This window comes from Rana temporaria, chromosome 6 (assembly GCF_905171775.1).
Source record: "Rana temporaria chromosome 6, aRanTem1.1, whole genome shotgun sequence".
In the NCBI taxonomy this organism is placed as follows: Eukaryota; Metazoa; Chordata; class Amphibia; order Anura; family Ranidae; genus Rana; species Rana temporaria.
This window is the reverse complement of record NC_053494.1, coordinates 202,971,414-203,034,355: the sequence shown is the minus strand read 5'-3', so window position 1 is coordinate 203,034,355 and position 62,942 is coordinate 202,971,414. Positions and strand designations below refer to the sequence as shown.

Here is a 62,942-nt window from a genome sequence, read left to right as displayed (position 1 = left end):
CAAAAAGTTGTATTCACATTCGAATAGATGTATTCAAGCTCCTGAAGAAGCGACTTTACAGTTATGAAACATGTTGAGCAGAACTCTTTTATACTAGGACGACAAGTGAAACCCCCAATTGAGGAGTACACATGTGGATACATTTAATGAATTGTCACATAAATATATGGTATCGCTGCCCTCTAGGGCAGGGATGGCGAACCTTGGTACCCCAGATGTTTTGGAACTACATTTCCCACGATGCTAATGTACTATACAGTGTAGGAGTATCATGGGAAATGTGAAAACATCTGGGGTGCCAAGGTTCGTCATCACTTGCCTAGGCCTAGAGGGTATTTTCAGAAAGCAATTTTAGCGGCTTAAAGCGAAAGTAAACCCATCGATTAAACAGTTTCAAAAAGCAGTTACATTTCCGGAATGCCGGGATTGCCAACGGTCACATTGGTTGTGCTCTCAACCAAACTGTCAAACCATCCAATGGCTGGTGTCATAACTGATCACATGCGCAGCATCATGGCAGTTGAAGATTAAACATAGGCCAAGATGGCAGCTTCCTTGCCTGAAAATGACAGGTGGGTTTACTTACACTTTAAGCCGGCCATAGATGGATAAATGTAGTTTTAAAACATCTGGGGTGCCAGGGTTCACCATCACTGCTCTAGGGGGACCTACCTACATTTTAGATGCTTTATGTGTTCATTCGATGTTTTTTGTATTGTGGAAATTATAATATATATATTTTAAAGTAGATCAATAAATTGTAAAATAAAACACGAAAAAAATTATACGAGCATTTAACATTCATTATTTTCCTTCAACAAAGGAGGAAAATAAAGGGTGGGGGAGGTACACTGGGGACATAAGAGGGAAGGGAGGTACACTGGGGGACATGAAGGGGGGAGGGACACTGGGGACATAAGGGGGAAGTGAGGTACACTGGGGACATGAAGTGGGTACAGTACACTGGGGACATAAGGGGGAAGGGAGGTACACTGGGGGACATGAAGGGGGAGGGACACTGGGGACATAAGGGGGAAGGGAGGTACACTGGGGACATGAAGTGGGTACAGTACACTGGGGACATAAGGGGGAAGGGAGGTACACTGGGGGACATGAAGGGGGGAGGGACACTGGGGACATAAGGGGGAAGGGAGGTACACTGGGGACATGAAGTGGGTACAGTACACTGGGGACATAAGGGGGAAGGGAGGTACACTGGGGGACATGAAGGGGGGAGGGACACTGGGGACATAAGGGGGAAGGGAGGTACACTGGGGACATGAAGTGGGTACAGTACACTGGGGACATAAGGGGGAAGGGAGGTACACTGGGGACATGAAGGGGGAAACACTAGGGGCCATGAAGAGGAGGTACAGTACACTAGGGACATAAGGGGAAGGGAGGTACAGTACACTGGGGGGGGGGGGGGTACACTGGGGACATGAAGGGGGTACACTAGGGACATAAGGGGGGTACATGGAGGGGTACACTAGAGGACATGAAGGGGGGGAGGGAGGTACACTAGGGACATGAAGGGGGTACACTAGGGACATAAGGGGGGTACAGTACACTGGGGGCACTAGGGGGGGAGGGAGGTACACTGGGGACATGAAGGGGGTACACTAGGGACATAAGGGGGGTACACTAGGGGACATGAAGGGGGTACAGTACACTGGGGGCACTAGGGGGAGGTACACTAGGGGACATAAGGGGGGTACATGGTGGGGTACACTAGGGGACATGAAGGGGGGGAGGTACACTAGGGACATGAAGGGGGTACACTAGGGACATAAGGGGGGTACAGTACACTGGGGGCACTAGGGGGGGGAGGGAGGTACACTGGGGACATGAAGGGGGGTACACTAGAGACATAAGGGGGGTACAGTACACGGGGGACATGAGTTGGCAAACTTTAGTACTGGTGGTGCATTATGGACAAAGGGAGGGGACCGACACTGGGGAACATACAAATAAATGGGGGCACACTGGAGGCCATATTTGCTGGGAGGAGGGCTGTGTGGGGGTTACCAGGAAGGGGGGGGCAGTTTTGGAGGGTGCACTCAGAGGGACAGGATTAGTCACAGACACGTGAAAGAAGAATATAGTGGAGAGAAGAGGAAGACATTTCCCGGGGTGACCCCCTCAGTCATGTGTCACTCACCCGCTCTCCCGGCACCTCCGCTCCCGGGCTTGGCGGCCTCGGCTCACCTAGCAACCACAGCGGCTTAGAGGCGCGTCTACTGACGTCACTTCCTATCGCTCCCTGCACCGACCAACCAGAGTCTAGCTCAGCCTTGTAAGAGGGCGGGACCCGTTGGCCGTGGAGCGCCTGATAGGCGGCCATCTTGCTACTCCCGTCAGCAGGGGGCGCAGGTGTTTCGTCAGATTAGAGCTGAGCACTGGGAGCCCAGGCTTGGCGGCGGCCATGTTTGTACTCCCTGCTGATCCCCCGCGCTGCAGCCTTGGCCACGTGGAGGACACGTTCTATGTGAGGGAGAGGAGCGGGTGCTGACATTTGTGGTTTACTTCCTGCAGGAAAAGCATCTGAGGGGGGGAACAGGGATCAGCATAGCTGACAACAAGGCGCGTATTGCTTAGCTGATTGCAGTGTCACTCTGTCAGGCAGAACTGGGGCAGCTGCTGGGGGGGAGGACTCCACCCTCTCTCCTCCTACCAATGGTAGCCTGATGTGCACCCTCCTCAGTTCTGTAGTAGTGAATAGTGATCAGATCACCTGCGCCAGACACTGCTAGTGATTTAACCACTTCATTACTGGGCACTTAAACCCCCTTCGTGCCCAGACCAATTTTCAGCTTTCAGCGCTGACGCATTTTGAATGACAATTGCGCGGTCATACAACACTGTACCCAAATTATATTTTTATCATTTTTTCCCCACACATAGAGCTTTCTTTTGGTGGTATTTGATCATCTCTGCGATTTTTATTTTTTTGCGCTATAAACAGGAAAAAACAGAAAATTTTGAAAAAAAAAAACACAATATTTTTTACTTTTTGTTATAATAATATCCCAATTTTTTTTTAAAAAAAATATTTTTTTCCTCAGTTTAGGCCGATACGTATTCTTCTACATATTTTTGTTAAAAAAAATCACAATAAGCGTTTATTGATTGGTTTGCGCAAAAGTTATAGCGCCTACAAAATAGGGGATAGATTTATGATTTATTTTTAATTTTTTACTAGTAATGGCGGCGATCTGCGATTTTTTTTTTTTCGTCAGGCCTGCGATATTGCGGCGGACGTATCGGACACTTTTGACACAAATTTGGGACCATTCACATTTATACAGCGATCAGTGCTATAAAAATGCACTAATTACTGTATAAATGTGACTGGCAGGGAAGGGGTTAACACTAGGGGGTGAGGAAGGGGTTAAATGTATTCCCTGGGTGTGTTCTAACTGTGTGGGGGGAGGGGGGTGACTGGGGGAGGTGACCGATCTGTGTCCCTATGTACAAGGGACACAGATCGGTCTCCTCTCCTCTGACAGGACGTGGAGCTCTGTGTTTACACACAGAGCTCCACGTCCCTGCTGTGTTACCGACGATCGCGGGTACCCGGCGGACATCGCGGCCGCCAGGTACACACATCGGCTCTTCAGCGATGCGCCGGGACAGTGTTTACCTGCTGCGCACCCCCCAGCGGCGCGCGCGGGTAATGTAAACAATAGGACGTCTAATCACGTCCACTCGGCACTTCAGGTCCGTGCTGCAGACGTCTAAAGACGATAGCCCGGATCTGTAGTGGTTAAGAAATCGTTGCAACAGATAAACTGGCGCTAATTAAGACCAACCCTGAGCCAGTGAACAATGAGACCCCGGCGCTCCGAGTCACACATATACGCTAGGTAGTTGTGAATGTGATAGCTTCCTGCACAGGGCTCCTGGTTGCTAGGACACTGGCAGCTGTCAGATTCCTAGCAACTGGTGAGTCCTCAACTCAGTTGACTGCTGAAAGCAAACAAAGGGGGCGTGGACTCGGCTGGCTGTGCAAAGGTGGACATTATTGGATATTACCGTTAGCCTGCATTCCAGTCCCTTTGTTTACCTTCAGCCAGTCCTTAACCACTTGCCACCCATGCCAATTCTGACATATTCCTCTCCTACATTTAAACCATTTTTTGCTAGAAAATTACTCAGAGCCCCCAATAGGGTTGCCACCTCATCCCTTTAAACCTGAACACATATTAATTACACAGGTTCTGTGGTTGATTAAAGGGGTTGTAAAGGTTTGTCTTTTATTTTCTAGATAGGTTCCTTTAAGCTAGTGCATTGTTGGTTCACTTACCTTTTCCTTCCATTTCCCTTCTAAATGTTTTTTTTTTTCTTTGAATTTCTCACTTCCTGTTTCTCCTCAGTAAGCTTTCCACCATCATCCAAAAAATAAAAAAAATAATATATATATTTTCTATTTTTACAATTTCCCTTTAATTTCTTTTTTTTTTTTTATAACTTTTATTCCTATTACAAGGAATGTAAACATCCCCTGTAATAGGAATAGGGCATGACAGGTCCTCTTTACGGATAGATCTGGGGTGTATAAGTCCCCACATTACTCCTCTATGCTGGAAAGCCTGAGATAAAAAATAAATAAATAAATCAATGTCAGACTTTCCAGCAAAAAAAAGGCAGTGTTTATATTTGCCAGCGCTGGAAGTGACAGCATGATGTCGCTTCTGGCCTCCAAAAGTCATAGAGCTGGCCGGGGACCGTATGGTCCCCGGCCAGCTCTATGGTAAACCACCAGTGGATTAAAGGGATTGTAAAGGACATTTTTTTTTTCAATATAAGTATCCTTTACCTGCAGACATTACTCTTTTCACTTCCTCATTGTTCGTTTTTGCTCAGAAGTTGCTCTATTTCTTCTCTGTTCACTTCCTGCTTGTCTGATTTTACTCACCACCGTGATGGGAGGCTTTACTGCGGTGGTCAGTGACGTGCTCACCCCCTCCTCGGAACTATATCTGTGCGCTAGGACGCTCTCTACGTGTTAGAGACTTCAAGGAGGTGTGAATTATTGGGCGTGTCACAATTCATACTGGGAAATGTAGTTCTTACATGAACGAGCGCCGCAAACCAGGAAGTGAATGAGAGAACAGAAACTAGAATACCGGAGGTGATATAGATGAAGGAATTTAATAGGCATTTACTCGTTTTTTTACAGAATCATTGCACTATTCTGTCTGTCTACCTTGCACTTTAAATTACACAGCACCCTGCACCTCTTTACATTACACAGCCCCTGCACCACTGGACCCCTTTACATCTCACAGCACCCTGCATCTCTCGATCCTTTTACATTACACAGCACCCTGCACCCTTTTACATTACACAGCACCCTGCACCTCTGGACCCTTTTACATTACACAGCACCCTGCACCTCTGGACCCTTTTACATTACACAGCACCCTGCACCTCTGGACCCTTTTACATTACACAGCACCCTGCACCTCTGGACCCCTTTAAATTACATTACGCCCCCCCCCACCCCACATGTCAGCTAAAATCGGGATGGTGTCACCCCTCTAGTGGGTGTCACCCAGTGCGGGCCGCACCCCCCGCACCCCCCTAGCAACGCCGATGGTCTGGATGATGTCTGTAGCTGCAGGTATCATTCAGATATCTCCACTTCAAGTCCGATGTTATATGTCATCCCGGGGGAAGTGGTTAAATGGGGCCGGGGAGGAGTCACGGTTCCTAGGAAACTGGTGGCTGCCAGTGTCCTAGCAACCAGGAGCCCTGTGCAGGAAGTTGTCACATTCATAACAGCGTCCCAGAAGATATGCCCCACTCGGCGCACTAGGGTCTCACCGTATGCCAACTCAGGGTTGGTCTTAACCACTTGCTGACCACAATATATATATATATATATATATATATATATATATATATATATACACATACACACACGTTGTGGTTTACCGACATTATGGCTGAAGATATTAGCCATAACCCCGGTACCGTTTTTTCCCGGGCTGGAATTCTTCCCGAAGAGGCAGGAGAGGACGTCACCCCCTCCCACCGCTCGCCGGTGTTTCTTGGGCTTATCGTTTTTTCCACCAGTTCGCCCAAGAACGATCCGATGGTGCGGCTGGCTGCTCCCATAGGCGATCAAGGAGTAGATACTCTTTGATCAACTTTATGGCCTTGGAGGACCGGAGCGGCATCATGATGTAACTTCCGGTCCAGGCTGGAAGTAAATTTTTTTTTTAACCACTTCCTGTAAACCGCCCTCATTGTACGTCGGTACTTTACAACTGGTGGCAGAAAGAAATCATTCCACGGAGTATTGTGGAAAAAAAACATTCTTTATTTTACCCACTTCAATACCGGGCACTTATACCCCCTTCCTGCCCTGTCCAATTTTCAGCGCTGTCGCATTTTGAATGCCAATTGCGCAGTCATGTAACACTGTACCCAAACTAAATTTTTATAATTTTTTCCCCCCACAAATAGAGATTTCTATTGGTGGTATTTAATCATCTCTGGGTTTTTACTTTTTTGCTAAACAAATAAAAAAAGATCGAAAATTAAAGAAATGTTTTTTTTCTTTGTTTCTGTTATAAAAGTTTGTAAATAAGTACGTTTTCAACTTTGCTGACAGGTACTGATAAGGCAGCACTGATGATGAGGCACTAATATGCAGCACTGATACAGTATCTCACAAAAGTGAGTACACCCCTCACATTTTTGTAAATATCTTTTCATGTGACAACACTGAAGAAATGACACTTTTCTACAATGTTGTGTAGTGAGTGTACAGCTTGTATAACAGTGTAAATTTGCTGTCCCCTCAAAATAACTCAACACACAGCCATTAATGTCTAAACCGCTGACAACAAAAGTGAGTACACCCCTAAATGAAAATGTCCAAATTGGGCCCAATTAGCCATTTTCCCTCCCCAGTATCATGTGACTTGTTAGTGTTACAAGGTCTCAGGTGTGAATGGGGAGCAGATGTGTTAAATTTGGTGTTATCACTCTCACTCTCTCATACTGGTCACTGGAAGTTCAACATGGCACCTTATGGCAAAGAACTCTGAGGATCTGAAAAGAAAAAAAAAAAAAAATTGTTGCTCTACATAAAGATGGCATAGGCCAGTGAACCTTGGCACCCCAGATGTTTAGAAACTACATTTTCCATGATGCTCGTGCACTCGGCAGTGTAGATAAGCATCATGGGAAATGTAGTTCCAAAACTTCTGGGGTGCGAAGGTTCACCATCACTGGCCTAGGCTATAAGAAGATTGCCAAGACCCTGAAACTGAGCTGCAGCAAAGTGGCCAAGACCATACATCGGTTTAAGAGGACGGGTTCCACTCAGAACAGGCCTCGTCACGGTCAACCAAAGAAGTTGAGTGCACATGCTCAGCATCATATCCAGAGGTTGTCTTTGAGAAATAGACGTATGAGTGTTGCCAGGATTGCTGCAGAGATTGAAGGGGTGGGGGGTCAGCCTGTCAGAGCTCAGACCATACGCCGCACACTGCATCAAATTGGTCTGCATGGCTGTCGTCCTGGAAGGAAGCCTCTTCTAAAGATGATGCACAAAAAAGCCCGAAAACTGTTTGCTGAAGACAAGCAGACTGAGGACATGGATTACTGGAACCATATCCTGTGGTCTGATGAGACCAAGATAATCTTATTTGGTTCAGATTGTGACAAGTGTGTGTGACGGCAACCAGGTGAGGAGTACAAAGACAAGTGTGTCTTGCCTACAGTCAATCGTGGTGGGAGTGTCATGGTCTGGGGCTGCATGAGTGCTGCCGGCACTGGGGAGCTACAGATCATTGAGGGAACCATGAATGCCAACATGTACTGCGACATACGGAAGCAGAGCATGATGCCCTCCCTTCAAAGACTGGGACGTAGGGCAGTATTCCAACATAACGACCCCAAACACACCTCCAAGATGACCACTGCCTTCCTAAAGAAGCCGAGAGTAAAGGTGATGGACTGGCCAAGCATGTCTCCAGACCTAAACCCTATTGAGCATCTGTGGGACATCCTCAAATGGAAGGTGGAGGAGCGCAAGGTCTCTAACATCCACCAGCTCCGTGATGTCATCATGGAGAAAGGGAAGAGGACTCCAGTGGCAACCTGTGAAGCTCTGGTGACCTCCATGCCCAAGAGGGTTAAGATGGTGCTGGAAAATAATGGTGGCCACACAAAATATTGACACTCTGGGCCCAATTTGGACATTTTCACTTAGGGGTGTACTCACCTTTGTTGCCATTTCACACTGGGGCGTGGTAGCGGTAAAGTGCCGTTCCACCATCAGTGTCAGTGGGAGGAACGGTGCCCCGTCACCCGTGTCGGTGGGAGGAACGCTGCCCCGTCACCGCTGTCAGTGGGAGGAACGCTGCCCCGTCACCGCTGTCAGTGGGAGGAACGCTGCCCCGTCACCGCTGTCAGTGGGAGGAACGCTGCCCCGTCACCGCTGTCAGTGGGAGGAACGCTGCCCCGTCACCGCTGTCAGTGGGAGGAACGCTGCCCCATCACCGCTGTCAGTGGGAGGAACGCTGCCCCGTCACCGCTGTCAGTGGGAGGAACGCTGCCCCGTCACCGCTGTCAGTGGGAGGAACGCTGCCCCCTTCACCGCTGTCAGTGGGAGGAACGCTGCCCACTTCACCCCTGTTAGTGGGAGGAACGGTGCCCCCTTCACCCCTGTCAGTGGGAGGAACGGTGCCCCCTTCACCCCTGTCAGTGGGAGGAACCGTGCCCCTTCACAGCTGTCAGTGGGAGGAACCGTGCCCCTTCACCGCTGTCAGTGGGAGGAACCGTGCCCCAAGGGTCGAATAAAGGCATGCAAAAAGTACCGCATCTGGCCCCTGGTCCACTTTAGAAACCACGGCATTAGACAGTAAAAAACACACCAGAGCAAAGTGTTGCAAGTACTTTTATTGTAATAGTGAATATAAGTGTTTTTCTTTTTACAAAAAAACTGTGAAAACTAGTTATTACAAAGAGATCAAAGTGGGTGTTACAGCGTTCATCCCAAACGTCATTTAACCTGCAACTCATTTTTCTTTTTTTACAATCACAGTTCAGGGATGCTTAAGAGATCAAACATTAGTCTGAAAGGAAGTCAAATTACAAGCTTAGAACCAAGTGAATGATCCCCACCTAAACGTTCATGTAAATCTTCCGTTTAAATTAGCGAATTAGCAACATTCCAGGAGCATCAAAATGTTTTAGTTGGGTTTTCTTTTAAAGCAGCCACAACCTGAGTAGAAAAGCCTGTCCCTTACCACCTTGCTGTAGAGAAGGACCCTTACTATCTTTGAGGAAGCAGTGGTCTCTCTGCAGAGGTCTGACACAGCCATGCTTAGTCAGATCTATATTTCTGCAATCAACGGATCTCATGCTTGCTGCTTCATGGAGAACTCTACATCCTACAGGTGGCTTGAAGGACATCTACAGAGAGACTACTGATTGGAACTGAAGCTGGGCATTGCCCACAATAGGAGCCGTACAGCAGACATGAGGGAGACGGGTATTAAAACCCAGTAAATTGTATAGAACATCTATCCAGACAGATAGAACTTTTCGACTTACCATAAATCAATATTTCATCACTTTCCACAGCTTTTCTTAATACTAACATAGCATATAGATGTTACCTTATCGGCAGAAATATCGGGATCGCTCTTGTATTGTATTATTACATATCGGGCTCATGCTTCTGTGATGTGCATTTAAAGCAGACTTTATTTTTAGCCATGGATAGAGTGAAGAGGAATCCTAATTTGACTCGGTTCACACTGCCGCGAACCTGAAAGTCGCGCGACTTTGCCAGGCAACTTTAGTACTACTGGATGCGCGCCCGGGTGTGAAGCCACAGCCGGGCGCCCACAGTTAGGATGCTTTCACATTGGCAGCGGAGGTGCGGTGACGCTATACCGTCGTATTTACCGCGATATTCGGGCGCTAGCGGTGAGGTTTTAACACCCGCTAGCGGCCAAAACAGGGTCAATACTGACGGTATTACCGCGGTTTCCCATTGATTTCAATGGGAAGGCGCGGTATAGGAGCAGTAAACACCCCGCTCCTATACCGCTCCAAAGATGCGGCTAGCAGGACTTTTGGAGCGGTCCTGCTACCGCACCGCTTCAGTGTGAAAGCCTTCGGGCTTTCACATTGAAGCCTGCAGGGCATGATTTTTTCATGCGGCATAGCAGCGCTATTTTTAGCGCTGTACCGCATGAAAAACGCCTCAATGTGAAAGGGGTCTGATGCCGGGTACACACGAGAGGATTGATCCGCGGATACGGTCCGCCGGACCGTATACGCGGATAAATCCTCTAGAGGATTTACGCGGATTTTGATCCGATGGAGTGTACTCACCATCGGATCGAAATCCGCGCCGAAATCCCATCGCGATGACGTGTCGCGCAGTCGCCGCGATGATGACGCGGCGACGTGCGCGACGCTGTCATATAAGGATATCCACGCATGCGTCGAATCATTACGACGCATGTGAGGGAGGGAATCGGACGGATCGATCCGGTGAGTCTGTACAGACCACCGGATCGATCCGCTGAAGCCGATTCCAGCGGATAGATTTCTTAGCATGCTAAGAAATTTTTATCTGCTGGAAATCGGTCGGCCCGAAAAAAATCCGCGGAAAAAGATCCGCTGGGTTGTACACACCAGCGGATCTATCCGCTGGAACTGATCCGCAGATCAATTCCAGCGGATAGATCCTCTCGTGTGTACGGGGCCTTAGAATGCCGGTGCCTCAGAGAGGAGCTAGGTTTCCTGCACCCGCATCGGTGGACAGTTGAGTGTCTGATTATTAAAAGTCTTTAAAATGGGTGGAACTCCGCTTTTCTCTTCTATGTCAATCCTGCACATGCTGTTCCTCATGCCAACTCCTTTGTCTAAAGCTGGGCATAGATGGTTAGGCTGGGTACACACTAAGAAAACTGAACAAACGATCATCCCGTTTTCCTCAATTGCAATTTGATCCATACATTTTTGCATGACTCACATCGCATCCGCACCAAACAAATTCCTGTGCGATTCACATGTGGCGTTCCGCACACAGTAGTGTGAACCCAGGCTGACGTCTACTGAATCAAAAACGCATGAAAAGACCCTTTCCAAAAACGCAGCGGCTAAATAAAAGCAAAAAAAAAAAAAAAGCATATAGATGTGAACGTGTCCTATAGGAAACCACGTTAAAGTGGTTGTAAACAATAGCAAAAAAACATGCACATACTAGCTCATTATGAATTACTTATCTCACATTGAAGCCCACGCAGTGGTCCTCGTACCCCCCCCCCCCCCCCCCCGACATCTCTCCCAGGGGTCACTTCCGGGAATCGCGGCTCCTACGCTGTGATCGGCGGAAGCCGTGATGACGTCACTTCCGCCCATGTGTGCAGGAGCCGCCAGTAACGGCACACTCACTGAAGCAACAAGCACATACGTGCCATTGCTTCAGTTTGCTTTAGTGCGCATGTGCCGATCACATGCAGGGGACATCTCCTAAATTGTGCAGGCTTAGGAGATATCCAGGGTAGCTACAGGCAAGCCTTATTATAGGCTTACCTGTAGCATAAAGTGTGTTGTAAGGGTTTACAACCACATTAAATCGATTTTTGTGCGTTTATAAAAAAAAAAAAAAAGCCATCAAAAATAAATAAAAATAGGCGAGAACCAAGAGTTAGAAAAGGAGAGGATACTGCAACAGGGAGGTGTGGTGGGGGAGCCTGGCTGAGGAACGGGGACATATCAGACACGCTCATGGTGCTCTGTGTCTTTAGTGGTATTAAAGTGGTTGTAAACCCTTACAGACCACTTTGACCTACAGGCAAGCCTACACGGTTAAAGCGGTTCTCCACCCTAAAGTGAAGTCCCGCTGATCGGAACCCTCCCCCCTCCGGTGTCACATTTGACCCCTTTAGGGGGGTGCAGATACCTGTCTAAAGACAGGTATTTGCACCCACTTCCGGCCCGGCATTCACAGGCAAAAGACGGGCATTCCGTCACATCCCGTCTGTCCCCCGTTGTGTGCTGGGAACACTCGGCTCCCAGCACACAGCGGGAGCCAATCCGTGGCGCGACTCGCGCATGCGCCGTAGGGAACCGGGCAGTGAAGCCGCAGCGCTTCACTTACTGGTTCCCTCAGCGTGGATGGCGGAGGGAGCAGCAGAGAGACGAGCAATCGCTCGTCCTCTGCTGCGATCGGCGCTGGACTCCAGGACAGGTAAGTGTCCTAATATTAAAAGTCAGCAGCTGCAGTATTTGTAGCTGCTGGCTTTTAATATTATTTTCCCATGGCACATCCGCTTTAAGGAGCTATTTCCAAGAAAGACAGCACCGATGTCTACGGCCCATATGCTGTAGACAATGGAGTGTGCCGCTACTAACGGCATCATGTCGTTAGTGGCAGCTCCCGTGCGCATGCGGGAGTGACGTCATCGCTGCTCCGGCCAGTCCCAGCGCTGGAGCAGCGATACCCGGAAGTCACTCTGGGTATCATGGCGGCGACGGAGGAGGTGTCCGAAGAGCGCTGTGGAGGCTTTGTTCTAGGCAAGTAATTTATAATGAGCTAGTATGCTATGCATACTAGCTCATTATGCCTTTGTCTTGCAGTTTTTTTTAAAAGAGAGGGTTTACTTCCTCTTTAACCTCTGGAGCCAAAAACCACAACTGTACTTCCCATGCTCTGTGCTACTGCTAGGGCCATTTCGCACAGCAATGACTGATGAAAGGATAAAGGCAGAGAAAATACCGGCACGTTATTAGAACCATAACATGTCAACGAAAAAAATAAAAATATGATCTCTGCTATGAAACTGCTGGATTTTGACCCTCTACAAACAAGAGAAATGTAATATTTCAAATACAGAAAACTTGCAAAGGTTTGTCAATAAAGTCACCCAGCAATGGCACAAAACCCTCACAGCAATTCACTTTCATGGAGGTGGATTGTTTTTATTGGTTGCTGTGGGTTACTATGCCCTGCATCATTGCTGACCATGTACCAACCTTATAGCCTCCATTTTTATATATCTTTATTCCAGAAGATAATTTGGACCCATCACCCTTTCACTAAAGAAAATAAAACAAAATTGTAACCATGAAATGTATATATGATGACTATAACCTGTGACCTTCTAGTGCCGATTTAATGAATACTATGGGAGTAACTCTGTTACCCCAACATATATATATATATAAAAAAATATAACAGCCATTCCAAACTAGTCTGAGACGTGAGGCAGCCGTGTCCCTCCCAATCCATTAAAGCTGAATTTCCATGAATTCAACAACTTTGCAAAAAGTGCAGGAACACTATGACTCCAATTCGGTGCGCGTCACCTCCAGGACTTCTCTATTGCACCCCTATCCAGCTGTGAGAGGAGACAAGTACACCAAGCAGCTTTGCCCATCCCTCCCCCTCTGCTGCCCATTCACAGAAGCCTTTGTATATTGTGAATGACACATTACAAAGGCTTCTGTGAATGGGCAGAAGAAGGGGAGGGGTGATCATAGCAGTTCCAGCAACTCTCTTTAAGGAACTGAGACCACAGTGAGCAACCACAGTGAGCATCCTCCAAGCTCCAGAAGTCATCTTCCTTGAGCACAATAAACCTGCTAAAATATGAATAATAGAGGCGGGCACCTCGTTGGACATAAGTAATGCTATGCCTGCAGTTTTTTTTCCCTTTACAAAGTAGCTGAATTCTACTTTAATGCAAATTGTAATGCTAGTGGACCATTGAACATTACATACAACTTGGAGTTTATGTAATAAAACACCATTTACAAAAGTTTTCATATTAGCATAATTTATGGAATTCTGGACTTTCTGGAAAAATGTAACTTAAAGTGACAGTTCAAAATGTGCTATTGTATTGCAGCAGAGACATAATGTATCTTTTTCTTTTTTTTTTTGGTTGAACTGGATGGACTTGTGTCTTTTTTCAACCTATGTAAAGCATTCTTACTTGCCTGTTCACAATCTTCTTTCCATGCACAGCTCAGTGGACAACTTCAGCATCTGCTGGGATGAATGAACTGCAGTGCAGTGCATGTGCAGGAGTTGCGTCATCCAAGCACAGCCAATCAAGATCCTGAACCTGGAAGAGGCCTGGGTGTAAATTTCATAACTGGTGAGGGAGGTTGTGGCGGTCATTTTATTGGTGTGGAATATAGTTCAGATTTAGGCCCCTTTCACACTGGGGCAGTATGTGCGGTGGCGCCGCTAAAGTCCCATCATGCCTCTGCCTCTGGGTGTCATGCTTGTGGCTGTCAGTCTTGCTATGCCTCATGGGACCTGACCTAGGTGATCGAGGTAACCCACGCCACTTCTGGCACCTACTCTGTCCTCCTCCGCTGTCTTCTGGGAGACAAACAGGTCCGAGAAGACAGCAGGGACCAGTGAGGACATGCAGCGCGACTCGTGCATGTGCAGTAGGGAATCTTTGCCTGGAAGTGGGAGCAAATACCTATATTACACAGCTATCTATTCCCCCCTGAAAGGTGCCAAAAATTACACATTCCAAAAAGCAGAAGTTCCATTTTTGAGTGGAACTCCACTTAAACCAATGCACCAAAAAGTAGGTGCATTTTTAACCAACTTACCGCAAACCGCCATAGCTATACTTTGACGTAGAATACCAGAGTTATGGCACCATATAGCTGCCATAACCCTGGTATTTTCTGCAATGGTGGGCGGTCCTCCGAGATAAAAGTGGTCTCTGCAGCGGATTTGCCACGAGATCACTTTCATCGGCGGCGGTGAACGAGATGCCACCCCACCTGCCGTGCTCCGGTAGTCTCCGCTGCTCACCGGAGCGGCTGGTAGCAGCAGCAGAGATGATCCGATGCTGTCCCCTCAGTAGCATGCAGCCGAGTGAGGGAAAGATGGCCCCCACTAGGCTCCATAACATTGGATGACTGAAGCGATGTCAAAACGTCACTTCTGCCCAATGGTCTTAAAAGGGGATTTCTTTTTTTCTAAATACATTTTTAATTTTTGCCCTCAAGTGTAAATGTGAGATCTGAGGTCTTTTTGCTACAGCATCCAACATTTGCACTCCTCTTCAAAGCAGAGTTCCACCCAAAAATGGAACTTTCGCTTTAAGGGAAGGTGACCCCCCTGACATATTTGGCATGTCATTTATTTGAAATTCTCTTTTTATAGGGTTCTAGCCCCCACTTCATCGCAGGGCACCACGGCGCCGGACGCTTACCTCTCCCCCTCCCTCTTTGAAATCATCTGGGACACGTCACAGGTCTCAGATAATTCCTCGGCCAGTCACGGTGCACAGCGCGTGCCCAGCTGTGAAGCCACAGCAGGGCGCCCACAGTGACAATGCCGGCGCTGTGGAGAGGAGGGGGAGACGAGTGGGGCTTCGTTCACCCGCATCGCTAGACCCTGGGACAGGTGAGTGTCCGATTATTAAAAGTCAGCAGCTGCAGTATGTGTAGGTGCTGACCTTTTAATATTTTTTTTTTTTAGTAGACACTCTGCTTTAAGGCTGCCATGTTGGAAATAGGACAGGCATGTGTATTTTCTATTTTGCCAATGCAAATTCAAGCTAATTCTATTGTAGATTTATCACAGTGTGCCTGAATGAGTAGCTCCGGGGACATCTACAATAATTGTATTGTTGTGCCTTATCCATTTCACTGGGGCGCATATGTGCAATCGCATAGTCAAACTAAAACTAGGTCATGTATAATCTTTTTTAAAGACATAAAGCAGCTCAGGCAGGTGAGACCACCTCAAATTAACTTACCAATTACATTTTACCAGTGTCTACAAGTGGGGATAATAAAATAAAACTTACAAAAAAATTAAAATAAATGAATGAGCAGAAAGTCGGTGATCCACAGATATACATCTCTTAGGACGGGAACTTCATCTCGCTCATCTTGCATTGCAATAAACATTTTTACACATTTTTGTAAAATGTAAATTCTCTCTCTTTTACATAACCCCAAGCTGTAAAAAGTGTTTACAGGTCCATTAATAAAAAAAAATTAAAATAAATCACCAACATCCAACTAATCTTTCAGTTTGAACTAGCAAAATACATTTTAGGTGCATCAAAACAAAAAAAGTGCGCAAAGACTTGTAAGTTTGTTTGCTTTAAAAAGCTGGCAAAGCCCGAGTAGAGAAGCCTGTCCCCCTGCCAGAATTCTGTATTAAAAGACCCTTGCTTTGTGTGGAAGCAGTGGTCTCTCTCCCTCCTGCCTTCCTAAATCAGAGCTAGAACTCTCCAAACAGCAGGGAAACATGAGCTTTGCCGATTGGAAAACTCTAGCTCTAGCAGGGGTCATCAGGCTTCCACACCGACAGCAAGAGTCCTTCTCTGCAGCATGTTGGTAGGGGACAAACCTCTCTATTCATTCTGCATATATGCATTCTTAACATAAGAAACATCACAAACTATAAAAGCTTTTTTTTTTTTTAAACTTGTCCAGGTGGGATTTTGTGTTCTTGTTATCACCCATATACATGTGCATATCTTTCATTTTTTTTTTTTAAATAAATCCTATAAATGAAAATGTAACATGCAACATAAAGTGCGCTGACCTCCAATTTGCACTGCTGCTATTTAGCAAAAATACTAAACGCCATATGCTTGACCCTGAAATATGAATTCCTATTTCATCTACATCATATAAGAATAGAGAGAAGTGTGTGAATACAGAAATTGGTGAAAGAACTAGCATAAAATACAATCTATCGTAGTTTACTTTTTGCGGCATCGTACAACGACCGTCCATCGTGACTACTACGAGTTTCGTCACGAAGGGGGCCGAATTCTCCACGTTGGCTAACCTGGAACCAGTAAGGTTTTCAGCCTGCCCAGGCTCGTGTCTGCACCGATAGAGGTTTTAATCTTCAAGGAATCAGACAGAGGAGTCTCAGATTCATGGCGATGTTCAGGATATTTTATAGTGCAAGAATTTGGGCAGTTGGAACAGACTAGCGGGTCAGGGAAGCTGTAGAGATCCAGTCCAGGAAAGGCACGAACGAATGGCTGGTTGGAAGTGCAGCGTGTGGCGTTTTTCTGAGCGCTGGGTGGTTTTGGTTTGGAGCAGTATGGGCAGTGCCGGCCAGGAGGTTGTAATTCCTCGTCGTCGGTGCCGCCAGAGTCCTTGTAGGTAAGTGCGGTCAGCACAGAGCCCCAGAGATACAGCGCGGTAGCCGTGACACTTGACTTTCTCTCTGTGCTCTCTTCTTCTAAGGAACATGGAAGAACAGTGGTTGGAGGAGAAGGGATTTCTTCAGTTGGAGCCGGAAAAAGCAGCAGAGGTACCGACAAATCTGGGGCTGGCTGTGTGATGGAAGGAAGCAGCCTTGTCCCGTTTATCTCCCAGGTAGCTTTGTGAAGGACCGCAACTGAAGCAAATAAAGTGGCAACGCCGGTTAAGTAGACCAGGCCAAGTATACAGGCCAACTGGAAAGGAGAAAAAAAAAAAAAAGAAGCTTTTATTCAACAATAGTACAATTCTATAAAAGCCTCCAACATTTCTATATGTTTATTCATATATTTTCCACACAGACAATGAAACCTTGTATTGCGAGAAACGCGGTTCGCAATACGAGCACTGTTTAAAAAAAAAATCCTGACTCGGTTTGCAAGTGTTGTCTCGTAGAACACAAGCCACAGCGGTGTGCAGTACCACATTTTGGCCTGAGGCCGAAAGAGGGTTAAAACCACCCGCAAAGCGCCGCTGCAGCAGCGATTAGCCAGTGGTATAGCCTAGGTACCCATTCATTTCAATGGGCAGGAGCAGTACACACCGATCCAAAGATGCTGCTTGCAGAATTTTTTTTAGCGTCCTGCCAGCGCATCGCTCCAGTGTGAAAGCCCTCAGGCTTTCACACTGGAGTAAAAGGAGCGTCTTTCAGGGCGCTTTGCAGGCGCTATTTTTAGCGTTTAGCGCCTCATTGTGAAAGGGGACCAACAGCCGGGGTTCAGCATCTGGGCTTCTGCTACAAAGCACTTCACAGAAGCGCCCTGTTAGCAGAGCACTGTAAACACAACGCATCTGCACTGAGTATACATAGAAGTGATCAGAGCTGTGGGCAAGGCGCCCAATACTGGCTGTCACTGACAAGACCTCTGCAAGTGGGTGATCTGTAGCTTGATCTGTGCAGTGAATGTGCGACTGCATTGCTTTCCTCTCAGATATGAACTCTCCTCTCTTGTTGGCCAAAGAAGTGCTATGCAATATTACCTATTCCTTCATTGTGGGACGTGCTGTGTGTGATCATGGCTCCCGGCAGGACAGGGCTACTGTCAATCATATGTTATTATTATTATTATGCAAAGCACAACCAGTGGAAGAATGATTAATGAATGGCAATTGCTCCAGCTAGAGAGAGGCGCTCAAGTCCACAGACTGCGCCAAACACTATAGAAGTTAACCCTATTAAATGGGTTGTAAAGTAAAACATTTTTTTAAAATAACAAACATGTTTTACTTACCTTCACTGTGCAGCTTGTTTTGCACAGAGTGTCCCCAAACCTGGTCTTCTGGGGTCCCTCGGCGGCCGTCTCGGCTCCTCCCTGCAAGAACTCAACACCTTTATGCGAGCGAGCTGGCATGATGTTGAGTTCCTGCGAACGCACTCCTGTGATACATCCGGCAGCTATTGCCACTCACTGTATCATTCGGGCACGCCACGTCATTGGATGTGATTGACAGCAGCGTGAGCCAATGGCTGCGCTGCTTTCAATCCATCCAGTGTAGCCAATTAACGGCCAGGCTTAGAAACAAGGAGGATGACAAGGGCAAGCGTGGGACTTTCGAAGGCTCAGGTAAGTAAAATGGGGGCTCGGGGGGGGGGGGGGGGGAGGGGGTGTAGTGTCACATTCCGCTCCCTATCACAGAATGCTCCGGGAAGTGACGTTTTGTCGCCGCCATCTTGATACACCCCACACTCATGCACAGTAATGATAGAGTATGTAGGGGGCAAGCGGACATCTTGTTACACCCACTGGAGTTTTAGATTTCACAGTTTTTTTCAACACAAAACGGAGCTTATATACTTAAATACAGTATTTGGAAGTCCGACGGACTGTTTACATGTTGAATTTTAAACGCAGCAGCAAACCTGCTGACCTTACATGGTTGCTAATGTGACCGAACACCTCTGATTGTCACATTTAACATGTAAACAGTCCATCGGATTTACAAACACTGTATTTAAGCATATAAGCTCAGTTTTGTGTTGAAAAGAACTGTGAAATCTAAAACTCCAGTGGGTGTAAGAAGATGGCCGCTTGCCCCCTTCTCACTCTATCATTACTGTGCAATGGTGTGGGGTGTAGCAAGATGGCGGCGACACAACGTCACTTCCGGAGCAATCTGTGATGGGGAGCAGAATGTGACAATACACCGGTATTGTCGGATGTTTTTTCACCTTAATGCATAGGATGCATTAAGGTGAAAAAACATTTACCTTTACAACTCCTTTAACTGCCAGGAGTGCCAGCATTAATATAACATACTGTACAATAGTGGCATCTAGTGGTCAATTACCAAATCCTCCACTAAATACACTTACCGTATTTATCGGCGTATACCGTGCACTTTTTTCCTCTTAAAATAAGGGGAAAATCGTGAGAGTGCGCGATATACGACGATACCCGCGTTCAGTTTGAATGCCTGCGCTGACATATACCGAGAGCAGTACATTCCATTAAATGTAAACCATTAAATGTATCCCTAAGTTAATAAATTGCTGAGCAAACAATTTAAATCTAACCCCATATTGAGACTGTAAGGATATCAAGAAACTGTAGAAAGTGCAGAGAAGGGCAACCAAACTGATAAGAGACACGGAGGAGCTCAGCTATGAGAAAAGATTAAAGGAACTGAATTTACCTCCGCTCTCCTATCTTCAGACTGTTTTTGGTGGTCAGACACCCGGGAGAGACGGGCAAGCCTGGGGACTGCGTGTGATTTTGGCAAATAAAAACCCATGTCCTGTAGACACTATACCACTTCTATAATCCAACACATTCCTCACCTTGGTGACTTGCTGGCAGAGATCATTGAAGACTTTCTGCCACAGGTCCTGTTCCAGAAGCACCGAGAGGTCTGTGTAAGTGAACCAGCCCCGCTTCATACCTTGCTGCTCTGCAACCCTGGAATGGCGAGACAAAGAACCAGATTACACTTCCCGCAGTATAAAGTGCTCAGAAGTTGTCTAATAGAATGTCATTGCAGCTTTCACAAACACAAGGTAACAGAAATAGAAGAACAACATACAGGCCTTTACTTACAGCCCTATTGAAACCAAATGTTACTTGTTTCTTATGAAGGTGACAAGTTTCTTTAGGCCTCATGCACACAGGACATTTAAAAAACACCAGCACTGCTGCCAGGAAAAAACAAAAGTGTTACAAAAGCGCTGTTAGCCGCATATGGGTATTTTTTGGCTTTTTTTTCAGTAAAAATACCACCTATATATCTAAAAACGCCTAAAAAAACTCCAAACGCGGCTAACAGCTTGTTATGTTTAGGGGTGCATTTCGTTTTTACAGCTCCTGGAAGCACAGGTCTTTTTTCTTTCTACTCCCCCCAAACGCCTTTGACATTTTATGTGTGCATGAACACATAGGCCAACATGGAGGGGCGTTTAGAGGCAGTGAAAAAAAAAAAGTCAGATGCCTTTAACAGCAGCTGTTAAAACTTCCTGTATGCGCACATGAGACCTTAAACACTTGTAGGTAGATTCACGTAGGGGCGCCTAACTTTAGGGCGGCCTAGCCTAGTCTTTTTAGGCTACACCGCCATAAATTAGTTAGGCTAGTAGTGATTCTTAAACCACTTACCTGCTAATCTACGGCGGTGTAGCCTAAAACGAGCGGGCGTAAGCGCGCCTAATTCAAATGACTTGGAGGGGGGTGTGTTGTATGGAAATGAGGCTTGACCTCACGTTTTTTGACACTGCGCATGCGCCGGGCGACTACATTTCCCAGTGCGCATTGCGGCTAAGTAGGCCGTACAGGCCTATTGATTTTGACGCGTACGTAAACGACGTAAATCCCGATTCGCGGACGACTTGCGCAAGCGACTTTAAAAATTCGAACCTCGCGGCGGGAACGGCGGCCATACTTAACATTGTTATTCCACCTCATAGGTGGAATAACTTTAGGCGGCCTATCGCTTACGGAAACGACGTTAATCGACTGCGGCGGGCTCGCGTTAGTTCGGGAATCTTTGTAAATGCTCATTTACATAATCTACACCGGCCGCAATGGAAGCGCCACCTAGCGGTAAGCCAAAACATTGCAATCTAAGATAGGACGACTTGCGCCGTCCTATCTTAGATATGTTTAAGTGTATCTCTGTTAGAGAATATACTTAAACATAGGTCGGCTTAGATTCAGAGTTAGGTCGGCTTATCTGTAGATAAGCCGGCCTAACTCTTTGTGAATCTACCTATTGCTGTCCACACAAAAATCAGCATTTTTTTTGCTTGAAAATTACTTAGAACCCCCAAAACATATGTTTTCTAAAAGCAAAGGCCAAGGAGAATAAAATGGTGGCGGTTGCAATATTTGGTATCATACGATAGTTGCGCCCGCCATTTAATAACCACTTAAGCCCTAGACAAATATGCAGCTAAGGGACCAGGCCCCTTTTTGCGTTTCGGCACTGCGTCGCTTTAACTGACAATTGCGCGGTCGTGCGACGTTGCTCCTAAACAAAATTGGCGTCCTTTTTTTCTCCCCACAAATAGAGCTTTCTTTTGGTGGTATTTGATCACCTCTGCGTTTTTTTTTTTTGCGCTATAAAAAAAAAATAGAGCGACAATTTAAAAAAAAAAAAATGCAATATTTTTTACTTTTTGCTATAATAAATATCCCCCAAAAATATATATAAAAAATTTTTTTTTCCCTCAGTTCAGGCCGATACGTATTCTTCTACATATTTTTGGTAAAAAATAAAATAAAAATTGCAACAAGCGTTTATTGATTGGTTTGCGCAAAAATTATAGCGTTTACAAAATAGGGGATAGTTTTATGGCATGTTAAAGCGAAGTTCCACCCAAAAATTAAACTTCAGCTTTTCTGTGTCACATTTGGCACCTTTCAGGGGGGAGCAGATACCTGTCTAATCCAGGTATTTGCTCCCACTTCCGGGCACAGATTTCTGCAGTATCTGCAGCAATTTACACCTCCTCTGCCCCCCGCTGCCTTCTGTAGGGATGAGCTCCAGCGTGTTCGCACAGTCCACATGCAGAGCCCCCCAGGAAGTGTGCACGGCACTGCATTAACCACAGGCAGGGAGACATTTCCTGATCTCTTCAGCCGTGCATCGGGACAATGTCTCCCTGGCTGTGATTAGCGCATCGCCGTGCAAACTTCCTGGCGGGCTCTGCACATGGACTGTGCGAACACCCCGGAGCTCACCCCTAGTCTTCTGGGAGACTCACAGGTCCCAGAAGACAGCAGGGACCAGCGAGATAGCGCAGATTGCCTCCACGTTGGCACTCTTCTGCAGAATGTACACTTTCCAGCACAGTGCCGAGATACGTGGGTGTGCCGAGATGAATGACCCCCCCCCCCCACTACTACTACACATGCAAGGGGGTGATGCCACCCGATGCGAGGCAATGAAGATGTCTGAAGAGCAGCACCCAAAAGAATCCGGGGAGAAAATGCTGACTAGGGACGGTGGACTGTTGGGAGAAGAGGAAAGAATTCCTTGCTTTAGTTCTGCTTTAATACAAACACAAGGGAACCGAAGACACGCAGGAAGTGGGGAAACAACCTGGGCAATACAAGACAGCACAGCAATAGAAAAACCCAACACAAAGTTTAGTCTAGAGTTCCACACATTTATTATATATATATATATATATATATATATATATATATATATATATATATATATATATATATATATATATATATATATATATATATATATATATATATAAATAAAAGAATAAGACACCCACCTGCCCTCCAGCCATCGCAGCACTTCAAAGAACTCCCCTGGATGTGTGTAGAGTCCCCAGTCCTGTATTCCCATAGAAAGAAAGATTTTACATACACTCATGCTAAAACAATATTATACATTTTCTTGATTTATTCTTCAATACAAAATAGAACAATCAGGCAGTTTATTACGATCATACAAATAGCTGAATAAGTACTATTCAGGAGATCAAAGTATCATTTAACACTGAAAAGGGATACAACGTTAACCCTTAAAGAACCAGACACAATTGGGCTTATTTAAAAGTAGGGGTCCACCCCAAAAAACATGTTTTATATTAGCAGTCTCCTTGAAACCTATTAAACATTTGGAGGAAAAAAAAAGTTTTTACTTACCAGAAATGCCCTGTTGCTAGGCAGTCGTCCTAATCTGCCACTTCCTATACCGCGGAGCTCCTAGTTCACTTCCTCCCTGTGCTCCACCCCCCCCCCCACTGTCTTCTGGGACATGTGTGTGTCCCAGAAAATAAGCTGGCCATTCACAAAGTGCTCCTAAACTCTGCTAAAAGGGGTTGAGCTTAGGAGCTTTAGCAAAAAAAAAATAAAAAAAAAAACACACCCCAAACACAGCAGGTAGTATACATGAAACCTTAAATTACTAGACACAATTACCGTTTGTTTTTATGTTGACAGGCTTGCTTTGTACACATTCTGTACTACAGCTGCGCGATTCTGGTGAAAATGAGAATCGCGATTCTTTTGCTTAGACAAAAGATCACGATTCTCAAAAATGTAATGCCAGAACCCACCCCCCCCCCAAAAAATTTTTTATAAATAAACCTGTGATTTATCTGAAAATCATGAATATATAAAAAAAGAGACCAGTGATATGTCTATTATGTTAAAGACCATATAACTCCTATGAAAAAAGCAGAATAAAACTTTGATTCTGATTTTTTCATAGGAGTTATATGGTCTTTAACATTATAGACATATCACTGGTCTCTTTTTTTATAGATCAGAAGCAGTACTGTCAGCAACCATTGGGTGGCGCATGGATACACACAGTTGTACAGAACTGTGAGAAGGTTTAATACATCAGAAGCAGTACCGCCGGCAACCACTGGGTGGCGCATGGATACAAACTACTGTTGTGAGAGAAGCTCAGGCATCTATCCAGCGGCGCAGGCTGCTGACGTCGGTTTCAATATCGGCGGCATTTGCGTTCCACGCTGGTTACGTGGAACCAGCGGTGAACACAGAAGAATCGCGGGTCATCCCACGGGGAGATCGCGGGCGGGGAGAATCAAAATCGCGATTCTCTCTGCGATTAATCGTGCAGCTCTATTCTGTACTGCATAAAAAAAAAATAGAGATATAGATGGAGATAGATAGATATATTATATATATACCTATATCTCCATCTCTAATATATCTCATTATATATATCTCCATAGCCCTCTCTCTCTATCTTCTTTCACTCAATACAAACTATAAAATGTGATTATTTTTTATTTTCTATTTTTGCATGCTGCCAGTAGGAAGTACTTTCGCCTCCCTTTTGCGTTTTCCTGCCTCTTCTTAGCTCTATTGAATAAAAACCTGGTTACAGAGCTCAATAGCTACTACCAACTATTTCAGGACTTTGATAAATGAGATCCTTCACAGAAATCTTTCAAATCTAGTGTAAGAAAGCAAGACCTAGAATATCAGGAGAGGAACAAGCAACTTACGATAGCCCGGAGGAAATTCATCTCCATAGTGTTCACCACCTGGACATCCAGTTTCCCAGCTGCTGCCCATTCGTCATTAAAAACCTCTTCCTCTTCACCTTCATCGTACAGATATTTACTGGCAACCATCTGTAATTAGACATGTCATATATGATAACCGTGAGCCATATTCACCGAATGACAGGGTGGATAGAAATCAATGATTTTTTTTTTAAATCCCCCCAAAAAAACAAAAAACTTTTTTTATATTTAAAATCTGTTTTTTTTACTTTTATCTAATTTATTTTAATAACATTCTTTTGGAGTAAAAAAAAAATAAAATAAAAATCTATCTAGTTTTCTATTTAAGAGACATTAATAATTTAGTTTATTCAGCATGAAATGGAGCTTAGTTACGTAGCACGAGGCTGTATATTCTGAAATGTTTGCATTTTTGGTAAACTCATTCTATAAATCCAAGCTCTACAAGCTTATATAACATGCACTGCATTGATGCATTCACACAGTAGCCATGTGAAACCAAAGTGGGTGGAACTCTGTTTAACTCGCTACTCTCCACAATATGTACCCTCTAGGGCAGGGGTAGGCAAGCTCAGCCCTCCAGCAGTTTTGAAACTACAAGTCCCACGAGACACTGCAAGACCCTGACCATCAGAGGCATGACTCCTAGAGGCAGAGGCATGATGGGATTTGTAGTTTCACCACAGCTGGAGGGCAGAGGTTGCCTACGCCTGCTCTAGCGTTCGTTTAATCGCATTAATTACCACGTCATATGATAGTTATCTGTGGCCATACTGCTTTGCCTGTATTATTGAAAATAGAAAAAAAAAAAGTACAATGCATTTGCACTTTGTGGCTAATTAACTATTTGTCGACCAAGTAGGTCGGCTCCCCTGCGCGAGAGCCCGTAGCTATACGTCGGCTCTCACACATGCCACTCCCGTGCGCGTGCCCGGCGGGCGCGATCGCCGCCTGGCACATGCGATCGCTCGTTACAGAGCGGGGACCGGGAGCTGTGTGTGTAAACACACAGCTCCCGGTCCTGTCAGGGAGAGAAATGCTAATCTTCTGTTCATACAATGTATGAACAGAAGATCAGCCATTTCCCCTAGTGAGGGCACCCCGCCTACAGTTAGAACACACCCAGGGAACATACTTAACCCCTTCCCTGCCCCCTAGTGTTAACCCCTTTACTGCCAGTGGCATTTTTTATAGTAATTCAATGCATTTTTATAGCACTGATCGCTATAAAAATGCCAATGGTCCCAAAAATGTGTCCGAAGTGTCCGCCATAATGTCGCAGTACCGAAAGAAAACGCTGATCGCCGCCATTACTAGTAAAAAAAAAAATATTAATAAAAATACCCCCTATTTTGTCAACGCCATAACTTTTGCGCAAACCAAACACTTATTGCGATTTTTTTTTACGAAAAATATGTAGAATACGTATCGGCCTAAACTGAGAAAAAAAATATTTTTTTTATATATATTTTTGGGGGATATTTATTATAGCAAAAAGTAAAAAATATAATTTTTTTTCAAAATTGTTGCTGTATTTTTGTTTATAGCGCAAAAACTAAAAACCGCAGAGGTGATCCAATACCACCAAAAGAAAGCTCTATTTTTGGAGACAAAAGAACGCCAATTTTGTTTGGGAGCCACGTCGCACAACCACGCAATTGTCATTTAAAGCGACGCAGTGCCGAATCGCAAAAAGTGCTCTGGTCTTTGACCAGCAATATGGTCTGGGGGTTAAGTGGTTAAAATCCAAATCGTTTTCTGCAAAGTTCCATATTCATAACAAAAAATAAAGATAAAAATGTAGCGTGGCATCATATTATGAGTGGGGGGACATCTACTGGCTGAAGGGTAAATCAGATTGTTTCATCCATCAATACGTATTTAGCCAGGAACACCTCCCAGCCACAATATACTGGGCTGAAGAGGGGGGAATTTTTTTAAAAAAAATCTTACTCAACACATAGCAATCTGCTCAGTTCCAAATGAATATTATATATATATAAATATATTATATATATATAAATATATATTATATAAATATATATATTATATAAATATATATATATATATATAAATATAAATATATATATATATATAAATATAAATATATATATTATATAAATATATATATATATATTATATAAATATATATATATATATAAATATATATATATATAAATATAAATAAATATAAATATAAATATAAATATAAATATATATATAAATATAAATATATAAATATAAATATATATATAAATATAAATATATATATAAATATAAATATATAAATATATAAATATATATATATATATATATATATATATATATATATATATATATATATATATATATATATATATATATATATATATATATATATATATATATTTATTTATTTATTTATTTTCCCCAACAGCTGCCATCACACACTCGTCACGTGCCTCATCCTCTCTGCTGTGTGTGTCACCCGCAAGGCACTTCCAGCTGCGGCAAGCAAACAGGAAAAGCAGGTTTGCTGTGCAATCCCCAGTGAGAAAAACGCCGGAGGACAAAGATCACATGACTCGGCCTCACTACTCACCATGGATATGAGAAACAGATCGGATGATGAAATTTGCTGCAAATATTCCGGGTTCCTGTGGCGAAGTCTTTCTATGTAAACCAAAGCCAGCATCATGGAGCAGGGGGAGATACAAGCTTCCCTACAAACACAGAGAGAACCAGCCATCAGGAACATGGTCAATCATGTCTGTCAGTCTAAGGCCAGGATATAAAAGGGACCTCCCTCCATATACCGTATTTATCGGCGTATAATACGCACCCTGGGCCAGATTCATGTAGATCAGCGGATCTTTAGATCCGCTCGATCTACGTGTTTTACGATCCGCCGGTGCAATTTAGCGAGGCTAGTGCAGTATTCACAAAGCACTTACCTCGAAAATTGCACCGTCGGATCGTAACTCCCCCGGCGGAATGCAAATTCCGCGGCTAGGGGGGAGTGTACAATTTAAATCAGGCGCGTTCCCGCGCCGATTTAACTGCGCATGCGCCGCCGGCGAAATTTCCCAGTGCGCATGCTCCAAATGACGTCGCTAGGACGTCATTGTTTGCGGCGGCTAAGTCAATTGCGGCCATCCGTATTCCCGATCGACTTACGCAAACGACGTAAAAATTTGAATCTCGGCGCGGGAACGACGGCCATACTTAACATTAGCTACCCCTCATAGCAGGGGTAGCTATCCGGCGGAAAAAGCCGAACGCAAACGACGTTAAAAAAAAGCGACGGGCGGGCGTACGGACTTGAATCGGCGGTTCTCCTCATTTGCATATCCGACGCGAAGAAAAAAGCGACGACACCTAGCGGCCGGCGGTAGATTGCAGCCCAAGATTCGACTGGTGTAAGTCACTTACACCAGTCGGATCTAAGGGAGATCTATGCGGAATCTGATTCTATGAATCAGCCTCATAGATCCGACCGGCTGGACTGAGGCCCCGTACACACGACAGAGTTTCTCGGCAGAATTCACCGAGAAACTCGGTCAAAACCCGGATTCTGCCGAGAAACTCGGTCGTCTGTACAGTTTTGGATCGATGGAGCCGCCGAGGAGCTCGACGAGAAAATAGAGAACATGTTCTCTATTTTCTCGTTGTTCTATGGGAGAAGGCGGCCCGCCGAGCTCCTCGGCGGCTTCATCCCAAAACTCGACGAGGAACTCGACGTGCCAAGCACGTCGAGTTCCTCTGTCGTGTGTACGGGGCCTCAGAGGTACGACGGCGGATCAGGAGATCCGCCGTCGTATCTCTTTGATGAATCTGCCCCCCTGACGTTAAGAGGGAAGTTTCAGGGAAAAAACTTTCCACAGCCCCCTGCGTATAAAACGCAGGCACAGTTTACCCTCCATTTTCAGGGTAAAAAAGTGAGTGTTATACGCCAATAAATACAGTATTCATTGCCGAAACATTCTTCCCATTAGATTACATGAACCATATTTTATGCCTGTTATTTACCTGTAAGAGCCTTCCTATGTGTAGACATCCAAAAGCCCCAAGACTGTTGGGTACCATCATCAGTCAGCAGCCCCAGATGTCACTTAAATGGCCCTTTCACATGGATGTGTCCGTGTACAGTCTCCGCTTTGCTCAGCGGGGATCGCTCCGTCGATCCCCACTGAGCAGGCAGATAACAGGTCTGTCTCTGCTCGCTGTGCAGAGACCGACCTGTCAGAGTGCCGCTCTCCTCTATGGGGTAATCGGATGAAGATGGACCGTAGAGTCCGTTTTCATCGGATCCGCCAGACGGATGAAAAGTAGGGTTTCCATCCGTCAAACTTTAGCGGATGGGAGTGGGTCGGATGTCACCAGTGACATCGGTCGCTCCATAGACCTCCATTGAGCTTCCGTTCAGGTCTGCCTAAAAAAAAAAATTGACAGGCCCATGTGAAAGGGGTCTAAAAGAGAAGTATGGGCTTTTATTTTTTTTTATTTATACTTGCCTCGTGGATGCATCATCAGACCGATGCTGGATCTATCCCCCGGCGTCTCTGCGCTGAGAACCGAGCCACGGAACCCCGCCGATGGCTCGGTTCTCTGCTCATCGGAGTGCTGAGCTGTGGAGGGGCGGGAAGCGGCCGTCTACGCATTTTAGCAGCTCGCTGAAACTGAGACCGTCTTAGCAGCTCGCTGAGACTGCCGTCAGTCAAGGCTGCTGGGGGATCTAGACTTCTGAGGTCGGGATGAAGCGGTGCATCGACTGATCTGTGTGACATCAGCGGAGAGCGGACTTCAGACCACTCTCCGCTGAAAACGGGTCACAGGAGGGCAAAACAAATTGTACTCCTGTGACCCGTAGGAGAAGCCCAGCCTAAAAAGCTCAGGCTGGACTTCTCCTTTAAGTGGTATTCATCTAATATCACACCTCTCTGTATGACCCGCCTGTCACTGCACAGCTAGCGCAGGTGGCTGTGCGGTGAAACAAATGATCTGTCACTTTGTGCACGTCACAAAGATCACACAAATAAAAAAATAAAAAAAGAGACGTGTGATGCGATAAAACGTTCATCACACCTCCCCTGCCACAGTCCAAAGTTACTGTATTTATTGGCGTATAACCCTGAAAGTAGAGGGTAAACTGTGCCTGCGTGTTATACGCAGGGGGCTGTGGAAAGTTTTTTTCCTGAAACTTCCCTCTTAAAGTTTGGGTGCGTGTTATACGCCGATAAATACGGTAATTGCTGTTGGAACACAAAATGCTCCATGTGCTTTAGTGAGCGGACAAGTGTGATCAGTCCCTTAAAGTGCACTTTTCCTTTAAGGGAAAACCTATTAAGATTAAGAGATCATGCACAGACGATATTTTAAAGGGTAGATTACCCCATTAAAGCATCAACGCTATTTAACCAGTTCCCACCTGGCCTATAGAAAAATACGGCCGGGCTTTTCGGCAATCTAGGTGATCTGTCACCGGCTGTGCCCATCGGACACAGCCGGTGACTGATCAATGTACCGGCTCACACTGCTGGTACCATGTGACTGCTGTGACCAATCACAGCAGGTCACATGACAATTGTAAACAATGAATGGCTTCCTTTCATGCCATCCATTGTGTAAAATTGTGTTGCCAGCTGTGATTGGTCACAGCGACCACATGGTACAGACAGGGCCAATCACAACAAAACATGGTTTCATTCAATGGTTGCTTATACCTGTGAAATTCACTGCTATAAACAATCATAATGATAGAAAAAAATATTCTGATCACGTTCCCATAGTACATTGTTACTATAGCAACACTGTATTGCTCTGGTCAAAAAGAAATGCAATAAAAAATAAGAAAACATTTTTTTTTTTTTTTTATATACTGTCACTAGTCAGTGTCCCTGATCACCACCATACCTAATATGTGTGAACGCTGAATGTGTCTTCTTTCAACCAGACTAACTATGTAACTGGTAACAGTATGAAAAAAAATTGTGAGTTTTTTTCCCCCCCCATGAAGAAAAATTAAAGACCTTCAAAAAAACTCACCATGCCTCTTACTAAATACCTTGGACTGCCTTTCCAAAAATTGATAATTTAGGGATATTTCTACGGCCCTAGTGTTTTCAGGCCTCAAAAAATTAGATCGGCAGTCAGTACTTTATGAATGATCGATTTTCAGATATATTTATAGTTTGTGGAAGCCATAACTTTCCTACAAACAAAATATACACCCGGTTTAAGGTATTTTCACCCCCAAAAAATTGCAGACTGCAGTTTGGCCTAAACTTATGAAGATTTATTATTTGCAAAATAAAGAAACGCAGAAAAAAATGTGTACAGTGTTGCATGACCGCGCAATTGTCATTCAAAGTGCGACAGTGCTGAAAGCTGAAAATTGGCCTGGGCAGGAAGAGGGGGGAAGTGCCCAGTAGGCAAGTGGTTAATCATTCTCACCTGGATACATGAACAGCATACTTCTTCTGCAGGCGACGAATGGGGTTGGGAGCAGCTTTCTGAAGCAACTCCACGGCGATGTCTTGCATAGCGAGAGAACAAAGAAGAAAAGAAGAAAAAATAAGTAACTGCAAAAGGTACAACTCAACCCTAGTAAGAAACAGGTATAGACACATACACTCAACAGATGAGGATTACCATTAGTGTTCCTATTGGAGAGATTGATCCACATTCCCTGAACATTTTTAGTACTGTAGGCAATTTTTTTTTTTTGCCTCCGACAGAAATGACCACACCTACCTTTTCTTGGACGGGCATCACAGGGGCAGGAAGTGAGAAAATCTGCCCCATGGAGTAAAAGGCAGACATGAGTATTAAAGTGTCTACTAAAGCAGACAGCTATTTATGGGAGAAGAAACACGCAAGTTCTCTTCCACAATAACAAACACTTTCCTTACTAATGCCGATTCTTCTAAACCCTTTACAACCACTTTATGCTACAGGTAAGCCTATATTAAGGCTTACCTGTAGCTAAACCTGCACGGCTTAGGAAATATCCCCTGTATGTGCCCGTGTCATTGGCACATGCGCACTAAAGCAAACTGAAGCAATGGCACCTATGTGCCGTTGCTTCAGTCTGTTACCAGCAGGTCACGCGCGCATGCGCAGGAGTGACGTCTTTGTGGCTTTGGCCAATCACAGCGCCAGAGCCGCGATTCCCGGAAGTAACCCCCGGGAGAGATGTTGCTGCCGGAGGGGGGTACAAGGACCACTTCAGGGGCTTCGAACTAAGGTAAGTAATTCATAATGAGCTAGTATGCCATGACGTCATTCCACCAACAGCCAAGAGGCCAAAGACCTTCCACCTGGTAGTAGTCGGGGGAGGAGAGGTCAGTGATCATCAAGGGATGTCACCACCGCATTGCTGAAAGGTGGAGGAAAGTTTCCTCACCCATTTCCGATCTCAAACAAATGACTGGAGTCTGGCTTGAATTATTTCCTGCAAAGACCTGATGTTTGTAGTAATCGCGCATTACACCATCTCCTCTTATACAACCTGTTTGGTACAACAGGAAATTACATGACACCTTCAACAGTCATCACTAAAGGGGCCATGCCAGTGTATCATCATGTTTACAGTATTACTTCCTTCACACGTCCGAGACAAATCAATAGAGTGATTGATAAAAAAAAATAATCTTAACGCTTTAAAATGAGGCAAGGACAATTTTCTGTAAAAAAATACTTTGGTGATCAGGTCAGCACCACTTTGAAGGCGCTCCATGCATGTTAAAGTGTTAATAAACCCAGGACCCTCCGTTCCCTATATCTGGCCTCCCCAGGACCCTGCACTCACTATATCTGGTCTCCCCAGGACCCTGCGCTCACTATATCTGGCCTCCCCAGGACCCTGCGCTCACTATAAAAGCCCATAACCCCAATCGCATTCTGCGATCCACCAATCAAAACCTCCTCCAGATACCCAAAGCCAGATACAAGTCCAAAGGAGATCGAAGATTTGCAGTCCAGGGACCTCGCCTGTGGAATGCACTACCAACCACCATCCGACTGGAGTCGGACCACTTGGCCTTCAGGAGAAAGATTAAAACCCATCTCTTCTGAGGTCAAGGGGTTCCTTACCCATGAAATGGATACAGCGCCCAGAGGCGATTCAGTTCGCATGTGTTGCGCTTTACAAGTCTCTCTCTCTCTCTCACTATATCTGGCCTCCCCAGGACCCTGCGCTCACTATATCTGGCCTCCCCAGGACCCTGCGCTCTCTATATCTGGCCTCCCCAGGACCCTGCGCTCTCTATATCTGGCCTCCCCAGGACCCTGCGCTCTCTATATCTGGCCTCCCCAGGACCCTGCGCTCCCTATATCTGGCCTCCCCAGGACCCTGCGCTCTCTATATCTGGCCTCCCCAGGACCCTGCGCTCTCTATATCTGGCCTCCCCAGGACCCTGCGCTCTCTATATCTGGCCTCCCCAGGACCCTGCGCTCACTATATCTGGCCTCCCCAGGACCCTGCGCTCACTATATCTGGCCTCCCCAGGACCCTGCGCTCACTATATCTGGCCTCCCCAGGACCCTGCATTCACTATATCTGGTCTCCCCAGGACCCTGCGCTCCCTATATCTGGTCTCCCCAGGACCCTGCGCTCCCTATATCTGGTCTCCCCAGGACCCTCCGTTCCCTATATCTGGTCTCCCCAGGACCCTGCGCTCCCTATATCTGGTCTCCCCAGGACCCTGCGCTCCCTATATCTGGTCTCCCCAGGACCCTGCGCTCCCTATATCTGGTCTCCCCAGGACCCTGCGCTCCCTATATCTGGTCTCCCCAGGACCCTGCGCTCACTATATCTGGTCTCCCCAGGACCCTGCGCTCACTATATCTGGTCTCCCCAGGACCCTGCGCTCACTATATCTGGCCTCCCCAGGACCCTGCGCTCACTATATCTGGCCTCCCCAGGACCCTGCGCTCACTATATCTGGTCTCCCCAGGACCCTGCGCTCCCTATATCTGGTCTCCCCAGGACCCTGTGCTCCCTATATCTGGTCTCCCCAGGACCCTGCGCTCACTATATATCTGGTCTCCCCAGGACCCTGCGCTCACTATATCTGGTCTCCCCAGGACCCTGCGCTCACTATATCTGGTCTCCCCAGGACCCTGCACTCACTATATCTGGCCTCCCACAGTACACAGAACATGGGAATGTCATTATTTTAGCAAATATAAACTGCTAAATACCTTTTCTCATCAGCAGTATATAGCAGTCTTGTGACTTCTATCAGTGTCTGGTTAAAGCTTGTTGGAGTTTTTATTCTCCTCTGACTGTCCTATGAGGCTGCAGGTCCCCTGACCCTCTGTCTGGACAGCGCAGATAGGCCCTGTGCTGATCACATGCACTCTCCCAATAAAAAAAAGCAATACACACCAAACTGAGCAGAGTGCCTCCAAGGCTCTGTTCTATCAGGAGATGGTTTGGGGACTGTGGAAGAAGGGGAGGGATCAGAGAAGACAGGATCAAACAGCCTTTTTTGCACAATGCAGAGGATTAACCCCTTAGATTTCACAGTGAGTATAACAAGAATGCTTTACTGCATACAGACTGATTTTACTGTTGTGGGTTTAGTAACACTTTAAATAGCATGCTTTTTTTTTCTAGCTCGGTTGTTACTCATTGGTTATTTTTACTCTCATTAAAGTGCATGGAGCTCAGCACACTGACATGTGGTGATGTCACCCCGGCTCTACTGGTGTCCCCTGGCTCTAACATGGCCACGTCACCAGTGCCTTCCAGGGGAATCTCATGCATGCACTGTACAGGGTGTGGAACAGGTTGTGACTGTTTATTAACGGCTCCACAGCTCATCATCAACAATAATCAGCTCAGTAGATTGCTTTAAGAAAGGCCTGGATACTTTCCTAAATGTACAGAATATAACTGAGTACTAAGATTTGTAGGTAAAGTTGATCCAGGGTAAATCCGATTGCCTCTCGGGGGATCAGGAAGGAATTTTTTCCCCTGCTGTAGCAAATTGGATCATGCTCTGCTGGGGGTTTTGCCTTCCTCTGGATCAACTGTGGGTATGGAGTTGGGTGTATGGGATTGTATTGTGTTTTTTATTTTGTTTGTTTATTTTTTGTGGTTGAACTGGATGACTTGTGTCTTTTTTCAACCTAACTATCTAACTATGTAACAACACAGGAAGTGTAGTCATTTCTTGGCATGGTTGGGGGAACCGACTATGGAGCCTGCACTGCATACAAGCAAGATCCCAGTGATTATAGCTAAAGTTCTTGTATTTCCCTTAAAGTTTGCCGTTTTAAAAGGTAAATTAAAGTGATTTTTTTCAAATACCAAACATGTCATACCTGCTCTGTGTAATGGGATTGCCACCACCCATGGCAACCAGGGATGCCAATCAGTGCCCACAAATGATGCCAGTCAGTGCCCTTCACTAATGCCTGCCAGTGCCTCCTTTACAGTGCCCATCAGTGCCGCCTACCAATGCCCACCAGCGACACATTAATGCCCATCCTCCGTGCCACCTCATCGGTGCCTGTCAGTGCAGCCAAATCGGTGCCCGTCAGTGAAAGAGAAAATATATTTACAAAATTTTATAACAGAAATAAAGAAAAACTTTTTTTTTTTTTGTTTAGAAAAAAACAAAAAACCCATAGGTGATCAAATACCACAAAACGAAAGCTCTATTTGTGGGAGCAAAATGATAAAAAATGTGTTTGAGTACAGTGTAGCATGACCGCGCAATTGTCATTTAAAAAGCGACAGCGCTGAAAGCTGAAAATTGGCCTGGGCAGGAAGAGGGAAAGTGCCCGGTACTGGCGTGGTTATAAGAAGAACAAAAGCCCGGGAAATTGCTTCATGGGTGAGTCACTACAAGAACGGGGACAAGGTCACAGCAGTGGTGTCCCCAATTGCAAATAACGATCGTTTTCATTTCCTCCTCTGCCGTTCTAGCCAGTGAGAGCACTCTCACCTGTGGGGGGGGGGGGGGGGACACTATCTACATTTTTTATTTTATTTTTTATCATTTCCAAAATATTAAAGCAGAACTCCAGCCAAAAATAAAAGATAAAATATCAGAAGCCACAATTGCTTTAAAGTAGGGTTGTCCCGATACTAGTATTGGTATCGGGACCGATATCGAGCATTAGCGCGAGTACTTGTACTCGCGCAAATGCTCCCGATGCCTTACCCGATTGTCGGGTAGAGTCAGTGACCGGAGAGGGTGGGCGGAAGCCAGGCTTCTGTATTTAGATATAACCAGGGCTGTGGAGTCGGTAGATAAATGTTCAGACTCCTCAGCTTTATGTACTTCCGACTCCGACTCCTCTGTATTAATATGCAAATGTATTTTATACATTCCTTGAGGGAAAGAAACGCAACCTACCACAGGACTACTGGCTGGGAAGCCAACAGTCTACTATATTGCACAGTTTAAGCAAAAGACAAACACAATGAAAACAACGTTTTTTATTCTAAAACATGATTTTCCTAGGAGAATCCCATAGTCATGTTTAAAGTTTAAGCTAACAATCGGAGTTTACAAGTTTTTATAGCCTTGGCTGAATGACAGCAGTTTTTCCAATGGTTTACAGCTTCAGTCTTGAACTATTGACCCTCCATTCCCTTCACTTATACAAGTGTCTCACTCTCTAGTCCTGCAAAAAACATATTTATTTAATCCCTTATCAGTGAGAGGCTAGGTTACACATGGACGCTGCGTTCCCTGTAAAAGCAGAACACAACACTATGGAAAGTATAAGTATTGCAGCTCCTAATTGTGCGTTGCGTGCCATATAGTGAAGCACATGAAAAGCATGCTTCTTCACGGTCACTTAACGTGTTCGTTTTGCGGTTACGTGAGGCACTGCATGCATTGGTCTTTATTCTTACAGTAGAGAAGTCATTAATTATAACTTTTTGTGAATCGGGACATTTAAACTTGCTTTTTTTTTTTTTTTATTTCAATCTAAATTTAGAAGGAGTCGGAGTCGGAGTCGGTGCATTGTTTGCCGACTCTGACTCCAGGTACCCAAAATTTCCCCCGTCTCCGACTCCTCAACTCCGACTCCACAGCCCTGGATATAACACAGCAATGCGCTCCTGTCCATTTGTCACACTAGAGCCGGGGATAGAAAGCTTTTCCTAGGTGGCTCCTCCCCGGCTCTGACGTGTCTCACAGGTCATGAGGAGCCTGAGAGGAGGGGCAGCTCTCACTGAATTGAGCCGCGCTGTATCTGAGGTCTGTGTTCGGAGGGGTGAGTTTTAAAGTGTGCCAAGTGTGTTAATTCTGCCTAGGAAAAGCTTTCCATGATCCCCGGCCGGCTCTAGTGTGACAAATGGCAGGGAGCGATGCTGCGGGAGTGCGGGCGGTAGTGGTGTCAAATTTAATCGCTGCACCGCGATTCGATGTCCCCGATGCAGCACCGATGCATGCGACCGTGGTAATCGATGCCTAGCCCCGCCCCCGTCCCTCCCGGGAGAGCGGTCCGTTCTATGGTACCTTTTGTTACAGCGCTCATGTGACGGTCCGGCCCGCCTCTCTCCTATGTCCAGATTAGTAGAGGGTAGTGTTTGTATATGCCACGCTGACTGACTGCACGGCCCGCCTCCCTCCTATGTCCACTCTGCTCTTACGTCTCTCCCGGCATCAGCCCCGCCCACCGCCTAACTATCAGACCAATAGAAAGGCGGTGGGCGGGGCGGACGCCGGGAGAGATGTAAGAGCAGAGTGGACATAGGAGGGAGGCGGGCCGTGCAGTCAGCCAGCGTGGCATATACAAACACTACCCTCTACTAATCTGGACATAGGAGAGAGGCGGTCACATGAGCGCTGTAAAAAAAGGTAGATAGGAGATCCATGCAGTCAGTCACAATAACGCGGCATATACAAACACTACCCTCCCGCCTTTCTACTGATCTGAAAGTTAGTCAGTGGGCGGGGCTAACGCCAGGAGAGACGCAAGACCAGAGTGGAGACTGGAGAGAGGCGGGTCGGGCAGTCAGTCAGTCACATTAGCGCGGCATTATACAAACACTGAGAATTCCCTGCTGACAGTGACGAGAGAATGGAGATCGGGGGATGGTGAGCTGGCAGATCGTCCATCTCACTACAAGGCTGCAATGACACAAGTAAGTTCCCTCTAATCATCCTCTGCGCAGAGCAGCATGTAAGTACAGAGGAGGAGGGGGGTGCTGTGATCCGGGGACACGGGGTCCTGTAGCATGTCCGCAGTCTCTGACCATCTCCTGTAGCATGTCCTCTGCACCCACTGCCCTCTGTACCCCCCTGCACGCTGCCCTCTGTACTCCCCTGCACCCACCACCCACCTGCACACTGCCCTCTGTACTCCCCTGCACGCTGTCCCCAACTGCACCCACTGCCCACCTGCACTCAGTACCCACCTGCACCCTGCCCTATGTACTCCCCTTCACTCAGTGCCATCTATCAGTGCCAGCTAACCTGTCAGTGCCAGCTATTAGTGCCCATGAGCGCCAGCCACTAATCAGTGTCCATAAGTACCACCTATCAGTACCAGCCACCTATCAGTCCCCATCTGTCAAACTGTCAGATGACATTGAAAAAAAAGTATCGGTATTCGGTATCGGCGAGTACTTGAAAAAAAGTATCGGTACTCGTACTCGGTCCTAAAAAAGTGGTATCGGGACAACCCTACTTTAAAGTTTTGCTTCAACCCAGAGAATTTCCTCGCTGTACTTCACGTCTCTCATTTGGTGTTTATAGTCTTATGACCGGCATTCATCATTCAACCCACTTCTTCCGAGAGAAGCAACTGATGGGCTCATCTGTCACTCTACTTCCTTCCAAGCATATGAACTGATTGGCTTCTTGTGCTGCTTCTTCCTCTCACACTCCGGCCCTGCTGTACAGGGAATGCTAGAGGCTGGTAACCAGGGCTGTGGAGTCGGTAGATAAATGTTCCGACTCCTCAGTTTTATGTACTTCCGACTCAGACTCCTCGAATCCGACTCCTCTGTATTAATATGCGAATGTATTTTATACATTCCTTGAGGGAAAGAAACGCAACCTACCACCAGTGTCATCTTAAGAGCATTATAGGCCCCCGGGCAATACAGTGCACTGGGGCCCTGTCTACACAATCACGCACGAGAATTTACTGACAAAAATCATAACATTTACTGGCAGAACCACATTTTTTACTGCCACTGCAAAAAAAGTACCTAAAATTACAGTTTTCAGTGCCCAACAATGCAAATGTCAGTATTTAAACTATAAACATATAGCTAGTGCTATTAGAAATGTGTTTAAGTTAAACAAAAGTAAAAAAAAAAAAAAATGTCTTCATTGACATGAAGGTCAGGTTACTATAACCCAGCCAGCACAGAGTTTCCTCTTACATCAGAGTCTGCAGGATTCCCCCTTACAGTGAAAGGGAACTCTTATGTAAAGGGGAACGCTGCAGATCATGATCTAAGGGGGGAACTCCGATGTGGAGGGGGGCTCTGGTGACCATAGACCACCTTATATCAGAGTCCACTGCTTTCTCTTTCCCACTTACATCAGGGTCCGCAGACTGAGTTCCCCCTTGCATTGTAAGGGGGAATCCTGCAGACTCTGATGTGGGGGGTACTCTGGTGACCAGAGACCACCTTCCTTAGATTAAATACACTAAGGTAAGGGGGGTCACTAATATAGGAGGGGGAACCTTTATATCAGTGCCCCCTTAGATTTTTGCATTCACTCCCCCCTTACATCAGCAACCCCCCCCGCACTCATGGAGGATCGGATCTTCTCTGTGATTTCCGCAAACTGGGCATGGGCAGTTCTAACCCGTCACTCTCCATAATTTTTTACTGGGGTTGCTGGGCAGCCGGTGGGGCCCCCCAGGCAAGCGGGGCCCCCGGGCAACTGCCCAGCGTGCCCAATGGAAAAGATGGCCCTGCCTACCACATGACTACTGGCTGGGAAGCCAACAGTCTACTGTATTGCACAGTTTAAGCAAAAGACAAACACAATGAAAACAATCAAGTGGCTGGATAGTAGCAGCAGGCATAAACATCAGGAACAGGATCTTTACCAGTTCAAAAATACAAACCACATTATTTGGTTGTTTTAGAACAAAAACAAAGCTTATCTATAATGAACCAAAAACAAAATCTGTAAAACCTAGAAATGGTTTATATTAATCTTGAAATGTAGTTATAGGCTTAGCAAATGCAAATCAATTCAATGTAGAGTTCTAAGGAAGAGAATTGCCTCTGCCAGATCCTCTTTCATAGAGGCTCTTAAGTCAGACTTTATTATTTTTAGGGCTGAAAATAATCTTTCGTCACTGACTTGGGTGGGTGGCATTGCAGTAACTATTCTGGCCACATCACTAACGATCTCTGGATAAACAAGGATGGCTTCTTCAACAGTAAGTTTTGATGAGCGATCATACTTTTCAACTTCTTTTAGTGCTTTATAAAACTCCTGTTGGAATTTTTTTTTTTTAATTCCAATCTAAATTTAGTAGGAGTCGGAGTCGGTGCATTGTTTGCCGACTCCAGGTACCCAAAATTTCCCCCGACTCCGACTCCTCGACTCCGACTCCACAGCCCTGCTGGTAACAGGTCACATTCAGGTTCGTACATGGCTTGTATTACACTTAATGATGTATTCAGGATTACAGAACTGCACTAATCTGCCTGGAGTTGCCCCCCTCCCCCTCCTCTCCATTGCTGCAGCCTCCCTCTGTTGGATTTTATAGGAAGTGACCCTTCTGGAAGCATTGACCATCATCTGTCAGCTGGGAGGAGTTCTCCTTTAAACTTTCTCTGACACAAGTATACAGACGGTACTCACCGGCCACGGGGGAGGAGAGGTTCTCCATGGGGCACTCCACCTCCCAGCCATAGTACAGGCGCTTTCTTACCCTCTCCGTCAGCTGGGGGTGTCCGGGCAAAAACTGCAAGAAAATCAAGAAAAAGGGTCACCGGGGGACGCCGACCCACATGTGAGAAACACGGTGACCACCCGAGCAACACAGAGACTGCTAGGGGAATATATATATATATATATATATATATATATATATATATATATATATATATAAAACTCAACGTGTGTGTGTGTGTGTGTGTGTGTGTGTGTGTGTGTGTGTGTGTATGTTCCAGCATCACGTCCAAACGGCTAAAGATATTAACATGAAACTTGGCACACATGTTACTTATATGTCAGCAACAAACATAGGATAGGTGGTTTAACCCTTACCCACCCCCATTTGCCATGGTCGGGGTTTTTCTTTAAAGTCCCATTCAACTCTATGGGAAATACATGTTACTTCATAACTTCCAAACGGCTGTACATATTTCCATAACACTTGGTCACATGTTACTTATATGTCCACTTAAACTATAGGATAGTTAATTTATCCCTTAACTACCCCCATTTGTGAGGGTCGGGGTTTTTGTTTAAAGTCCCATGCAAATCAATGGGAAATGTATGTTCCCACATAACTTCTGTACGCCTGGAGATATTTCAATAATACCTGGTACACATATTACTTATATGCCAAATAAAAATATATGACAGTTAAATTAACCCTTACCTACACTCTTATATAAAAGATGGGTATATTTATATTACTATGATTTTCCTCCCCAAAAGGTTAAGATAGGAAGACCGGGCAACGGGATAAGCGGGGGGGGGGGGGGGGGGGGGGTACAGGGAAGTGGGTGTATACAGGCAGTGTAGGGGGGTTGGTATATAAAAAATATATATGGGCAGCGGAGGAAGGGAAGGGTGGTACACGCGGGCAGCTGGGGGAAGGGTGGTACACGCGGGCAGCTGGAAAAGTGTTAGAGGTACATAAGGGCAATATTGGAGGGAGGGGTGGTAAATACGGGCAGGTGCGAGAACTACACACAGGTGGTGGGGAATATCTACAGGCAGTGTATAGGCTCAGTATACAGGGGAGAGGAGGGATGAGGTATATCGGGGCAGCGGGGATGTATACAGGAAGTGTTAGGTATATACATGGGCAGGATGAGGTAAAGAGTATCAGTGTGATATATAGGGATCAGTATATAGGGAGGAGGGTGAGGTATATAGGGAGGAGGGTGAGGTATATAGGGAGGAGGGTGAGGTATATAGGGATCAGTATATAGGGAGGAGAAGGGTGAGGTATATAGTGATCAGTATATAGGAGGAGGGTGAGGTATATAGTGATCAGTATATAGGAGGAGGGTGAGGTATATAGGGATCAGTATATAGGAGGAGGGTGAGGTATATAGGGATCAGTATATAGGAGGAGGGTGAGGTATATAGGGATCAGTATATAGGAGGAGGGTGAGGTATATAGGGATCAGTATATAGGAGGAGGGTGAGGTATATAGGGATCAGTATATAGGAGGAGGGTGAGGTATATAGGGATCAGTATATAGGAGGAGGGTGAGGTATATAGGGATCAGTATATAGGAGGAGGGTGAGGTATATAGGGATCAGTATATAGGAGGAGGGTGAGGTATATAGGGATCAGTATATAGGAGGAGGGTGAGGTATATAGGGATCAGTATATAGGAGGAGGGTGAGGTATATAGGGATCAGTATATAGGAGGAGGGTGAGGTATATAGGGATCAGTATATAGGAGGAGGGTGAGGTATATAGGGATCAGTATATAGGAGGGTGAGGTATATAGGGATCAGTATATAGGAGGAGGGTGAGGTATATAGGGATCAGTATATAGGGAGAAGGGTGAGGTATATAGGGATCAGTATATAGGATCAGGGTGAGGTATATAGGGATCAATATATAGGGGAGGAGGGTGAGGTATATAGGGATCAGTATATAGGAGGAGGGTGAGGTATATAGGGATCAGATTATAGGAGGAGGGTGAGGTATATAGGGATCAGTATATAGGAGGAGGGTGAGGTATATAGGGATCAGTATATAGGAGGGTGAGGTATATAGGGATCAGTATATAGGAGGGTGAGGTATATAGGGATCAGTATATAGGGAGAAGGGTGAGGTATATAGGGATCAGTATATAGGAGGAGGGTGAGGTATATAGGGATCAGTATATAGGAGGAGGGTGAGGTATATAGGGATCAGTATATAGGAGGAGGGTGAGGTATATAGGGATCAGTATATAGGAGGAGGGTGAGGTATATAGGGATCAGTATATAGGAGGGTGAGGTATATAGGGATCAGTATATAGGAGGAGGGTGAGGTATATAGGGATCAGTATATAGGAGGGTGAGGTATATAGGGATCAGTATATAGGGAGAAGGGTGAGGTATATAGGGATCAGTATATAGGAGGAGGGTGAGGTATATAGGGATCAGTATATAGGAGGAGGGTGAGGTATATAGGGATCAGTATATAGGAGGGTGAGGTATCAGTATATAGGGATCAGTATATAGGAGGAGGGTGAGGTATATAGGGATCAGTATATAGGATCAGGGTAAAGTATATAGGGGTCAGTATACAGGGGAGGAGGGTGAGGAGAATATATGGGGGGGGAGTGCGGTGTGGGTGTCCGGGCTCACTGATAACACACCGGGAAGGATGAGGACGACTCACCGGGAAGTCTAAGAAGGGGGTGGCCGGCCGGGGGATGGCGCTCTCCTCCCGCTGGGCTCCGCGCACAGCTCCGGCCTTCCTCCGCTCCATGTCTTCTCTCTCTCCCGCCCTCTGTAGGCCTCAGCTGGCTGTCCGAACTTCCGGGATGTCACCCGAGGGGCGGAGAATAGGAGGAGTCGAATAATATGTCACCTCTGGACCCCGCCCCCTCTCTTCCGGTTGGTTGTTGTCATTCTCCCACGCAGATCTGTCCTATCGGCAGTGCCCGGATTATGTGTTGTGAAATGTTGTCAAAACTGGAGCGTCTGTGCATGTCAACCAATCAGCTTCTTTCTTACATGTTTAACGCTTTATTAGACCCGCTGGAGAGAGAAGTTGATTGGTCGCTCTTGTACTGACAAATTCACCCCCATTGTGATTGGCTGATCGTATCATGGAAGTTTTGGGAAACATTCTGAGATTTTGATGTGTATAATGTGTATAGATGGAGGTAAAAGAGAACTAAAGAATGATGAAGCTGACGTTGGCTCCTTATTCGGCCAGCTTCTTATTCAGGTTGGATCTTTATTCACCAAAGTGATTATTTACTAAACAATCCCATAGTTGCCAATATTGTAAAAAACATTTTAGGGACACTTTTTTGTATGTGGGTGGAGTCTTATTTAATTAGTGGGCGGGGCATTTGTCTGTAGGTGTGACATAGTGGGGCGGAACAAAAATCTATTGCGCTAAGCGCGCCGTGGCAAAAAATGGGTGTGGTTTATGGTAAATATTGGGCGTAGCTTAAAGGGGCGTGTCATCTCAGGTTAGAGTCTGAGATGAATGAGGGACGGCAGGTCCAAATCCTACATCACAATAGAAATCTGTGTTTTCCAGAAAGTTTAACCACTTAAAGTGGAGGTTCACCCAAAAATCTTTTTTTTTTAACATTAGATTGAGGCTCGTTTTGTCTAGGGGAATCGGGTGTTTTTTTTACAATCAAAGCCGTACTTACCGTTTTAGAGATGCATCTTCTTTGCCGCTTCCGGGTATGGGCTGCGGGACTGGGCTTTCCTACTTGATTGACAGGCTTCCGACGGTCGCATACATCGCGTCACGATTTTCCGAAAGTAGCCAAACGTCGGTGCGCAGGCGCCGTATAGAGCCGCACCGACGTTGGCTTCTTTCGGCTACTCGTGACGCGATGTATGCGACCGTCGGAAGCCTGTCAATCAAATAGGAACGCCCAGTCCCGAAGACCATACCCGGAAGCGGCGGAGAAGATCGCTCTCTAAAACGGTAAGTACTGCTTCGATTTTAAAAAAAATACCCGATTCCCCTTCACAAAATAAGCCTCAATCTAATGTTAAAAATTTTTTTTCGGGTGAACTCCCGCTTTAAGCCCCGGGCCCTTTAGGCAGCTAAAGGCCAAGGCCAGGTTTTGCGATTCGGCACTGCGTCGCTTTAACTGACAATTGCGCGGTCGTGCAAAATGGCTCCCAAACAATATTGACGTCATTTTTTTCCCACAAATAGAGCTTTCTTTTGGTGGTATTTGATCACCTCTGCGGTTTTTATTTTTTGCACTATAAACAAAAATAAAGCGACAGTTTTGAAAAAAATGCAATATTTTTAACTTTTTTCTATAATAAATATCCCCCAAAAATATATAAAAAAAACATTTTTTTCCCTCAGTTTAGGCCGATACGTATTCTTCTACCTATTTTTGGTAAAAAAAATCGCAATAAGCGTTTATCGGTTGGTTTGCGCAAAATTTATAGCGTTTACAAAATAGGGGATAGTTTTTTTGCATTTTTATTATTTTTTTTTTTTTTTACTACTAATGGCGGTGATCAGCGATTTTTTTCATGACTGCGACATTATGGCGGACACTTCGGACCATTTTGACACATTTTTGGGACCGTTGTCATTTTCACAGCAAAAAATGCATTTAAATTGCATTGTTTATTGTGAAAATGACAGTTGCAGTTTGGGAGTTAACCACAGGGGGCGCTGAAAGGGTTATGTTTCACCTAGTGTGTGTTTACAACTGTAGGGGGGTGTGGCTGTAGGTCTGACGTCATCGATTGTGTCTCCCTATAAAAGGGATGACACGATCGATGCAGCCGCCACAGTGAAGCACGGGGAAGCCATGTTTACATACGGCTCTACATACGGCTCTCCCCGTTCTTCAGCTCCGGGGAGCGATCGCGGGGGGTGGCTAGAAATAGCCGCGCCCTCATCACCGATCGCTCACAGACGATTACCGACCGCCGCATGTACGGGGGTGGGGGGGTCCCGATCGGACCCCCGACCCACGTCTAGGCAGGGACGTATAGGCACGTCCATCTGCCTGTACGTGCCATTCTGCCGACGTATATTTACATGCGGCGGGCGTTAAGTGGTTAACTAATCAGCAGATAAAGATAATTCAAACATCTGGTGTTGGCGCTTCAATCATCCCGGTGACTTGTCCTGAATGTTCCCCTATGGGGGAAGTTCCTCCACTGACTGCGCAGGCGCAAACTTCCCGACGGAAATCCCCGAACCTCGCCCGGCATCCAGGCTCAATCTTTAACATCCCCGTGGATTGGAGGATGTTAAAAAAAGAGCCAGGAGGCCGAGCGAGCGAAGCGAGCCGTCCGAGCGCAGCGAGGACGTGAGGCCGACTGGCCACTTACCTCACTATCCACGTCGCCCTGGATGCCGGCCGCCGTTCGGGGATTTCCGTCAGCAAGTTTGCACCTGCGCAGTGCTTGAAGGAACTTTCCCGATGGCTGGAACCATCTCAGCGCATCAGTTCGCGCATGCGCTGGAACTTCCACGATAGCTGGAACCAGCATGTCAGATCACCGGCACCATTTTGTTACAATCAGTACAAGAGCGACCAATCAACTTCTCTCTCCAGCGGGTCTCAGGGTGATTGAAGCACATTTTTTCTATTATTACATTGTAATGTAGAATTAGTGGAAGCCCTGAGTGTGTCATTTGCCACCAGATGCCATCAGGTGTCCCCAGTGAAGCCCCCCTCTCAGGTGTCCCCAGTGGAGCCCCCCTCTCAGGTGTCCCCAGTGGAGCCCCCCTCTCAGGTGTCCCCAGTGGAGCCCCCCTCTCAGGTGTCCCCAGTGGAGCCCCCCTCTCAGGTGTCCCCAGTGGAGCCCCCCTCTCAGGTGTCCCCAGTGAAGCCCCCCTCTCAGGTGTACCGAGTGAAGCCCCCCTCTCAGGTGTCCCCAGTTAAGCCCCCCTCTCAGGTGTCCCCAGTGAAGCCCCCCTCTCAGGTGTACCCAGGGGAGCCCCCCTCTCAGGTGTACCCAGTGAAGCCCCCCTCTCAGGTGTACCCAGGGGAGCCCCCCTCTCAGGTGTCCCCAGTGAAGCCCCCCTCTCAGGTGTCCCCAGTGAAGCCCCCCTCTCAGGTGTACCCAGTGGAGCCCCCCTCTCAGGTGTCCCCAGTGGAGCCCCCCTCTCAGGTGTCCCCAGTGGAGCCCCCCTCTCAGGTGTCCCCAGTGAAGCCCCCCTCTCAGGTGTCCCCAGTGGAGCCCCCCTCTCAGGTGTCCCCAGTGAAGCCCCCCCTCTCAGGTGTCCCCAGTGGAGCCCCCCTCTCAGGTGTCCCCAGTGGAGCCCCCCTCTCAGGTTTAACTCACCATAATGTAGAATCAGTGGAAGCCCCGAGTGTGTCATTTGCCACCAGATGCCATCAGGTGTCCCCAGTGAAGCCCCCCTCTCAGGTGTACCCAGTGGAGCCCCCCTCTCAGGTGTCCCCAGTGAAGCCCCTCCTCTCAGGTGTCCCCAGTGGAGCCCCCCTCTCAGGTGTCCCCAGTGGAGCCCCCCTCTCAGGTGTCCCCAGTGGAGCCCCCCTCTCAGGTTTAACTCACCATAATGTAGAATCAGTGGAAGCCCCGAGTGTGTCATTTGCCACCAGATGCCATCAGGTGTCCCCAGTGAAGCCCCCCTCTCAGGTGTCCCCAGTGAAGCCCCTCCTCTCAGGTGTCCCCAGTGGAGCCCCCCTCTCAGGTGTCCCCAGTGGAGCCCCCCCTCTCAGGTGTCCCCAGTGAAGCCCCCCTCTCAGGTGTCCCCAGTGAAGCCCCCCTCTCAGGTGTCCCCAGCGGAGCCCCCCTCTCAGGTGTCCCCAGTAAAGCCCCCCTCTCAGGTGTCCCCAGTGGAGCCCCCCTCTCATTAGATGTCCCCCAACAGCAGAGAATCTCTCCGCCGCCATTACAGAAAAACAGATCAAAGCTGAACAGGCAGTGGATCAAAATAGGCGGGGTGGCTGCCAATTGAAATTGATCTGTCGCGCCACCCACGGCTCAATTTCTATTGGCAGCCACCCAGCCTTTGGTTTAGTCTTCAAGAAAATGGCGGCAGGTGAAGACAAGGGGCCAGATTCTCGTAGTTTTCCCGCGGCCATAGCGTAAGCCATTTACACTACGCCGCCCCAACTTACTGGAGCAAGTGCCATATTCCTCGAAGACTTGATCCGAAGTTTGCGGCGGCGTAGTGTAAAAGGCCCGGCGTGTCCCCACGTATTTCAAAGGGGGCGGCTTATATTTAAATTAAGCGCACCCCCGTGCCGATCGAACTGCGCATGCGCCGGGCTAAAAATAGCCCAGTGCGCATGCTCCAGTTCTCGGCGGAAAACGGCAATGACGCCGACGTGTGCGTCATTGACGTAAAGTCGTATTCAAGAACGACTTACGAAAACGACGTACCCGACGGGAAAAGACGACGCGGACCCGATGCCATACATAACATGGCATACGTCGGACTGGCGTAAGGTTACCCCTCATATAGCAGGGGTAACCTTACGCTTACGCACGATGGTTACGCGACGCGATTTCGTTCGGGAATCGGCGTATCAGGCTCATTTGCATATTCATATCGGTAATAGGTTAAATATGTTAATTGTCAGGAGTTAACGTAATAATTCTACCCATATTTCCATCAAAAACAGGTCAAATTTAATTTTTCCATTAATTCAGTATAATTTACTATGATCCTGTTAAAAAAAACAGCAAGTGAACAGTTAAACATTAGCAACTGCTTCAACATTGTATCAATCACGGCAGGAATGAATAACATATTTTGAGAAATAGCCATATATATATATATATATATATATATATATATATATATATGTATAAAGTGCACTGACATCTAGTGAGAGTTCTCAGTATTGCAGCCAATAATCCAATCATCCCATCACCCCAATATGCAGTTTAGTACGTCCCTCCCTTTTACTATTTTGAAAAATGTATAATTGAATATAATTTATTTTATCTGTGGGCTAGTCTCATAGGGTTAATGAGGGTGTTATACAGCATCTGATGACAAGTTCGGAGGCAAATACCCACAAAATGACCACATTTTGGAAAGCAAACACCCCAAGATACATTTTGGCATAAGAAATTTTTTGAAAATTGTATTTTTCTTACCAAAAGTTTATGGAAAATGTGGAAAGAAAATGAAAAATTTTATTTTTTATTTTTTACACAAAATATTATAATATATTTCTAACACACAGCATAGGCATACCTAGAATTACACCTCAAAGCACATTCTGTTACCCCCAACGCTGTATCCTGGCTTAGGCCAACAAGGCCCAGGCCTAGGGCAGCACTTTGCAGGGGGGCAGCATAGAAAGAGTCCCCGCTGGCTTGCGCTACACTGTTAATGTAGCGCCAGTCTTATGGGGCGGACTGGGCAGAGAGGCAAATTAGTTTAGCGCCCCCATAAAGCAGCCACACTGCTTCCGGTATGCGGGTGGCCGGAATTCTGCAACTGTGGGGGGCTTCTAATTTTGACTGTCCTATCATCCTGGACCACAAACCTTCCTCGCTGTGCTATATGTTTTCTGCTGCTCCATTGGCATGGTTATATCTTCTTAGTCCTCTCCATAAAAGTATCAGAAATTAAAGTAGAACTATAGGCAACACTTTTATTTTAATTTTGGATGGAGTAAGGGAAGGTTATAGCCCCTGTCAGTTAATTTTTTACCATCTCTGTCCCATTACAGAGATTTCCCCTTATTTTCTGCCCCATAGCCAAACAGGAAGTGAGAGGAAATCAATGCAGATTAAGGGAATCCAATGTCCCCCCCCCCCCCAGGTCGTCAGAACTAGTGTCCCCACTTAAAATTTTCAGGGCGGGTCTTGAATAGCAAGGGATGTGGCCTTGACAGGAAGGGTGGGTCATATTTAAACTAGGGAGTGCACAAGTTTAGTCAGGCCTAGGGCAGCACAAAACCTAAATACACTAATGGCTACCCTCCCCCCCCGAGTATGGGGTTAACAAATGTGAGACTTTTTCCCAGTCTAGCCCCATAGAGGGACCCAAAATCCAAGGATCACCTTCAGGGTTTCTAGGGGCAAATTATTATTTGTATTATTTTTATTGGAAATACTAACTAAGGGCCAGATTCACAAAAGAGATACGACGGCGTATCTGCTGATACGCCGTCGTATCCCTGTTTCTATCTATGCGACTGATTCATAGAATCAGTTACGCATAGATAGCCAGAAGATCCGACAGGTGTAATTGTTTTACACTGTCGGATCTTAGGATGCAATACCGCGGCCGCCGCTGGGGGGAGTTTGCGTCGTAAACCAGCGTTGGGTATGCAAATTAGGAGTTACGGCGATTCCCGACAGATTTTCGCGTTCGCTACGTCGCCACTAGTCTAGTTTCCTGTCGCAAAGTTAGTCGGTTTTTTTTGGTGCCTTAACTTTACGCAGCAATCGTATTGCTGTATAAAGTATGGCCGTCGTTCCCGCGTCGAAATGTAAAAAATAACGTCGTTTGCGTAAGCCGTCCGGGTATACGGAATTACGCTACGCGCGTCGCCGTTCAAAAAAATGACGTCACGGCGCGCAAAGCACAACGGGAATTACGGAACGGAGCATAGCAACGGAGTCCGCCTAGTGTGAAAGGAGCCTTATACTCTGGAGCTCCTGCTGGATTTTTCTTCTAATCCCCTTGCGGAGGCTTCCATTTGTGGATGGACATTTTATGGTTACACAACCAATCACATTGCTATAATCTTTTTTTATGAACTAAACTGAAGGACTTATGAATAAATGGTTGTGGAACGAATCATCTGAGTTTCCATTATTTCTTATGGGAAAATTTGCTTTGATATAAGAGTGCTCTGGATTACAAGCATGTTTCTGGAACAAATTATGTTCGCAATCCAAGATTTTACAGTATGTGTAAAATCCTTAATGTCTTACATCTGTACTCCTATAACCCCAAACAAAATGCCACCAGATTCTGCTACCTGATGGATGAAAACTCCAACCAATAGGAATATGACCTGCTCACTTACACAATAACAGTTTTTGTGCTCCATAGGGCCCATTTATAAGGCAACAATATGGACTAACTGCAGCCCCTCTGGTACATTTATAACACAGTTCTGGGTGCTTATCATAGGTGTGCGCAGCCTATTGCATTAGGGTGTGCACACCAAAGCTCAAACACACATGCGTGTGTAATATACCGTATATGGCAGTGGGCAAGTCAGTAGGGCTTTGTCAGCAGGGCAGAGATTGGTGTCTAACTTTTGAGACAGAGAAAGGGACTGAGGACAGAGATTCCCCAGTCCCTTTCTCTGCAGCCAGGCAGCAGGGGGAATCTGCACAGTACAGGGTGATAAGGGTGTGCCCAGGCACACCTTACACCCTATGTGCGCACGCCTATGGTGCTTATAAATGTGGTTTAATCTTTGCTTGCTTTAAAAAGAGAATAAAATGATCAAATTACCTAAAATAGGTCATGTGACTGTGCTCCCCTCCTGTCCTTGAGTGTCTTCTGCCAGAGGCGTAACTAGAACCTTCAGGGCCCGAAGGAAGAAACCATGAAGGGCCCCTCTGACCCAGCCCTGCGCCCTTTTCAGCGGTCCTGGGGCCCTTACCACTGGTCCCGGTGCCCTTTCCACTGATTACATGGCTCTTTCCTCCCATCTAAGGGGCCCTTTATTATGGTCCCGAAGCAGGACCCTTTCATGTGTTCTGCAGCAGGACCCCTTCCTACATAATTTCCAACCTTTCCAAAACATTTTCAGGGATACTTTTTTTTGCTATGTGTTCTATCAGCCATTTTAAAGGGTCACTAAAGTAAATAATTTTTTTAGCTAAATACCGTATTTATCGTTTTAACGCGCACCCAGTTCTAGGAGGGAAATTTCCTGGAAAAAAAAATTACTTACAGTTTAAATGTCCCTCTTCGGTGTCTTGCCTGGCTTCCATCGGCGGCCTTGTCCGGTCTGGCGTCCGTCTTCGGCCTTCGTGGTGTCCTCCCCGCTTCTCCCACGCTGTCTCCGAGTGCCGCCGCCGACATATACCGAGCGCAGTACACTCGGGTACACTTGGCTAGGCTCGGCTATGCTCGGCCACGCTCAGCTCCTCCCGCAGGGCGTGACTGCGAGCGGTATATGTCGGCGGCGGCGCTCAGAGACAAGGGATCGGCGTATAACGCGCACCCACGATTTTCCCATGTTTTTAAGGGGAAAAAATTTTGCGTTATACGCCGATAAATACGGTAGCTTCCTTTACCTTACTGCAGTCCTGGTTTCATGTCCTCATTGTTCGTTTTTGCTCTAATCCTTCTCTGTTCTAAACACTTCCTGGTTGTCTGTTTCCTGATGAAAAAAGTCATGGGAGCTTTCTCTCTGTGGTCACTAATCAAGGAGGTATGATTACTGTGTGTCTAAAACCCCTCAACACCAATCAGTTTCGTTTTCCAAACCATCACTGCCCTGTATTGGCTCTGTGCAGCAGAGAAGCAGGAAACATGCAAAATTGAAACTGAAACTGTAGGTACATTATATGATTGATTTTTATCTATTTTTAATCTTTTTTAAAAGGAATCAGTTAACTATTAGGTCTCTATACCCTGTAAACAGTCATTTAATAAAAAAAAAATGCAGAGAACACAACACCATGTGCATATATGTGACCTCTCGGCGCGTGGGCCTTAACGCAATACACGGTTATTGCTATTCTGCAAGGGTCAACAACTTGCTGTCAAAACTGTTGTCTGTAAGTCCTTCGTGTATATTGTGTGTACTGATTCTGGTTATGAGATGTGGGAATGTCCAAAATTTTGATCAGTTGACTGGAAACCTGTATGTTACATATGTCTACTGAGATTTTCATTTTTCTTGATTGCTCACTGCATACCTCCCAACTTTTTGAGGGGCACCTTTTAGTACAAAGGCCCAGATTCTCGTAGAATGGCGCAACTTAGGGCGGGCGTAACGTATCTCATTTACGCTACGCCGCCGCAACTTTTTCAGGCAAGTGCTTTATTCACAAAGAACTTGCCTGAAAAGTTGCGTCAGCGTAGCGTAAATCACCCGGCGCAAGCCCGCCTAATTCAAATTAGGCGGGTAGGGGGCGTGTAGCATTTAAATTAAGCGCGTTCCTGCGCTGAACATACTGCGCATGCGCCGTCCGTAAAATATCCCAGGGAGCATTGTTTCAAATGACGTCGCAAAGACGTCATTGGTTTCGACGTAAACGTAAATGGCGTCCAGCCCCATTCACGGACGACTTACGCAAACAACGTAAATTTATAAATTTTGACGCGGGAACGACGGCCATACTTAACATTGATTGCGCCTCATATACCCAGGGGCAACTTTACGCCGGGACAAGCCTAACGTAAACATTGTAACTTTACTGCGTCGGCCGCGCGTACGTTCGGGAATTCGCGTATCTAGCTAATTTGCATACTCGACGGGGAAAACGACGGAGGCGACACCTAGCGGACAAAGAAAAATTGCATTTAAGATCCGACGGCATAAGAGCCTTACGCCTGTCGGATCTAATGGATATCTATGCGTAACTGATTCTAAGAATCAGTCTCATAGATACGACGGCCCAGATTAGGACTTAGGACGGCGTACATGGCGTTGCGCCGTCGTAAGCCCTTTGAGAATCTGGGCCATAGTATATAAGCAGAGGACACGGTTACATGGGCCACAAAGATCTAATATTCAGACAATTATTGACTAAACCACACCAGTGCTTTATTAAGCTTTATTTTTCCTTTATATTGGCTTAACAATTTAACAAATGCATTAGCATAGACGTTGGCTTAAATATTTAGCGCAGTATAACAATTTGTATAGAGATATACACATCAAACCAAAAAGAGGGACAATTGAGGCTGCACAGAGGACAGAGGGATCTGGTCTCAAAAGAGGGACATTCCCTCCAAAAGAGGGACAGTTGGGTTCTATGAGGCTGGGAAAAGTACACATTTGCCCCCCTTTCCCCAAAGAACTTGCTGCTTATGCCACCATACATGGAGCAATGTTATGCGGGCAAATGTGCACAGCTCGTTCTACAAAATGCACACATTTGTAAATCTCATCTAACCAGGAAGAAGAGCAAAAAGGACAAGCAAGGTAAGTGCACACTAAGTGCTGGTTCACACTACAGCGACTTGGGATCTGATTTGTGTCGCCCCAAGTCGCGCGACATGATAAATTCCATTGAAGTGAATTAGAGCCGCCTTAATGTACTACTTCAAGGCGACTTGTAGGCAACTTGTAGGCAACTTGTACCCATTGATTTCAATGGAAGTTGCCTCCAAAGTCGGATCCCCTGTCTTAACTTAAGAAACTTTATAGGAAAAGAAAATTGTTTACTCTGGCAAACCCCTCCCTCCCACAGAGCTGATTATTCTGTGATTGGCTGCAGCCAAATTCGCCTGTCCTGGAGGCAACTTTAAGTCGCGTTGTAAGTTGCTCCAAGTCGCACTGAAGTCGCCTTGCAAAGTCACGATGTAAGACGGGCTGCCCCTGTGTGAACCGCCACTAAAGCCCCAAGTGTAAAATAAGTTTGGTTCTTTCCTCTGCATTGTGTACTATTCTTAAAAAAAAAAAATCCCTCCCCTACTCCTCCTACTAATCCTGCATGCCCTGTGCAAAAAATATCTCTGTATTTACCTATTTTTTATCCAGTCTGGTCATATGATCCCGAAGCTCCCCTGCATCAGTGAGCATCTGCTGCAGGGGAGAGGAGGGAGCACCGACATTGGCTGGGCCATGGGAGCCTATCGATGATGTCACCACTCCTGGAATTCAGTCATCTTTGAGTACTCCCTTACTGCAGGATCATATGACTGGACCAGAGCAGATTTAAAAAGTAGTAAGATCACCAAACTTTTTTACAGAGGGTATGCAGGATAGGTAGGAGGAGGTGTGGGGAATATTTTTACAAATAGTGTTATGCCGCGTACACACCATCGTTTTTCCAGACTTTCAAAAACCCCTCGTTTTTCCCGACGTGATTCCTCTCCAGCCTGATTTGCATACACAGGTTCATGCAAAAAAAACGTCCGACCAAAGCGCGGTGACGTACAACACGCACGACGGGACTATAAAGGGGAAGTTCCTTTCAAATGGTGCTACCCTTTGGGCTGCATACTTGATTCTGAGCATGCACGTTTTTTTTCCCCTCGGAAAAGCATACACACGACCGTTTTTCGCGACGAGAAAAATACTGACAGGAAACACAACGAGAAAAAAGAGAGCTGGTTTCAATTTTTTTGCAGGCAGTTTTTTCGCCTAGAAAACTGCTAGGCCTCGTACAGACGACCGGATCTATCTGCTGGGATTGATCCGCGGATCAGTTCCAGCAGATAGATCCGGTCGTGTGTACAGCCTAGCGGACATTTCCCCGCGGATTAAAATCCGGCCGATCGAGCATGCTAAGAAATCTACAGTATCCGCTTGAATCGTGTCCAGCGGATTGATCCGGTCGTCTGTACAGACTCACCGGATCAATCCGTCCGCTCCCATCCCTCGCATGCGTCGTAATGATTCAACGCATGCATGGAAGTAGTTGCCTTCCAGCGTCGCGCACGTCGCCGTGTCATCGTCGCGGCGACGGCGCGACATGTCACCGCGGATGTATTCCGCGCGGATTTCGATCTGATGGTGTGTACAGCCATCAGATCCAAATACGCCAGAGGATTTATTCACGTACACACCAGCGGACATCCTCTGGTGTGTACGAGGCCCTAGGGATCGTACAAACGGCCGGTTTTCACGACCAATATAAAAAATGGCAGTTTTGTCGTCGTGAAAACCGGTCGTGTGTACGAGGCATCAGGCTTTACTTTGCTTTAAAGTAGATCCAAATCCAATTAATGAATGCATTAATGTAATTTCAGTTGTTTTCATTTATTTTTTAAACTGCAGCTTCCAATAAAATAATAGATGATTCACTGTTGTCACTATCAGGAAGCCGATCCAAAGCAAAAATGTGCAGCTATCGCTGGAGAGAGTGCATATAGGTAGGAGGGAGAGAATGGAGTAAATCAGCAGTTCTTAGAAGAAGAAAAGGATAATAAGAGTATTTTATTTAAAAGAAAAACATAGCAATAGTTGATTATATGTTGAGTCAATTGATTATCTATTAATTATTATTTGAGATTTATTTAAAATGATTACCAAGCTGTGCTTATAGTAGGCAGCAATGAATGGAATCCACATCACCAAAATATGGAAACTAAATTACTGCAGGTGGCAGGGGGTTATCATTGGGTGGCAGGGGGCTATCATTGGGTGGCAGGGGGCTATCATTGGGTGGCAGGAGGCTATTATAGTGTAGGTTGGAAATTCTCATGTCCTGGCAATGTAGCACAGGATCTTTCCCAAAGCCCATCTGGTAGACTAAGAAACTAATTTTTTCAAAAGGGTTTAAGGTGAGAGATATTATTTCTTTTTCTTCAGTGACCTCATTCCAATTTTCCTCGTCTGTGTTTCTATTAGATCCACCATATTCAGGAGGAAGGGCAAACTGGGCCTTGGTGATCCATTCACTCAGACCTCCTGTCTCAGCCGTGACGATTTCTGACACTTTCCAGTTGCTCTCTATATTGGACATCTTCTTTTTCTCATACCCAACCTTCCTAGCGAACTCCTTCTTCCATTCATAAGGCATCCTGGTGTCATTTCTGTTGGTCTGAATGGGCACCCACTTTCCAAAAGATGGACCCTTGGCAATAGCCAGACCTCCAGGCAGAAAGCTGTAGACGCTGGGATCGAATGAAAAGGTTACAGTATTCCTGTTGTTGCTAAAGTCAGTGCTTCTGGTGTACTGAATCCCCCATTGGTCATCAGGCCTCACAAAATAGTAGTGATCTTTAACGCCAAAATAGTAAAGGCCATTTTTGCATTCTTCATGCAGCTCAATATCTGTACCCTTTTCATCTGTGCTCAGGTTTGATGTTCGGCGATAGACCCCGCGGTTTTGAAAAATCATATAGAAGTTGCCAAAAGCTGAAAAATAATGGTCGCCTCCTTGACAGTTGGGGTGTAGGGTATGAACAGATGCATCTCCATCTGTGCTCAAGTTTGAAACTTGGCGGTAAGTGTTTGATTGGATGATGTAGAAGTGGCCATCTTCAAAGGCCAAGTAATGATCTCCATTTCTGCAGGACGGGTGCAAGCTGAAGACTTCCAGATTTTTTCCATTGCTGAAATCTGTTGAGCTCATGTAACAACCGAGATCTGGCCTGACAATATAGTAATGGGAATCAACCCCACAAAAATCTGCTTTGCTTTTGCTCTTCGGGACAATCTTCGACATGGTTGACATGCTGGAAAGAGAAACAACATAAAAATTATGTATAAAATGAACGTTCCATGAAATAAAAGCTGCACCCATCAGTTAAAGTGCTTCTATTTTTTTTTTTACCTCAATACATTTGTTGCATTAAGATAAAAAATGTTTAGGTAGCAGTATGCCCCCCTCCCCTCCATACTTACATGAGCCCTCACTTGATCCAGCATTTGCAATAACTTTAAGCTGTCATTATTTATGTTTATCGGTTAGACATGAGAACAATTGCTAAAGAACAAGCGGGACTTTAAAGGTACCAGAAATAATGTACAATAAGGTTTATAAAAATATATAGCCAGATTCAGAGAGACAGGCGCATCTTTAGTTCGACGTAGCGCATCCCATTTGCACTACGCCGACGTAACATAGTGAGGCAAGGCCAGTATTCACAAAGCACTTGCTCCCTAAGTTACGTCGGCGTAGCGCAAATGGCCCGGCGTAACCCTGCCTAATTAAAATTAGGCAGGTAGTGGGCGTGCTACATGTAAAGTTACTGTGACCCCATGTAAATGAGGGCTGTTGGTATGGCGCATGCGTGCACATGCTCAGAATCACGTTGCAAATACTCAATGCTTTTGACGTGAACGTAACCTACGCCCAGCCCCATTCCCGTACGCTTGCGCAAACTACGTAAAATACGACGGCTGTTCTGTCGTCCATACCTTGCATGGGCTGCGCCATCTTTTTGGTGGTTTATCTTTACGCCGGCGTATGTCTTACATAAACGGCGTCTCTTACTGCGACGGGCGTACGTACGTTCGTGAATCGGCGTATCTTGCTCATTTACATATTTGACGCGTAAATCCACGTACACGCCCCTAGCGGCGAGCGTAAATATGCACATAAGATACGACGACGTCGGTCGTATCTTAGCAACAGTGAGGCGTATCTTATTTTAAGAATGCGCGCAAAGATACAGCGGCGCTCATTCGGACTTACGACGGCGTATCTACTGATACGTCGTCGTAAGTCTCTGAATCTGGCTAAAAAAATTTATTGGACGTACGTTTCTTTAAAATGATAATAAATGTTCAAAAGCATAATATTCATACAGCATGTGCAACTACATCTTACTCTACATGTTTCGCTCATAAGAGCTTAATCAGGAACTTTTGTAAGTGTTGCATGAAGTTAAATACTACAAAAGAAACAGACAATAATAAACAATTGTACATAAAGATCATTGTGACAATCGTGTCAAAAAGATTACATAATACATCATAGATCATGATTGTATACATTTTACAGAAAATAATAATAACAAGAGGAGGATGCATGCCTACCAGATGCTTTTATTTGCAACTATACTTGAATTCATCGGAAAATTCTGATTTCTATACTGGAGCCTGAGTTAAGGGGGCATACACGCAACCATAGGGAGAGGATAAAGATTCTAAAATGTAAGTTTTTTTTAGCTTTATGGCCTTAATTGATTAGACCAAGATCATACAAAAGAGATAATTAGTGTTTAATTAGTGTTTTACGATTAATTCAAGTATCATTGCGAATAAAGTCATCTGGTTGGCATGCATCCTCAGCTCGTTATTATTATTTTCAGTAAAATGTATACAATCATGATCTATGATGTATTATGATCTTTTTGACATGATTGTCACAACAATTTTTTATTATTGTCTGGCTCTTTTGTAGTATTTAACTTCATGCAACACTTTCAAAAGCTCATGAGGAAGCTACTATGATCGAAACATGTAGAGCAGTGGTTCTCAACTCCGGTCCTCGGGACCCACTAACAGGTCACGTTTTCAAAATAACTGAAACGTTTTCAAAATAACTGAAATTAACTGAAACGTTTTCCTCAAGGTAATATTTAAAATCTGACCTGTAAGTGGGTCCCGAGGACCGGAGTTGAGAACCACTGATGTAGAGTAAGAGGTGGTTGCACATGCCGTATAAATATTATGCGTTTGAACATTTATTGTCATTTTAAAGAAAAGTACGTCCAATAAAATGTATATTTTTATAAACCTTATTGTACATTATTTCTGGTACCTTTATAGTCCCGCTTATTCTTTACCAATTGTTCTCATTTATTCAATGGGATGTGATACCCAGTTCTGACCCCTCATTGCCTAGTTACAAAATGAAAGGTTAGACATGTTCACTGCCGAAAAATTTGTTCATTTTCTTTTTTATTGATTTTTTTTGTTTTCGGGTCATGCGTTATTATCCCATCTCGTAAAATCGTAAATTTAAAAATTAGAAAATCCAAAAATAAGAAAGAAAATCCGAAAAAATTCAAAAAGAATAACTAACTAACTAATAATAACTAACTATTAAATTATAGGTATTGGAATTTCCTTTCAAATTTGGCTGTTAACGAACTTAACAAATACGAATTTATCCGAAGTTACGAATTATCCGAAATAATGAATGCCACATGCGCGAAGTGCGCAGCACTTTGTGAATTGCCCAGTGGCGGGGGAAGGAGTTTGCAGTGCCAAGATCAGCCTGAATTGGGAGCGGTTACCTGTCAAAACCAGTTACCTGCTCCCCCCTTCCCCCTGAAAGGTGCCAAATGTGGCAGCAGAGGGGGGAGGCATACAAATGGAGCTTCCCCTCTTGGGTGGAGCTCTGCTTTTACCCCTTCAGCCCCCAAATGTTTTAGCTCTTTAATGATCAGGCCATTTTTTGCAATTCCCCTACTGCGTTATTTTAACTGACAATTGCGTGGGTGTGCGACGCTGTACTCAAACAACATTTATGTCCTTTTTTTTCCCACAAATAGAGCTTTCTTTTGGTGATATTTGATCACCTCTGCGTTTTTTTGCTTTTTTTTTGCATTATAAACAAAAAAGGCCAACTTTATGCTACACATCCAATAAACAAATGCAAAAAAAAAAACGAATTTATTCATCAATTTAGGCCAATATGTATTCTGCTACATATTTTGGGTAAAGAAATCCCATTTAGCATATATTGATTGGTTTGCGCAAAAGTTATTGGGCCGGATTCACAAAGAGTTACGCTGGCGTATCACTAGATACGCCGACGTAACTCGGAATCTAAGCCCGTCGTAAGTTTAAGTGTATGCTCAAACTGAGATACACTTAAACCTAGCTAAGATACGACGGTCTGCGCCGTCGTATCTTCGGGTGTAATTTTTTAGCTGGCCGCTAGGTGGCGCTTCCGTTGATTTCGGCGTAGAATATGTAAATGACTAGATACGCGGACTCACGAACGTACGCTTGCCCGTCGCAGTAAAAATACGCTGTTTCCGTAAGAGATACGCCGCGTAAAGATAAACCTGCCCCCTCGGTGGCGTAGCCAATGTTAAGTATGGCCGTCGTTCCCGTGTCGAAATGTGACAATTTTACGTCGTTTGCGTAACTCGTCCGTGAATGGGGCTGGACGGACGACTTACGCAAACGACGTAAAATTTTGTTTGGGAGCCACGTCGCACGACCGCGCAATTGTCAGTTAAAGCGACGCAGTGCCAGAAGCTGAAATAGGGGAAAAAAGGACGTAAATTTTGTTTGGGAGCCACGTCGCACGACCGCGCAATTGTCAGTTAAAGCGACGCAGTGCTGGAAGCTGAAATTTCACCTGGGCAGGAGGGGGGTATATGTGCCCAGTAAGCAAGTGGTTAAGGTAAAAAATTTCCTACTAGTCATTGGCCCCTTCTCCATAAACTCTTACCTGACTCCTCCACAGATCCAGCGATAAAATGCAAAACTGAAAAAAAAAAACAGTCAAGTCAAAAAACACCAATGGAGTCAAACCTATGAAGTTTTTTTTGTTATCTGCCAATCATTTTTATGTATAGTACATCCACTTCACCTACATAGCAAAAATAGAAAACAATATTTAAACGAATGCTCTTTGTAACCACAGCAGCAAAGCAGACTATTGCGACAGCATGGAAATCTGATTCACTTTGTATTTTATCAGTGACAAACAGGATTCAAGCAAAAACAGAATTAATATTTCTTAACAAAATATTGAAATATGAAGACATATGGAGACCGTTGTTTGAGCATTTCTTACCTCTGGTTTTGATAAAACATTGTTGTCTCCAGGGCTCAACTCCTGCGGGAACACGTGAGAACGGAGTTCCTGCACTTTTTTCACAGCAGGAACTCAGTTCCCTTTACAGGACGAGAGCAGCCGAGCCGCCCGAGCCAATCCTTCACTAAGCGGCGATGCCCAGCTCGAGTCACTGTCAGGGGCAGGCAAACCTTAGTAATCCTTTATGTTACTGGCCGCTTCCTGTATATGGATTCATCGGGTAGTGTGCGGGTATTCCGTCACTTCCTCGATGCCGCAATGTCTCCTGGGATATTTATAGGACAAACTTCCTTATGAAGACAACCAGGGGTCAAGTCCTGGGGAAAAAAGTGTGGGAACTCCCACCCAAGATCCACTCCCCCACCAAAAAAAAAATATTATACGCTCATATGCATAATTACTAAACCGCATTTGTTTTAGGGTACGATAAAGTGGAGAATGAGAAATATTTCCAGAAAGGATATTTATAGGACAAACTTCCTTATGGAGACAACCAGGGGTCAGGTCCCGGGGAAAAAAGTGTGGGAACTCCCACCCAAGATCCACTCCCCCACCAAAAAAAAAAAATTATACGCTCATATGCATAATTACTAAACCGCATTTGTTTTTGTTTTTTTCGATCCACTGTACCTTAGTAATCCTTTATGTTACTGGCCGCTTCCTGTATATGGATTCATCGGGTAGTGTGCGGGTATTCCGTCACTTCCTCGGTGCCGCAATATCTTCTGGGAGCTTTTGTCATTGTTCCCAGGAGACATTGCGGAGGTCTGTCGCGAGTTATCGCAGGATTTAGAAAGAACTTGCTCCCAGGAGACATTGCGGCATCGAGGAAGTGACGGAATACCCGCACACTACCCGATGAATCCATATACAGGAAGCGGCCAGTAACATAAAGGATTACTAAGGTACAGTGAAACCTTATGGACTAATGCACTGTACACGCGATCGGAATTTCCGATGGGATAAAATCCGATGGAATTTTTAAGCTAGTGCATTGTTGATTCACTTACCTTTTCCTTCAATTTACCTTCTAAATGTTTTTTTTTCTTTGTTTTCTTTGTCTGAATTTCTTACTTCCTGTTCCTCCTCAGTAAGCTGTTCAGTAAGATGTTCTAAATGACTTTCCACCGCTCGGATGATGGTGGAAAGCTTACTGAGGTGAAACAGGAAGTGAGAAATTCAAACAAAAAAAACATTTAGAAGGGAAATCGAAGGAAAAAGAAAGTGAACCAACAATGCACAAGCTTAAAGGAACTAATTTAGAAAATAAAAGATGAACCTATACAACCCCTTTAAGCGCAAGTTTGCCTGAAGTGAGCTAATTTTTTCTTGACACACCAAAAGCCCAGCAAAGCACAATGGCCGCTTTGCACCATCCGGATTTTTTAAAATTCTTGGAGGCTGGCTTTAGGGCACCTATTGGCATTTGAATGTTGTCATCTGATCTTAAAGACTTTGAAAGAATCAGGCAGAGATCAATAAGTCTATGTTCACCTTCAGACCTTAGCTGTCACCTTTGGCTGATAGATAGACAATGTGCAATTTGTTTTTTTTCCGAATTCATTTTTCAACGAAATTCAAAACATTTGTTAATTTAGAAACATTTGAATTAACAAAAACCTGTTTACCAAATTTTTCTGAAAATTCGTAAGAACGGAAATCTGAAATCCAGAAATTCAAAAACTTGAAATTTTGAAAATCAGAAAATGAGAACAAAAATAAAAGTGAAAATTCGAAAATCCTAAATAATAGCTAACTAATAATAACTATTACTAACTATTAAATTATAGGTATTGGAATTTCCTTTCAAATTTGGCTGTTAGTGAACATTACGAATTTATCTGAAGTTACAAAGTCTCCGAAATAACAAATGCCGCATCTAAACAAATGGAACATAACACAATAATAATAATAATAAATAATAATAATCAACATTTATAATTATTATTATTATTATCATTTTGTTACGTTTCATTTGTTTAGATGCGGCATTCGTTATTTTGGATAATTCATAACTTTGGATAAATTCGTATTCGTTATGTTCACTAACAGCCAAATTTTTAAGAAAATTCCAATACCTATAATTTAAT

The 62,942-nt window shown here is 45.4% G+C and overlaps 2 protein-coding genes across 2 annotated transcripts in view; both read right to left on the bottom strand.

Annotated features, from left to right (window-relative positions):
* Positions 1 to 15,709: 15,709 nt before the first annotated feature.
* Positions 15,710 to 43,395, bottom strand: CNPPD1 (cyclin Pas1/PHO80 domain containing 1). Its single transcript, XM_040358115.1, has 8 exons — positions 43,217 to 43,395; positions 40,498 to 40,600; positions 31,139 to 31,220; positions 27,288 to 27,408; positions 24,686 to 24,814; positions 22,973 to 23,034; positions 20,030 to 20,147; positions 15,710 to 17,447 (listed from the first exon to the last, which is right to left on the bottom strand). Exons 1-8 carry the CDS (start codon positions 43,304 to 43,306, stop codon positions 16,821 to 16,823), a joined length of 1,332 nt encoding a protein of 443 aa, XP_040214049.1. The 5' UTR covers positions 43,307 to 43,395; the 3' UTR covers positions 15,710 to 16,820.
* Positions 43,396 to 55,363: 11,968 nt separating this feature from the next.
* The window catches only part of LOC120944175, an 8,608-nt gene continuing 1,029 nt past the window's right edge, over positions 55,364 to 62,942 (bottom strand). The window contains exons 2-3 of the mRNA XM_040358114.1: positions 60,484 to 60,519; positions 55,364 to 56,803 (exon numbers count right to left, since the gene is read on the bottom strand). Of these exons, the coding sequence (XP_040214048.1) occupies positions 55,711 to 56,802 (1,092 nt within the window). The 5' untranslated portion in view covers position 56,803; positions 60,484 to 60,519 and the 3' untranslated portion in view covers positions 55,364 to 55,710. The remainder of the gene's footprint in view (positions 56,804 to 60,483; positions 60,520 to 62,942) is intronic.

Bases quoted from the DNA above. Each gene is read 5' to 3' on its own strand.
- CNPPD1 (XM_040358115.1), bottom strand. From the start codon at position 43,306: ATGGAGCGGAGGAAGGCCGGAGCTGTGCGCGGAGCCCAGCGGGAGGAG. The intron at 31,221-40,497 runs GTGAGTACCGTC...TCGCTATGCAAG, and splicing joins CCTCTCCTCCCCCGTGGCCG to ACATCGCCGTGGAGTTGCTT. The intron at 17,448-20,029 runs GTGAGGAATGTG...TCTCCTTTCCAG, and splicing joins TCTGCCAGCAAGTCACCAAG to TTGGCCTGTATACTTGGCCT.